The sequence below is a fragment of the Adiantum capillus-veneris genome, chromosome 18, assembly GCF_014529385.1.
Source record: "Adiantum capillus-veneris isolate H3 chromosome 18, ASM1452938v2, whole genome shotgun sequence".
NCBI lineage: Eukaryota > Viridiplantae > Streptophyta > Polypodiopsida > Polypodiales > Pteridaceae > Adiantum > Adiantum capillus-veneris.
In genome coordinates, this window is record NC_140948.1 from 102,339,458 (window position 1) to 102,411,546 (window position 72,089).

The 72,089-nt window shown below is 40.6% G+C and overlaps 1 protein-coding gene and 1 pseudogene across 1 annotated transcript; both read left to right on the forward strand.

Annotated features, from left to right (window-relative positions):
- Positions 1–23,064: 23,064 nt before the first annotated feature.
- Positions 23,065–24,082, forward strand: LOC147436107 (uncharacterized). The gene has a single exon (XM_086488096.1). It carries the CDS (start codon positions 23,487–23,489, stop codon positions 23,907–23,909), a length of 423 nt encoding a protein of 140 aa, XP_086344222.1. The 5' UTR covers positions 23,065–23,486; the 3' UTR covers positions 23,910–24,082.
- A 1,488-nt stretch (positions 24,083–25,570) lies between these two features.
- LOC147436108 (uncharacterized) lies at positions 25,571–26,438 on the forward strand (annotated as a pseudogene).
- Positions 26,439–72,089: the final 45,651 nt, after the last annotated feature.

A 72,089-nucleotide genomic window follows, 5' to 3' on the forward strand; every position in this document is an offset into this window, starting at 1 on the left:
CTTAATATTGAATGAATAGAGTAGACAATGACGCAAAGACCATTAAATACAATGACGTAATGACACATATAAATACAATGATGCAATGAATTGAGTGATAGAAGAGGCAAGTCGAAAACTCAAAATTTTCAATCAAAAGATGTGAGCGCGAGTAGAAAAGAGCGTTATACACCATGGAAGGTACTTAGAGAGCCAGAGCTTTTACAACACGGAGCAAAATTGTTCAAATACAATATTTGTGGCTTTAAGAGATCTCTCTCTCATCCTCGCATAACTCAGCATAACTTCCTATATCTATATAGAGCTCTCCGTTTAAACACATATCCTCTGTTTCATTTTGTAGCTCCTCTGCATGCACCCCATATAGAGTAGTAGCATCTTGATGCTCGTCTGGCACCACCACAGCGGCTTCTGATTGAGCATCTTCTCTGATCTCCTCCATTGATGCCGTTGTGATTGGCACATGGTAGCCTTCATACGTCCTTGCACTACGAGGGGCTACCTCTATGACGTACCACCAGTTTGATGTAGACTTTGTAGGATGAAATATTACCTGCCAGAGCCACATAACTTACATGAGAGATTTCAAGCACATAACTTGTAAAAGGGGGATGTTAACTATTTACATACTTACTTGTTCACAATGCTCGGGTAGTACGAAAGTGTCTCTTAGGTCAGTCCATTTCTTAGTAGAATCCACCTCAAGAAAACCAGACTCTCCTCTACGCACAGTAGCGTTGCGACCCTCCATGATTATCTTGAACCATTGCATGTCGAACAAGTCGACAAAAAATCCTCTGTAATCGATCCTCAAAATCTCTTGCAGCGTGCCGAAGTAAGTGAGTTCCGCCACCACAGGATCTGCATCAGAGGAACGTCGTCGACTAGACTGTTCAAATTTTGCCATGATTCCACAATCTTGAGTAAAACGCTTTTTGTCGATTCGTTCCACCCTAAAATGTCGACCTTTACACCATGCTGCTGTGTATGACTTATACTACAACGAACAAAGATTATGAGTGACCGTTCAAACGTTTATAAATAAAGTCACTTGCTAGTCGTACATTGCAAACTTACCTTGGTCGCGCACCCCCAAGAGTACTCCCACTCTTCCTCAGTCACTTCGTCACCGCATTGTTGTGCGCTTTTCAATTGGTTGTGCAACCATCTTAAGCTCATGAAGGTTGGTAGGCTCTCCAGAACCGCTGGATAGTGCATCGGTGGTCGTCTTCCCCGTCTCCACTCAATTCGTGTCCTTTGTCGCTTTTGCTTTGCATCCTCATATTGTGAAATCCACTTTTGCATCACTGGATTGTGAAGCATGCAAAATCGGTTGATTTTAGCCTCTAGATCTTCCGTCATCTTCTTCTCAACACCGAGATTGCACATGACAATCCCAGATATGCGCTCATCATCTATGGTTCGCCATAGCGTGTCCCGGGATTTATCAAATCCGTCTAGCCACTCTCCAATGTACACTAGGGACTCTGATACCAACCAACCTTCTACCATGCTACCCTCCGGACGTGCCTTTTGACACACATATCCCTTAAGCGTTTTCATGAAACGTTCTAAGAAGAACATCCATCTGGAATGAACTGTGCCAGCTATTTCCACCTCATCAACTATGTGAACAAGAAGATGCACCTGAATGGTTAGCATGGTAGTAGGAAAATGTGTCTCAAACATGCACACAAGCTCCGCAGCATTTAGTTTGGCGAATGGTATGGAGTCTACGTTGATCTCCTTTTGTGAGATCCATTGCACCAGCTTTGCAAGTTTGTAGATTGTGTTACGGATGTTGAGAGACAAACATCCCTCAATGGCAACCGGTAAAATAAACTGTAAAGTATGTGCAGCAATGATATTAAAGTCCACATTTTATGCAATGATATTAAAGTCCACTATGAACATACCTGACACATTTTATGCCAATCGTGTGACTTCAAACCGGTAAGCTTTCCTTCTTTAGTAAAACACGTTCGGAGCGAGTGCATTACGCCAGTGGGGGTCCGCAAAGATCGAATGGTCTCTTTTACTTTGCGTTCTTGGGCTCCTGTGAAAATCCATGGTGCTTTAGGGAGTTTTATCAATCCATCAGACGCTATTTGCGGCCAATATTGCTCCATACGATCCACATTTCTAAGGTCAACTCTGGCTCCCAAAGTATCTTTCTTGCCGGTCAGATGGTCCCATAGTAGATTACCCACATTCTTGAATATGTGCATTGGATCGAGCAAGTGATTGATCATGAGTCGGGGCCAGTATGGTAACTCGTACCATAGAGATAGTCTCTTCATCCCTGGAGGCAATCCGTCATCGCACATCTCCTTCTGCTCTAACCATACTTGTGCAGACATCCTTGGTGGCTCTCTTCCCAAAAAGCCGTCGCGTAACACATGATTCTCTGGAAGATACGCTTGATGACCTTCGTAGATTTGCTTCTTCAGTGAGGGTGCCCTACGTACATTCAGTCTAGGTCCACATGTGACACATGCTCTGTATCCGCTTGTTTGAAGCCCTGCATGTATACACATGATAATAGATCAACTATGGGAAAAAACAAGATTTACAGTGTCTGAGTGAGGAGTGTCAATAGATCACCTCAGCATTCTGTTAGCCCGGGATAGTCATGCATGGTCCACATTAGAATGCCTCTGATCAAAGCATTCCGTCGTCCTGTGTGTCGGCTCATATCCACCACCTCTATGCCAATCCACAATTGTTGTAGCTCTTCCAATAATGGACGAAGATACACATCCATATTCCCCACTTTATATCGCCCTGGCACAATCAAGCTTAGCCATAGGTGCCCCTTCTTCGTAGTCAGCCACGGGGGAATGTTGTAGTTGACGATGACAACGGGCCATACACTATAAGATGTTGATCTTTGACCAAATGGATTTACGCCATCCATAGCCAGGCCTAAGCGCAAATTTTGAGCTTCCCTGGCAAAATCCGACCATGTTCCATCTATATGTTTTGTTAACCCTCGTGGCTCACGGACACCCTATCGCCTACGACGGACACTGTAACCGTATTATTTATTTAAGTAGAGTCAGGCACCGGGCTTGTCGGTCCAATAGGGAAAGGTAGAGTGATCGCCGATGAGAGGCGTACTCTAACACGAACATGCTAGGGTTAGTTGGCTAAGCATGGGCGCCCAAGTGTGAATGGGGTGAGCTCATATAAAAGCCAACTAAACCTAATTTTTACTCATTCTCTCATTGTGCAATAGAAGCTGCTCTTGCTCCATCTCCACCTTCTCCTTCACCATCTCCTTGTGTGTGTGTGTGTGTGTGTGTGTGAGAGAGAGAGAGAGAGAGAGAGAGAGAGAGAGTGTGAGAGTGTGTGTGCAATCAAGCGTTGCGGCGGCGAGGCGGTTGAGCGCGGCGTAGCGGCATCTCCCTCTTCTTCGCGGCGAGGAATCCTCTATGGCAGGAGCATAAGGCGGTGAGTGACACACCATTGCCCTCTTGAGCTTACTAGTTAAACTAGTTGTGTGCTTGGAGCCGTCTGCGGCTCGTACACGGTGTATCGGCAAGTCCCTTGCTTCGACAGTGCGACAAGGAGCGCACATGCTTCCAGGCTGCGCAATCTGCAGGAATTCGTAGCACACCATCCGAAGATTTATTCTCCTTGTGCCATGATGCTAGGGCGGCCATGGACTTACATTCGAAGAAATGCTTGATGCGAGGAAGCAGAGGAAAATGTCGCAAAACCTTTTGTGGAATTTTTGTCCCATGGAGATCTACTCGATATCTTTCGGAATAACATTTCGGACACTTCTCCATGTCTATGTATTCCCCTCTGAAAAGAATGCAGTCATTAGGACAAGCGTGGATAGAATTGTAATCCATCCCCAAGTTTTGCAAAATCTTTCTTGCTTCATCTCGGGAATCTGGCATCACATTGTCAGCTGGTAGTATGTGCTCTTTAAGCAATCTACACAACATAAAAATACAATACAGTCGTGTAAAAATCTATCAGATCATTATACATTTAGAGTTTTATTAAAGTAAACTAATTGTAATAGATCACCTGAAAAGCGCTGTGACGCTAGTGTCACTCCATCCAAACTTTGCCTGCATGTTGAGAAGAACCAGGAGTGCTTTCAATCTAAACATACGTGCTCCATTATACAATGGCGTATCGGCTTCACTTTTCATATCATCATAGATAAGCCTTTTTGAATCCATGATCGTCTCAATCATTTCATCAATATCGGGCTGAAACATTGCCTCGTTGGGAATGTGCTCTGCATGATCATCCCCCGAGCTGTCAGAGGCTACATCTTGTGGCCTCACATATGCTGCTTGACCAAAGCGCCTGCGAACACGTCTATTGGGTTGCAAGATTGCTGCTTGTTGGCCAACCGAAAAATAAAAACGCGAGTGAGTGGGAGGTTAAATTTTTAAAAATAAAAAACGTGAGTTATAAAAACGTACGGGTTGGTCTGTATAAAAGATAGATCGGGATCGGGATCATTTCCCCAAGCCCAAGCCCAAGCCCAAGCCCAAGCCCAAGCCTAGGCCCAGGCCCAGGCCTCAGTCTTATGATATATACTAGACTCACTCTTATATATATACCCTACTCCCTCAAGAGAGAATGAGAGCATGTGGGACAAGTCCTCCACTCTCCTCCCTTCTCTTCCCACTTGCACCCTTAGACTTTCTAGTTTGGGCGTAGTTCCCTATTGGAAATTGACAGTTTTAGGGATTCCGAGGGCATAGAGTGACCAAACGGAGGGCTATAAAGCACGACACGACCCTCTGACCGATACGCTCGTTTCGAGCTATCACACATCCCATTCCACGACACGCTCTAAAAAATCTAGCAAAAAAACAAACAAACAAAAAACACGCTAAAAACTAGTCACAAGGCCTCCTAGAGCAGCTTTTTGACACCTTAGGGTATCAAAAGCACATGCACTTACGCTCTGGGCGGGTGCTAGAACACGAGCATATTGAGGGTGCCTCTGTTCATACGGACACTCATTACCCATCCACGATAAGCTCTAGACCCTCAGCGGGGACACAAGGTAGCACCACACAAGACCCTAAAATAGCTGCTAGTGATTCCTCCTCCGAATAAAAAATCATGGAAGCATACCCTACCCAAAACACTGAGAGAGAAGGCCATGCACCTCCCAAAGCTCCACAGCCTAGTACTAGTATGTTTAGCCGTTTCATGGAAACATTAGGTAGAGCTACTCGCTCGGAACCTGATGCAAATGAAGCACACGAAGGGGGTGGGGAAGTGGACTCTCCTTTGACATCGCACGTGGACCCCACACCCCCAAAGAGTGTCCATGTGGATATCCCACCAACTTCTTACCAAGAAGGCCCTGTTGAGCTGCCTCCTTCAGAAGTTCCCTCTAGAGTACCGTTGGTAACAAGTAAAACCACGGGGAGCAACATTGCTTCTACCTCACAAGAAACCGTTAACACGTCGACTCTAGAAGGATTGTTCATTAATGATCATTGGACATACGACCTCCACACTGAGGTGTTGACGGATCTACACTCTGGCCACGCCTACCATGTAGGATGGATAGAGATTGTACAATCCACCTCTAGTGCCACGAGCATCGAAGATCAACAGAAAATGATCTGTAATGTTATCCATGGCATTATTCAATCAGAAAGGCAAAACCGAGGGGTAAATATACTCTCAACTGGCCCCATGAGATTTCTGGATACGAGCAAGGCTCAACAGCCTACTCTATCACAAATGGAGACTCCTCTAATGAGCCCCATGGACCCATCTTACGTCATTTCACCTGGGGTCTCTATGCAATCTGAGCCTTCGAGCGACAACTTTAGCTTCCCTAACTTGGCTCAACCCTCTATTAAGGAAAACCCAGTGCTCACTCCAGGGATAAGCCTGACAGAGAATGTACCGATGACATCTACGGTTAGCGCAGTGCCACTACCTAGTGTCGTAGTACCTAATATGGGGCCTCGACCGTATGTGCCTCTAGCCCCTTATGCACACATGGCCCCCACACCTCCAATTGTACCACTTGCTTATGCTCCTCGAGTGCCGCTCCCTAGCCCTTATCCGAGTGGACCTATGCCCGGTTATGTTCCATATCCTGCATCATCCACACATATGCCAAGACCGGTACCCGTCCCTCTCCCACATATGATTCCAAGAGTACCTCCACCTGCCCTGCCTCCTCACATAGGTGACTTGGCAGCGTTTTCGCAAACCATAGGTCGATCTATCGCGGAAAATATGCGTCATGCATCTGATAGAGAGCCTAGAAGTAAGGCAGTACAAATTGCCAAACTCACGCAAAAATTCAATGGGGACGAAGATGCTAGAAAACACATTGAAGTGTTTGAACAAGTATGTGATTCCTTAGGGGAACGCAACGAACTACATAAGTGCAATGCCTTAAGCTTGACATTAAGTGGGAAGGCTGGAGATTGGTATAGGACCCTAAGAGTGGACGAGAAAACAATCTACCCTACCCTTCGGAGGTTGTTTCTAAAGGAGTACATACGAGAAGGTGTGCTTTTGGGTGTAGCATCTCAACTACAGAAGGCCGAACGTAAGGAAGGAGAGTCAGTAAGGGACTTCATTAGTCGTCTAAAGCACTTAAACTCTCTCTGCCCTGTAAATGAGCGCTTCAACAATAACCAACTGCTTGATCGATTCATTCGAGGGTTGAGGAATGAAGGAATCTATAATGGACTAGTGATTAGAGGTATCACAACCTGGGAAGATGTCACTGCCAATGCAATCCAATTAGAGGACAACTTGATGATAGCAGGCATGAGGGTGTCTACCGACACGAGATCCACTAGCTCACAAGCCATTGAGTATGAACCCATGACTGCAAAGCCCATTGCCAATGAGCCAAAGGTATTTGAGACATTCTTGACAGACCTCACCAAGGCAACCCAAGAGTCTCTTAAGGATAATCGACCCCCTCAAAATAGTCACATGTATCCAAGAAGGGAGCAATAATGGTGTTCCATTTGCTTAGGTCCACATAGCACTAGTGAGTGCCCTACGTTTAGAGTAAAATTTAATGGAACTTGCAACGCATGTGGTAGGTATGGTCACCAAGCTAAGGATTGTTTAATGATCAAACGCATTATGGCAAATAGACCACCTGTAGCCTAGACGGATGCACCTCGAGCTCCTGTATTGATGCCTGCTCCACCTGTTGAGCAACTACCGCAACACATGGTCCCTAGACCTCAAAATGTTGTACAAGCTACACCGCTACCACCTCCTGTGCTAGGACCGCATCCCCCGCATCCAAGAGTCGCCCCTATGAACCAAGTGGGTTGCGAACCATCAAATACTTATGCAGATGGCTGTGAGGAGGAAATAGACACTAGCATTTCCTACGGACTTGATACATTGGAAGAGTGTCCTATATACTACATGGAAGATTGTTGGGGGCAAGTCAAGCCGGTTTATCAAGCTGCTGCTCTCGCATCCAGAGGTCAAAATATCAACACCCAGGCTAGGAGGCCACCTCTTCAATGCTACGAGTGTGGTGGACCACATCGGGCAGCGGAGTGCCCTATTAGGCTGCAAAAGAATGCTGAACAGATGCAAATGAATCAAGGGAGCACGTCTGCAATGCCAATACTCACATGTAATCGTTGTGGCATAGATCACTTGATTGCCCAATGCCCCTATAACCCAAATGCGCCTAAAATCACACCCCTAAATTTGGTCGAAATTGCTAGTGTGACATCACCAATACCACCCGTCGCACCCGCTTATGCGATTACACGGTCCATGCTTCAAGGGCCAGGCCATATCCTCGAAGAGAGAGATACCGCGTCAGTTATCCAAGCAAAGAAAAAGAAGACACGAAGGAAGAGGTCGCAGAATACGGGAAATTCAAAGCCAAGTTCCAAAACAAACATAGGAACAGGAGATGACCCCGTGTATATGAATGACCTCGAGGATGATTCAGATTCAATCGAGACAATGGAGACTAGAACCAATACCACAAAGGGAAAGACCGACAAAGAAAACCGTAACATGGAACCAAATGAAAACCGAATAAGAGAAAACCATAAAGAGCCTCTGAAAACACCACAAGTGTTTCCAAATCCAATCCAAGACCCCCAAGATAAACCGCAGGGGCAAAAAGGGAAGAATCGTAAAAAGAAGATTGGGACGTATCCAAACCCAGTAGACGAGATTGAGCAGGTGAAACATCTAAGAGGTTTAGTGGAGGAGACTCAAAGGAAACTAGAACCAGAACCCATGCATGTCAAAATTCATGACATAGTGTTTCCCACGCAAGTTCATCCACCCCACATGAACCATAGACCGTTAGCCATATCTAGTATCATCCAAGAAGGGAGTGAGGACGGGGCATCAGAAAGTGAGCATACACCTTTCTTGTTGGAAAGGATGTTTAACGAAGGAATACCTGATCCCATTGAGGAATATGAGATTCCATCCTCACCAGTTCCTAGTCAAGGACCTACACCCTGCAAAATGCCAATGAATGTTGCCAAACTAGTGGACTTCATGTCTTCTGAGGTCCGAACCACGATCATAGCAAAGCTGTATGGAGATCCTGAGTTATTCCTTGCACTTCGAGCATTCCTTAACGGAGAGCTACGAACGGGATTACCGCAGTTTGCGCAACCAAATAGGCCTAACTCGATTATGATTGATGAGGAAAATCATGTGCAATCACTTGACTTAGATGGACACGAGTCTGTGATCGAGGTACCCATTAACGAATTAGGGCAGTATTTTGAAGGCGACGAGTCTAATGCGACCCTACCCATCACTACCAAGGGATTAACTATAAAGGGAATTCTTCATGGTGGTGCGGGAGTTAGCATCGTTACAAAAGATTGTTGGGAATCCATGGGAAAACCCCGCCTCAGTGTTACTAACATTGTGGTAAAGATGGCAAATGGTACCATAGCCAAACTTGTGGGGATGATCAAGGATCTTAAGATCAAAGTTGTAGGACACAAGGTACGACATACGTTCATTGTAATGGATTTATCTAAACACCTTATGTCATATGAAATGATTTTACGATGACCATTCATGAGGGAAGCACAAATGGTTCATGATTGGTCTAAAAATCATGTCTATTTGCAATTCCAAGACTCTGTCCTTAGAGTGGATTTGGTGACTGGTAAGGTACACCCCTGAGGGAGTAAAACCATTATTGATCATCGCTCTGACAACACCGTTCACTCGGCCCCACTACAATATTGTTACACTTGTAAGAAGGATACAGACATTGGCCAAGATTCTCCTTACATGGATGTGTTACTGGGTATGACGGAATCAGACAACATAGACTGGGTACACCTAGCTGCAACCATAGATACCTGGGGAAATAGAGGAACCACTTGGGTCACACCAGAGGGGGAAGAGGTACCACAAATTGCACCTCTGAACATGATAAGTTCCATACATGCATCTTCTAAGGGCAAGGCAATTGTGGACCAATCTGACAGTGACACCGATAGCTTAATAGAAGACTTTGACCAACACGACTTGGACACTGACTCCCAGAGTGAAACGGATTTTGAATCTCATGACTTAGAGAGTGGAGCAAGTTTAGAGTCAAAACATTCGGAAGGACCGAGCACATCAACCGATGATAGCTCCCCCGAGAGTGAAGAGGACACCAACGAGGACTCCTTTGGTGAGCCAGATCTAAATGCAAATCAAAAGCAGGTCTCAAATAAGAAAAATAAAAACCTTAAGAGGCGTCGATATCGAACCAATGTACGTGCTAGGATAAAAAAGAAGAGATCCTCAGCAGAATGGCTCAGTTATATAGGGGCATGTGATGCTCATCCAAAATTGGTAGACAATTGGGGTGAATATCTCCAAAATGTTATGTGGTGTAGACCACGACCCCATGACATAGCCCAATTAGAGATCATACACAAGCCAAAGTTGAGCCGCACTGCAAGGAGGCGTCAAAACCAAGAGTTAGCTCGACAACACAAGAAAGCAGAAATGGAAGCACAAACCAAAGCACAACCGGAATCCACAGACTTGCATCCTGCACCAGAACATTTCAAATCTTACACCACAGGGGAAGCAAAGGTTGTGTACACAAAAGCCCAAAGAATACCTATCGATGGGAATAATGGAATCTATGATGGTCCGGCAATAGTTAAAGAAATAGAATTAGCTGACCCCGGTGAAGAATCAAAACCTGTTTTTATTGCCCAAGACCTCACAGAAGTTGAAGAGGCGGTCCTCAAAGAGCTTCTCAAGGAATTCAAGGACGTATTCGCTTGGACATACCATGATATGAAAGGTGTTCCACCTTCTGTGGTCCAACATACAATCCCTATGATTAGCACTGCGAAGCCCGTACAACAAAGACCCTACCCGATGAATCCTAAGTACGCAAAGATCATTCAAGAAGAACTAGAAAAGCTTATCAAATGTGGGTTCATATATCCTATTGAACACTCTGAATGGGTGTCTCCAATAGTTATCGTGCCAAAAAAGAATGGGAAACTCAGGATGTGCGTGGACCTCAAAAAAGTTAATGCAGCTACTAGAAGAGACCATTACCCCCTACCATATTCCGAACATGTACTCGAAAGAGTTGCAGGCAAGGAAGCTTATAGCTTTCTAGATGGGTACTCAGGCTACAACCAAATCACGATAGCGCTAGAGGACCAAGCTAAAATTGCCTTCATCACAGAATTTGGCGTGTTTGCATTTCGTGTGATGGCTTTTGGCTTAACAAATACCCCTACTACATTCCAACGATTAATAAACACTGCTTTTAAAGAATATTTGAGAGAGTTTTGTGAAGCTTTCTTAGACGACCTTTGTGTTTACTCTTCTTGGAAAGAACATCTATCACGTTTGCGGAAGGTGTTTGAAAAGTGTAGGTTATATCGTATCTCATTGAACCCGTTCAAATGCCAATTTTGGGTCAAGCATGGAGTTATTTTAGGGCATATAGTATCCAAGAATGGTATCTCAACCGATGAGAGCAAAATTAAAGTGATTCTAGAGTTACCACCACCAACCAATTACAAGGGAGTTCAAAGGTTCATGGGACACGTGGGTTATTATCGACGGTTTATTTTATTTTTCGCTGAGATAGCACGTCCTTTGTACAAGCTTCTCATTGAATTTAAATGGACTGAAGAGTGTGACCGGGCCTATGAACAATTGAAGAAAACACTAGCAAGTGCTCCGATTTTAAGGACACCTAACTGGGATGTCATTTTCCATGTGCATATTGATGCATCAAACTTTGCTATTGGGTGTGTTATCACTCAACCAGGAGAACATAAATTGGACTATCCCATTAGCTTTGCAAGCCGTCAATTGAATGATGCTGAAAGGAACTACACCACTACAGAGCGAGAAGGTTTGGCAATGGTTTATGCAGTAAAGAAATTTCGCTACTACCTTCTGGCAAACAAGTTTGTATTTTATGTGGACCATCAAGCGTTGCTGTATCTAGTAAACAAGCCATGCTCCACAGGAAGAATCACACGATGGTTGTTAATTCTTCTGGAGTTTGATTTCACGATTGTAGTGAGACCCGGTAAAAGGCACATCATGGCTGATCATTTGTCTCGCATACCCAATGGTGAAGCCCCTACAGGAGTTGATGATGAATTACCCGATACTTCCCTATTCATAGTTGAGACTATGCCTGAATGGAGTGAGAACATTGTTAACTTTTTAGTTAATGGTTTTCCACCCAAGGAACTTCGTAAGGATATCGCTCGAAGGCTAGTAAAAGAATGTGAACCCTATTGTTTGATTGCCGGAACTCTGTATAGATTAGGCAAGGATGATATTCTTAGGCGTTGTGCCCGAGAGGATGAATATTTGTATATCTTGCAAGAAGCACATATGGGCATAGCAGGAGGACATTTTTCAGGAGACCTGACTGCTAGAAAGGTGCTGCAATCAGGCTATTGGTGGCCAACTTTATTTAAGGATGCATCACTTTTTACAAAAGGGCGTGATGAGTGCCAACATTACAAGACCACACAGCGCAAAGACAGAATGCCCTTACATCCTATTAAAGTAACCCAACCATTTGAAAAATGGGGCTTAGACTTTGTAGGTCCAATTAGTCCCGCAGCTCGCAACACTCAATCTCGATATATTCTAGTTGCTACGGACTATGTAACAAAGTGGGCTGAAGCTAAGGCTTCACAAAAAGCTGACGCGAGGACAACAACTAAGTTTCTTTTTGAGAACATTATCACAAGATTTGGTTGCCCTTTTGAAATTGTTAGTGATAATGGTACCCATTTTATAAATGAGGTAATAAGAGAGCTTACCATGACCTTTATGATATCCCACCATAAGTCTACACCTTATTACCCGCAAGCTAATGGACAAGCCGAGAGCACCAACAAGACTCTAATCTCTATTTTAACCAAGACGGTAGAAGCTAATCGCATTGATTGGGATTTGAAGTTGACATCTGCTCTATGGGCTTATCGTACTGCTTATAAAGTGGCTATTAATTGTACACCATTCAAAATGGTATACGGCCAAGAAGCGGTTATGCCTTGGGAGTTTGTCATTCCTAGTCTTAGGGTAGCTTTGCAAGAAGGATGGAATGGTAACCCCTTAACCGAGCGTTTGTATATCTTAGAAAAACTAGACGAAGAGAGACAGTTGGCTGTGCAAAATGCTCTTGTGGAAAAGGATAGGAGAAAGAAGTGGTTTGATCGCCATGTGAAGGACAAGGACATCAAAGTTGGTGATAAAGTCCTTATGTATGGAGTACGTAAAGAGAAGAAAAAGTTGAAATATGTTGGTAAAGGACCATATAGAGTATGTGAAATTACCCCACAAGGTACCCTCCGTGTGGAAAATCTTGATGGAGTTGAAACCATTGGATTCCTCAATGGGAGTAAATTCAAAAGATATTATGATCCTTTAAGCCAAGAAGAACTACGGGCCATTCATCAAAAGAAGGCCGCCAAAGCACAAACCGAGTTAAACAAGATACAAGCTCAAGCTGAGGCTAAGGAGCGACAACAACGTATAAGACAAAAACGAGAGGCTAACCTTGGAGTCACAAATGCATTCCACGTGGAAATCGAAGAGGAGGGGTTGGACTCTGACACACCTCTACGATACCCTATTGAGTTAAACAGTGCCTATGGAAAAGTGCTATATAACGCCTTATTGGACACGGGTGCTAAATATAATCTGCTATCCTATGGGGTGTGGTGTCAGTTAGGGAAGCCACCTCTATCTGAGAGTATTATCCAAGTCAAGGGTGTCAACAAGAAAAAAACTACGGTTTTTGGAATCTGGCACACTTCTGTCAGTTATGACAATGGAATTGTAGCTCAAGACTTTTTGGTCATGCCTACTGGAACTATGGAGGGTAATATAAACCTAGGCCGCACGTGGATGATAGCCACCAAATGCACTATTGATTGGGGGACTGGGGGTGTTACAACGCAAAAACCAACTCTTAGCCCTACCACTCAAGCCATAGCCCCTGAGATATTGCCTAAGGAAATAAAACCCAAGAAATTGCATGTCCAGGAGGTTGAACCATACGTCCCCATAGCCCAACTCTCTAGAGCTTCAACTGATGTAGTTGAAAGAAAGCTTGAGACACACAAGAACCATCCTAATATAACACAGAAAACATACAAGTGGGTCCCTAAAGCCTCTGTAGTGAGCATGGTTGATGCAAAAAAACGGAAACCTAGTAAGAACCGTCCCACTCACTCCAAGAAATGTAAAGAAACGTTGCGTTGGATTCCTAAACGACTATTGGAAGCCCAAGGATACTATGAAGGAAATGATCAAATCTGGGTGCCCAAACGTAAAGTGTACTCTTACCTGTCACCTGGCCCATGTAAACCCAATCCTGTGGCTCCAAAACAAATTGAAAATTGCGGAAAAGAAAAAATCATGGAATGTTACACACCCGATCTAGAGCTAGTTTGGGTACCAAAGAAAGAACGATTTGTTCCACTTAGCTTAGGAACAGGGAAATCAAATGAAGCTTCTTGCTCTTCATGTAGTTCCTATACGCAAATAGAAGCTTCGACACAACCTCCACCTACCACTGTACATATCCATACAAGCACGAAAGAGTTTGCACCTCCCCGGGTAAGTTCACCACCTACAACAACGTTGCCAATAAAATCATGGGAGAGTACCTTACCACCCTTGCAACTAGATGAAACGCATAGGGCGGTCGAAAACTATTGGTTAAAACCTTCACCCATAACAACTTGGAACAATTGGTTTCAAAAGGTGACGACCTCCTTCCAAAAGGTATGATCTACCCAAGGAAGGGGGGAGTGTTTGCTAACATCAATCGTTCACTCGCTCCCCTCTCAACCTTCCTCCCTGACCTCTCAATTCCAATCTTAGGGAATGTATATATATAGCCTTATACTCACAAAAAACAAAAATAGTAAAGAGCAAGAGCGACTAGCAATGAGAGAGCACCCTATCAGATCTTACATATAAGTCCAAATTCACCGTGTCAATTCAAGCAACACACAAAAACAACTCTTATGTTTTAAAGGCCTAATCAAATCTATCTGTCTTGTCAGAAATGGCTACTTCACCAAAGGCATGCACTTCTATTTTTGATGAAAGGTACCCCTTGTCTTTTCCTCAAGTGCTCTACGTATGCTACCCTATACTTTCTTGCGAATGGGATTTGATAGAGAGCCTTGCATGTGAGAGAAATTTTGAGGAGTTAGAATGGCTGATACGTCTATGGCTAACTAGTGATCCCTACCCAGTAGCGAATGTGTCTCCAATGGCACATGCTTATTCTTTTGCACAAGATGAGTATCCACGCATCGCGAGGTTCTTGATTAGCATGCTTGCACAAGAGGATGATGAAGAGGAACTAATAGAGACCGAGGAAGTCTATGGCCTCACGGACAACGATTTTATTTATTTAGATGATGAGGATAGAGGCCTAGCCTTAGGGTGGCCACCCGGTTTATATAATATCCTCTTTCCTTGATTCTAAAAGGGGTGATAGATAGGCAGGTTAGGGGTCTAGATTGTGTTTTGAGTTTTTTTTTTAGGAGTTTTAATTTTTCACACTGACATGCCTCCTAGAGGTATAGTGCCTGTTTTTGGATGTGTTAGGTAGGACTTATATGGATCTCCATCCACATGGCTGAGGACATTTGCTTCAACGAAATGAGCCACTCCATACCTCCAGGTGTACTACTTTCCATGATTCATGTTGGTGGATATGTGTAATTGCTAATAATGATTTTTCATTCTTTGTTTGAGTGCAATAGTTATGATGTTATCTGCCATTATAGATGTATAAATTTGTCTTTGCTTAAGTTGATTGAACTCCAGTTTAATCTTATGGATGAGCCTGGAGATTAGGAGACCGTGACTTTAGGTTAACTCATTTACTTGACCACTAGGCCTAGCTAATAAAATTATCCGAGTATTTGAGACCTTAGGAATGTTTTAGGCAGAGAAAGGCTTGCTCACTCAAACAACAAAAAACACTAGTGCGAATACCAAGGAAATGGAAGCAAAAAAAAAAAAAAAAAAAAAAAAAACATAAGTGCCACAAATGAAAAATCTTACGTTGGAAGAGAAATCCTGGCTTGAATTGGTACTTCACTCACATGTATTGTCTATGGTACTAGAGCCCTAGAGGTTCCCAACGTGGGCGCTTTTCCTTGAGAAGCAAAAAACCCCGGACATACAAAATAAGCACACACGTCACATGATTGTGACCTAAAGTAAAAAAGTATTAAAAAAAAATAAAAAAATAAAAAATAAAAAAATAAAAGACTTCCATTGAGCTTACAGTTAACATTTCAAGCTTTTGTTTGCAGTTGTGAGAGCGAGTTGGCTAATCAAAGCTGAAAAGCATAATTAGGGAATCTTGCATTTAGATAATCTTCTTAGCTTAACTAGTACTAGAGTAGTTGTTTTAACCTTAGTCATAGCTAACTAATTGATAGACTCACCCATAAGCTCAAAATTCTTGATTAATTAATTTACTCAAAGTGCAATTTATTTGTCCTTAATGGCAGTCCAACATTTCATAAATCTTGCATTTACTCATTTCCACATGTACTTTACATTCCCCTCATGATTTATGGCCATATAATTCCGCTTGCTAAAACAGTGACTTTGCCTTGCAGATTCAAATCTAGATGCTCTACAACATGGACATACCAAGATTCAACTCAATAGCTTCCGAGGACGGAATCTACATCAGGAAGGGGGGCAATGTTAACCCTTGTGGCTCACGGACACCCTATCGCCTACGACGGACAATGTAACCGTATTATTTATTTAAGTAGAGTCAGGCACCGCGCTTGTCGGTCCAATAGGGAAAGGTAGAGTGATCGCCGATGAGAGGCGCACTCTAACACGAACATGCTAGGGTTGGTTGGCTAAGCATGGGCGCCCAAGTGTGAATGGGGTGAGCTCATATAAAAGCCAACTAAACCTAATTTTTACTCATTCTCTCATTGTGCAATAGAAGCTGCTCTTGCTCCATCTCCACCTTCTCCTTCACCATCTCCTTGTGTGTGTGCGTGTGTGTGAGAGAGAGAGAGAGTGTGTGTGCGATCGAGCGTTGCGGCGGCACGACGGCGGCGAGGCGGTTGAGCGCGGCGTAGCGGCGTCTCCCTCTTCTTCGCGGCGAGGAATCCTCTACGGCAGGAGCATAAGGCGGTGAGTGACACACCATTGCCCTCTTGAGCTTACTAGTTAAACTAGTTGTGTGCTTGGAGCCGTCTGCGGCTCATACACGGTGTATCGGCAAGTCCCTTGCTTCGACAGTGCGGCAAGGAGCGCACATGTTTCCAGGCTCCGCAATCTGCAGGAATTCGTAGCACACCATCCGAAGATTTATTCTCCTCATGCCATGATGCTAGGGCGGCCATGGACTTACATTCGAAGAAATGCTTGATGCGAGGAAGCAGAGGAAAATGTCGCAAAACCTTTTGTGGAATTTTTGTCCCATGGAGATCTACTCGATATCTTTCGGAATAACATTTCGGACACTTCTCCATGTCTATGTATTCCCCTCTGAAAAGAATGCAGTCATTAGGACAAGCGTGGATAGAATTGTAATCCATCCCCAAGTTTCGCAAAATCTTTCTTGCTTCATCTCGGGAATCTGGCATCACATTGTCAGCTGGTAGTATGTGCTCTTTAAGCAATCTACACAACATAAAAATACGATACAGTCGTGTAAAAATCTATCAGATCATTATACATTTAGAGTTTTATTAAAGTAAACTAATTGTAATAGATCACCTGAAAAGCGCTGTGACGCTAGTGTCACTCCATCCAAACTTTGCCTGCATGTTGAGAAGAACCAGGAGTGCTTTCAATCTAGACATACGTGCTCCATTATACAATGGCGTATCGGCTTCACTTTTCATATCATCATAGATAAGCCTTTCTGAATCCATGATCGTCTCGATCATTTCATCAATCTCGGGCTCAAACATTGCCTCGTTCGGAATGTGCTCTGCATGATCATCCCCCGAGCTGTCAGAGGCTACATCTTGTGGCCTCACATATGCTGCTTGACTAAAGCGCGTGCGAACACGTCTATTGGGTTGCAAGATTGCTGCTTGTTGGCCAGCGTCAGAGTCCGACGAGTTATAATTGGCAACAACTCGATCTATAATAGATGGATCGAACTCGCCAAATTTGCGAATGTGCTGCAAAGAAACACGTCTTGTCCGTCGCACAACATGCTTGCATTGATTACAAGGACATAAGACCCTCGTTGAGAGATAGGTGTTTCGGTTGGACGGTCCCACATCCTCGTCACTACTCATAATGAGGATAAAAATCTTATAACCTGGACAACAAATTTAATATTCTATTGGCATTCTTCATCTTATCTCTCTCTCTCTCTCTCTCTCTCTCTCTCTCTCTCTCTCTCTCTCTCTCTCTCTTTACCTCACATTCTCTAGTCATGTCCAATCCCCGTACACCTCGGTCTAGAGGTGTACGGAGATCAGAACCACCGGGTTATAATCTCGTCTTTATTGGTCAATACCTATATTTGTGGGTACAAGAAATCTACACACCCACGTCTACATGATACTACATGTAGTGGACAAAACCCCTTTCCCTCTTCTCTAGCTGTAGCACTTCACAGCATCTTAACATCTTTTCACAGTAGATCTTTTCACTGTTCGTCTAACTCTAAACCCTAAACCGTAAGTAATTCTTGCATGGACTCGATCTAACGTAAATAAGCGTAAATCTAAATAAACATAAATCTAACTAAAAATAAACCTAAATCTAATTTAACGTAAGTCTACATCTAACCTAATCTTTAACGTCTTTTGGGATAGTTTCCTACGACGTTAAAACTCTCTTCTTCTTGTGTGTGTGTGTGTGTGTGTGTGTGTGTGGGTAAACCTAAATAAACCTAAGTCTAATCTAATATAACATAAATCTAAATCTAACGTAAATTATGTTATATTAAAAACAAAGAACTAAACTAACAGGGATTATAAGAACCTTAAAACTGATTTAACACATAATTTTTCACATAACTCGGCAAGAGTGGGCATTCTCATCACTAAAGATGTGAGAGTTAACTTCCAGCGGTGACGCTGCCTCATCTCCATCCACATCTGACGACAGCAATTGGCCCTTTAGACCGTTCTTACTCTTGTTACTAACTTTGAAGTTGCTGTTGAATTACTAGAGGTTGTCTAGATGGTCATTGTGTTGGGGATGTAGTGACTCTTGCCGCCCTGAAGATCCACCTTCTTCCCTATCTTCTGAAGACATTTCACCAGTACTTTTGGATCGACGGAGCCCACCATGAGTGAAGGCAGCAATACCCTATATTCCATTGAGGGCTTTCTTCACCCGCTTCATGCAGGCATTGCAGTCTATGGAGACCAAAATCTAATCTAATATAACATAAATCTAAATCTAGCGTAAATAAACGTAAATCTAGTTAAAAATAAACCTAAATTTAATCTAATTTAACTTAAATAAACCTAAATCTAATTTAACGTAAGTCTACATCTAACCTAATCTTTAACGTCTTTGAGGATAGTTTCCTACGACGTTATAACTCTCTTCTTCTTGTGTGTGTGCGCGTGTGTGGATGTGTGTGCCAATAAAAAGAGATAAATGGTATAACATTTCTATCACGCATGCCAAGTATGATAGATTGATTATGCCATTTCCCTCTTGAATAATAGGTCTTGAGTTCAACTCCTCGTTGTCTAGATCTTTAGGTCTTTTAATTTTAATTAGTTTCCTACGACGTTAAATTAGTTTCTCTCTCTTTCTCTCTCAATGTGTGTGCGTTTTTTTGGATCGTATGAATGTTTTCTCTCTCTTTTCCTCTCTAAATGTGTGTGTTTTTTGTTTATGCATGTTCTCTCTCTCTTTTCCTCTCTCAATGCGTGCGTTTTTTGTTTATGCATGCTCTCTCTCTCTTTTCCTCTCTCAATGTGTGTGTGCATTCTTTGTTTATGTATGTGTGTGTGCGTTTTTGTTTATGCTTGTACTCTCTCTCTCTCTCTCTCTCTCTCTCTCTCTCAAAAACACTATGTGTGTGTGTGTGTATGTGTGTGTGTGTGAGAGAGAGAGAGGGAGAGAGAAAGAGGGGAAGGGAACATGAGAATGAGGAGAGGGAAGGAGCATACCTGGCTCTCCTTCCTCTCCTCGTGTGTGTGTGTGTGTGTGTGTGTGTGTGGAGAAGAAAAAGAGAGAGAGAGAGAGAGAGAGAGAGGAAGAGCGTTACCTGCTCCTTGCTTGAGGGCGCCGAAAAACTCAGATCTGAGATCTGAGTTTTTGGGCGCGCTCGGTTATTTTTTTAGCCCAGCCGGCGTCGCTATGAGCGTCGCAAATTTCTTTGTAAATTTGCGACGCCGGGAATTTTTTTTCGAGCGTCGCTGTGTGAGCGTCGCTAATATGAATAGCCTCTTGTAGTGTATGAGTGATGCAACAGGAGCTGTAGCGATCTCGAAGCTTGCATACAAACCTCTGGGTGACTTTGTTTGAAGGCAAGAAAGAATTCTACATGCATTAAATAATGATGTTCAGTACACTTATTGGCAAAATCATAACTATTGTTGACATGCAAAACTGAGATCAATCTGGTATGGTAACTAATACTTTTGTGATCAGTGGAAGGAGAAAAGCTACAAGAGCCTGAGTCTAATAGTAGAAAGCACTCTAAGACCTGGTTGTTATCAGACTACCTAAGGGTAGCTGCCAGGTTAACAGTGGTAGCTACCATGTTGACAGTGACAGCTACCAGGTTGACAAAGATAGCTACCAATCCACCAGGATTTCCATGGCAAACTGGTAGCTTCCACCAAGGTTGCCATGGCAGACTAGTAGCTTCCACCAGGATTGCATGGCAGAGTGGAAGCTATTACTCTCAGAATGGTAGCTGATATTTTGTGATGAGTGGAAGGAGAAAAGTTACAAGAGCCTGAGTCTAATAGTAGGAAGCACTCTAAGACTTATGGCTACCTTTACCATGAGTAGCACTGTAAGGTTGGTTGTTATCAGACTACTTAAGGATAGCTACCAGGTTGACATTGCTAGCTACCATGTTGACAGTGATAGCTACCAATCCACCAGGATTGCCATGGTAAACTGGTAGCTTCCACCAAGATTGCCATGGTAGACTAGTAGCTTCCACCAGGATTGCATGTCAAACTAGAAGCTATTACTCTCAGAGTGATAGCTCCAGCTAGCACTAGGACACTGATAGCTACCAAGTTGACAATAATAGCTACCAGTACACCAATACTACCATGGCAATCTGGTAGAAAGCACTATCAGACTGGTGGCTACCTTATCATGACTATGAGATTGTAAACTAGCAGGTTGAACGTGGTAGCCAACAAATTTACCAAGAACACCATGGCAGATTGGTAGCAACCCCTATCAGACTAGTAGCTATCTTTACCGAGGACAACATGGGCGCTACCAAAGTCTGATAGTGGTAATTATAAGGATCATAGTGGTAGCTACCAGTCATGTATAGTAAGCTACCTATTTGGTAGTGGTAGTTACTAGGTCTAAAGCAATGTGCAACAATAAGCAAAGTGTACAATAGTCAATTGAAGTACAACCAAAACAGTGCCATAACTGTCAATGAAAATAAGCTTGTAGTTACTCAAGAAGTCAAAACAAACCCGGGGTTGCTTAAGAAGATGCACTGCGTGTTTATCGAATACTTTGCGTACAATACGCTTTTGACACACATCCCTTTTGTTGGGCAATACGCGAGTATTGTGAGTCTAGAAGCTCACCACTGTGGCCTTCACTTCCTCTGTAATTACACTATTTGTGTATAGTTGTCGCCCACACAAATGCAATGGCAGTTCTGTATGATAATGTTTCAATCGAGATCTAGCTGCATAGAAGTTCCTTCGATGGCTACCAAGAAGCCTCGATGCAGCTACTATATTTGGTTTTATGCTTGTGGAATTCATAACCATCATGATACTCGCCCGTTTAATAAACAACTCTACCAAGCTTTTTGGTCTCTTGATTACCTTGAGAGTGTTGTGCATTCCATTAATCAATACCCTCTGCTCATCATTGGAAACCTCACCTCCTGTAGATTGAATTTTCAGGTCTCTCAATGCTCAATGCTTGAGAATGCTCCTAATGATTTCCTCCTTTGCCTTGTTGTCAAGACCCTCTGTGCACTGCTTGAAAAACTTGATCAACTGTGCAGTAATTTTGCGGTGCTGAAACTCATTAATATCGACCTGTTTAATTCTAGCTTCCCTTTCTTTGATTCTCTCGCGATATGCGCGCTTTCGGTTTGCTTCACAATCCTTGATTACACTCTGTTTGCATGAGCTGCACTTGACTGAGTCACAACAAAAGCATGTGATACTTGTTAAACTCACAACATCCTCAATTGGAATGATTTCCACCATCTTGTGAGTCTTTGAGAGGCGGAAAGAGGATGCCAAAATGGGTACCCTGTCAAAAGCTAAGCCCTAAACACCAGCTAGGGATTCACATGCAGTGTGTGTGTGTGTGTGTGTGTGTGTGTGTGTGTGTGAGAGAGAGAGAGAGAGAGAGAGAGAGAGAGAGAGAGAGAGAGAGCAGTAATCGAGGAAGGCAAGCTACTTTGAAGAGTGTGTGTGCTCAGCTATGGAGATGGGAACTATAGCAAGAGAGAGAGAGAGAGAGAGAGAGAGAGAGAGAGAGAGAGTAACGAAAAGGCGTAACAACCTTCGATCGTAGTCTCTGTCACGTTTTTTAAAATATCATTATTAAATTCACTCAGAAAGTTTTCCTCCACCTTTAGATTTGGGAGGTAGCTACCAACGTGCTAGTGTGTCCGGGACACAGGTAGTAAGTCCACCTATTCATGCATCCATCCACCCATGCCTCGACAGAAGTTGTCATCCATGTTTGGCTTATCATCTTTGACAGTGCTTGCTTTACATGGAGGCGTATGCATAACTTTCGGATGGAGCAGGCTCTTTGTAGTTTCATGTTTATCCACATAGCTATTGTTTTATGTTTTAATATTTTTTTTTCATTTTTTTGAAATTTTCAATAATGTTATTAATTTTATTAACAAACAATACAGAGGGATACACGAAAATTCAAAATTTGAATCTTTAAGCGCTAAAGCGGGGCTCGATAATAGACCCAACCCCCTAGGTGGAGGCAACTCGACTCTTAAGGTGAGTCTTCGAGACCAAATAAAGTTGGCCAAACCACATGGGAAACGCCCTTCAAAGATAGAACCTGTCTTCAGCAGTCAAGGGGTGTTGAACCCACCATTTTTGAAGTCATAGACAATGACTCTTCCAACAACTAGCACTCGTTGACAGTCCTCAGACGAACTAGCGAAAGAGAGATTCAGAGGTTCGTGACTAGCCCTCCAAACGCTAATTGGAGCAGTAGACAGAACAATCCGGGCCCACGAAACTTTGCTGCCTGTGAAGACTTGCGGAGGATGCTGATGGAAAGTAAATCGATGGTGTGGAGTGAATGAAGAACATGCAAGGAAATTGCCTCGCCTCTGGTGAACAAGGGCCCCTCGTGAACGAGGGCCCGAGGAGGGAGGGGGCATTTCAAAAGCCAGGCTCCCCAAGATAACCATTCTAGGACTTCAAGCTTCAGCCTCAAGCTATTGAGTTCCTCGTGAAATGGTCCACATGGGCAGCTAAGCAGCTTGGTAATAAAGCTGGCGCCGCCGGAACAGAAGGGACGCTGCAGAGAGGGGAGGGATGAGGAGGGAAGGTAGAGTGACGGGCTACACGGAGAGGCAGCAATATGAGCATCACCTGCAGGATCTAGGATTCAGCGGCCCTTTCAATCTTGTCGACACTGGCCATCCTCGCATCCAGATCTCCAACAAGCCCACGAACCAATCCAAGGATTCCTCCCGCTGAAGGCGCAGCGCCTGTCGCGGCTGCCATTTCGCTCCAGCCTCCAAGGCCCTCTCCAAGTCAAAGGGCGTCCGCAACAAGCTCTATACTCGCAAATATCACGGGTCAAGTAGATCTATGAAGCCCCATCTCCTCCTCAATCCTTCTTTCTTTGATCTGCATGACTATGATCGTCTTTCTGATGCTTGTGATGCTTTTCGTGATCATGAGGATGATGCTACAGTGGAAGCCTATGGTATCCATCATGATGCAGTGCATGCAGTCCAACTTGATGGAAATGCTTATGAGCACGACACAAGTGCACAGGAGTATGAGCTTGCAGGTTGGGAAGACGACCATGGTTGTTTCGTGGGTAGTCTGATTGTTGCGGATGGCCTCAATGCAAGTGATGACCATTCTGTACATAGGCTGGATACAAGGGATGATCTACCCAATCACGACCGCATCTATGATTTTGTTGCAGTCAATTATAATGCTCAACTTGCTCATCCCCAAGCGCTTGATCGAGCACCAGATCGCCACGGATTTGCTGCTGTTTGACAAAGCTTTCCACCTATTATTGATGAGGATGGAAGCATTGAGTGGTGCTTACTTAAAAGTTCAGAACTAGAATCAGATGAGGACGATTGGATTATGTGCTGAACTTTGATTACAGAATGTGGGGTTACCATATTTGGGGTACCTTCACCTCAACTACTCTCCAAATAAATACTATGGTGAATATTTTTTTGGGCCTTTGCGCATTTGTGTCTTAAGGATGCCATCGCCCATCATTCAACTACAATTTCCCATGAGATATTTGTGCACAATATTACAACTGCCAACAACCCTCCGTGTGTGTGTTGAGAGAGAGAGAGAGAGGCTAACGACAGGATTTTTGTTACAAGCTTTGTGTGTGTGTGTGTGAGAGAGGGAGGGGGAGGGGGAGAGGGAGAGGGGGGGGGAGGGGGAGAGGGAGAGGGATTTTGTTTCCACAAAGGCCTAAAGCGCCATTTCTGGCCAGTGGCCACCAATGGCCACATGTCGAGACCGCACTCAAAAATTAAACTGGCCACTCATGACCATTGGTGGCCAAAAGTGAAGTACGATAAAATAAATGATATTCCAAATATGAGTGCTTGACTGCTCATGACTGAAGATCACTAGGAGTAAAAGATGATTAACCAACACGATTCTATAGCGACCTTCTCTCCCACTCTTCATTGTGCAATCACCACAAGACCTCTCTCTCTCTCTCTCTCTCTCTCTCCACACTTGGCACTCACATAGACATACATAAATTTCTCACGTACACAAGTGGTATGTGTCTCTCATATGGATCTTCACTTGGATTTGAACGAGGTATGGAATCATGAGGTGGAAGTGGTTCCTTCCACTCAGCAAGAAAAAGGTGCTACGATTAGCTTGGGTGATAGCAATACTCAAGAGCTCAATTACACTTCCTTGCCAACAAGTGACAACATGCAATTCAAGAAAGCAGAGAAAGCCCTTTAAAAAAAGCCCAACCTAGTTGGGCTTGCAGGCCTCCATGTCTCAAAAGATAGCGACGTTGACAGTCTCTGATGCACACCAAAATGGAATCCCTTGAGCACTCTATCAATGTTATCAAATCCATGCCTTCACCGCCTACAAGTTATGAGGGGAGAAATTCCATAGATGTAGCACCTAAGCAAGCCCAGGTAAAAGCTACTAAGCTTTTTAGCTAAATGTATTCTTTGGCTGAATGCAACTGAAGCTCGCTATTAGGGACAGTTAAGTTAGTCTCAAGCTGTTGACTTATAAGTATTGGATATTTTTATTTACATTGAGATTGTGGGTGGTGTAGGGGACTTAATTGGGTGTATGTCAATCTCGAAAATCAATCACCGTTGAAGCCACATAAGGTAAATTTGACTCAATGTGCTAATACCGTCGGATATCTCATGACTAAACAACTTACAAGTACAAACTCATGTTAGATTGTAGGATTCAAAAGCTCCACATTCTATGGTTTTTTGTCTTTTTGTACCACTTTGTGATTGCATTTGGATTGTGATACACGAGCTAAAAACGATGAGTGTGATACACGGGCTAAAAACGACGAGTTTGAAGAAGTCTAATGTGATTATAACATTTCACATGAGAAGCAGCCTTCACCCAAAAGTGAAGCTAACAAGGCTTCAAAGTTTGACCACCAAAAATTGAATGTCCTGGTCGGAGATATGCCAACCTATTGGGATTGGAAAGAAACGGAAGTCCTTATCAATGCAAAGCTGCTTTTGGAAGATGTTAATGAGGCTGGCGAGGTTCCTAAGTTCTTCAGGAAGATGGAGTTGTGGAATATAGTATCCTCAAAGTGTGCTTAAAATGGAGTTTTTCACACATCAAAATAATGTGTTGATCGGTGGAGTCGTGTCTTGAAGCACTTCAAGACAATCTTTGACTATGCTCAAAATACACCTTCTATAGTTGCAAGTCATATTGGGCCATGGACTCCTCTGAATGCAAGTACAAAAAAACTTCCAATAGACTTCTCTCAACAAGTTTTCTCAATTATGAAAGTGAGATATGGTGCCAAACGCTCAGTAGAACCTGGTGGCATCCTAGTGGATATGTCTGATCATGTCATAGGTGGGGGCTACTGAAATTGCATTGGGCTCACAAGTGTATATGAAATTGTTTTGAAGCTTTTATGTGACTTTGTTTTTGTGTGGGTGATGGAGCCACAAAGGACCAAGATCAAACAAAGATAGATGAGAACGAGAAGCCTCCCTTAAAAGAGCAGTCGAGTGGTCATAAGTGTCGTCGACCACAGAAAGTTGCTGAAATGCTAGAAGGGCTTGAGGCAATGCTGCTGGAAAGGAAAGGAGGACCAAGACCTTATTGAAATCACGAGGGAAATAACGCCAAATAGCTTAATGCAAAGCGCCTTGAGTTAGAATGCACATGACCTATAACGAACATGACAACAACTTGGCTTCATTCAAAATTGTGAGTGCAATCGAGTCATTCTCCTTTAAGCTACATGTGTCAAAAAGACGATATGTTAGCTTGATTGGACAAGCTCTTTGGTCAAAAGACCATACTTAGGTGTTTTGATATAATCTACAACATGCTTAGAGGAGTCTCTTTCATATAATATTAGAAACATAACCTAGAACCACTTTTTTGTAAATTTTTGGGAGCAAAAGAGCTTTTGTAAACTTTTTTTGAGGATATGCTGATGCAAGAGTATGCCGGATATGTGTCGAGTTGCAAAATCTTTCCTCTCTCCTTCGCAAAGCTTCTTTTTGGGCATTTGGCTGATTTTTAAACTAATCCGAGGCTCATGATTTAAAGACCCAAAGGGTTGTTGGGAGTGAAAAGTTGAAACCATGATGAGCATTTACATTGTGGAAACACGAGTAGTTTAGGGATCTAAAGTTACAGCGATCACGGTGCTCCATAAGATGGCTACATGGTAGGCCAATACAAGGTTGTTTTAGAGAAAAAAGAGGGTCTTTTTTGGTGAACCAAAAGGAGGTTCTTTTGAGCTCAAAAGAGGGTCGAAACCAAGCCATATTGTAGGCATACTTGCCAGCATGGTAGGCTCTTGATCCACTTGCTATATGCAATGGCAAAAAATTATTAGTAATTGATTGTGGGATGTGTCCTACATGGTTCTCTAATTGACCATAAGTGTAGGCCCTTCTTCATATGCAATCTCCTATTTGTGCACCTTGAAGGTGAAGCCCTTCAGAATCCACTTGGTGCAGACAAAGCCCTAATGATTCCCTTACAAAAGTATGTCCAAATGGCTGGTTTAGCAAGCGTGCATGCCTTCAAGGAGTGTAATAGGAAAACCCGGGCCCAATGGATCTGATTTGTCTGCGATGTTGTGTATCGGACCTAGTGACTACCTCGTCAAGGCAACAAACCCAAAGATTTGTGCTAAATTTTAGTTTTCACAAAGCGAAGGCCTCTCATGAAGGCACATGGTCTGACATAATGTCAACATGGTTGCAAAATTTTGCGTTGTGATTGCTAGTTAAGGGCTCTTTGAGAAACCTGATGTGTGCTTGCCAACGATGTTGTCTATTGATTACCTCATCCAGGACAAAAGCACAAAGCTTTGTGCTAACTATAGTTTTGTCAAAGCGAAGGTCTCTCATGAAACAAATTTTCCTTTGTAGAAGGTAGGAATAGCGTCTCTGCTTGATGATTCTGAACGACATAGAAACTTAGAAGATACATGAAAACTTCGATGCATTCAAACAAATATGAAGGTAGTGTATAAGTACAGCCTTCTACAGAAAATTCATGCTCTTTCTCTAGCTACTGATCTCTCTACACATGAACTTCTTAGCCAATCAGATCATTGTGTCCTCTGAAATTGACGGTTATCTGACGTTGACTAGAATTTTCCAGTTATCTCATATGTATAAGGATTCCTAAGATGTTTGATTCTCCCAATGTTGACACAACCAGGAGTTGATATGACTCCACTCACTGAACACATGCTAAGTTACAAAATTAGTTTGCCAATTGCGGATGCCAGACCAAATGTTTGAGTATTTGCGAACTTGATAGTCTAGTTTTGCCCCAATCAGATGATGTCTGCCAAATGCATCCACCAGATTCCATATGGCTTGCATCCCAGATGTCTGACTACTAGCAGTCCAGATATTACCAATCCTTCCTACAGCCGGTTTGCAAACAATGAGCAGATGTCTGACAAGAACCTGTAAACGGTACAATGCCAACCAGTCCTTTGTGACCATATTGATGAGATGATATGTCCCTTAGTAGAGTATTGGATTGAGTTGTTGCCCATCAAATTGAGTATGATCATGTGCTCATCAGATGTGATCCTTACCCGATCAGATTTTTGATTTGATTCTTTGTCATATAGTGAGAAAGATAGTGTTGATTTGGACAAGGTCAAATCATTATCAATTGATTCGCATGTCACCCTTGCTTTCAAACTAGCTTGTTGACCAGTTGTCTAATATAGCAAATGCATACCCAAACATTGGATTTTCCTAGTATTTATGCAACCAGCTATTGGTATCAAAGCAATGTTTGATGTAGATTAGATTCTTTGTCATACTATGAGAAAGGCAGTGTTGATTTGGACATCATTGTCAATTGATTCGCACATCACCCTTGCTTTCAAACTAGCCTGCTGAATAGTGATATGGAAAATGCTTACCCAAACATTGGATTCTCCTAGTATTGATGCAACCAACTATTGGTATCAAAGCAATGTTTGATGCAGATCAGATTCTAAGTTGAAGTAGTGCAATGGTAGAGAGAGAACTCCACCAATCTTCATGGCATGCTACTTGGAAATGGTGACAAGATGATATCGAATGAAATACACTAGTGATGCTAGATTTCCCCTTGAATCCCAAGTGCACTAATTATGAGTACGACTATAATGTATGTAACCATGGCTAACCGCAAAGAGCTACTATGTTGGGTCATATACTTGAAGATCCTTCCACCAGATGGCCAAGATCGAGGGTAATGACCAGTAGCGAGGTGGTTACCTTCAACAAAGGACAACCATGAAATCTCTCGATCCAACTGGATACATCTAGCATACTGGTAGCCAAGCTGGGGACACATACTATAACCTTTGCATAGACATATACAATTTAAACTTCCTCAACCAACCATATGAGTATATCCACCCTTTAAAAAACTCCAACAGAGCGAACTTGCAAGAAATCATCCCTTTGCATCTTTCAAAATTAGTTTCTTCTGGAAGGAAATCATCCCTTCTCAAAAGTGAGGCTAAGTTTACACGAAGTAGGAGTTGAAATCCAAACCAGCATTGGGGTATCTATGACATCCATATCATTGAAAACACATAAAAATAGTGAAAGATTCACCTTGCAAGACGCTTTTGAAAATTTCATTGATGGTAGCATGTCAATTTTCTACCCTAAAAACGTCTCAAACAATTCAGATTTGGATATAAAACTTTTCATATTCCAACAAAAAGATTGGTTAAAAGATGAATCGTTATCTATTCACTAATTTTAGAGGTTTCAAGTAAAAGGAAGGTAAGAAGTTGCACCATAATAGACATTTGCAAATTACAAGTTTTGAAAAGCAACATAGGTATTTCATCAAATATAGAGGGAAAAAAGCTCTACCAAAACCGCATTTGTCTTTGTAATGTCACTTGCATACATACCTTGCAAGGAAATTACGGAGTGTTCTTGCATTTTGTCATGGCACTCACAATGGTTGTTGTGGTAATCTTGAGCTCTCAACAATCTCCCTTTTGATGCCTTCTTCCATGTCTGCAAGCATGTTATGGAGTATGCAACATGTACCTATAGTTTTGGATAGCTCTCTTGGCCTTGGACATGTAAAATTACCATTTTGAAAGTGCCATTGATTCTTCAACTACCCAAATGTCCTCTCTACTAAAATTCCCATAGAGGATAGTAAAGTTGAACCTTGTCACCCTATTTGTTTGAAGAAGCACAGGCATCAAGATTCATAAGCCAATTAGAAAGAGTATAGCCACCATTTGCAACTACATACTTGTGGATTCTTAGATTTATAATTCAGAAGATTCGAGCATTCAAGTGGAAACCTTGATCAACACATTGAGCAAATGAAGAGTTCCTTCAAATTTTTTGTGAGTAGTTGAACGTAGCCAGCCTGCAAAAACATCCATAAACCTGAGCTCCATGTCAACAATGCATTGCACACACTCATAGAGTAGTTTATGTTCTAATAAAACCAATCAACGTCGCTATCATATTTTTCTCCATATTGACATGAGTCACATCAAGAGATCCACAACAAAGAGGTAGTTAAACCATCGAGAAGCAAAAAGAAAGCAAGTAAAAAAAAACGAGCATCAAAAAATGAGCGACCAAATTCCCATGCAATGCTCCTTCCATGTTGATCTTTAAGGAGAATCTGTGAGTGATCTATATTAGAGAGAGAGAGAGAAAGAGAGAGAGAGAGAGAGAAAGAACCCTAGGATGATCAATGATCTATAAAGTGGATTCCACCTATAAGCACTTCATTTTTATTATATGGGTTGTAATGGGATTGGCCTATGAACTTTGAGAATAACGAATTAAGAGAATTAAGGTGAGTTTTGTTGTGAGATCACTTTGAGAATATAGAGGGTGAACTTAATTAATGGTAGCAACATAAACATAGTACTTAATTAACTTGGCATGAACTTTACTTTTGAAAGAGAGAGAGAGAGAGAGAGAGAGAGAGAGAGAGAGAGAGAGAGAGAGAGTATTAGAGAACATGACAATAGTTGAGGACCGGATTTACTTGGAGCCGGGCCCCCCTCTAAAAGGCGTTTGTATTATAGATTCTCCAATCAAGGGAGCTTTGTTACAATACAATATTTGTGCTCCTTGTGACCTTGGTGATGCTATGAAGATGGAAATCTTCATGCATCACGAGCTTAATATAAGATTTTCAAAAAGCATTAATTATCCCAAGCCTCAGTCTCAAGGCCTCAAACACCTTTGAAGGTGGAGAGAGCTAGTAGGGAATGAGGGTAGGGAAGAGGAAGAAGAAACATTCCATAGGAGAAAGAAATAGTTCCTCACTTATCATCACTTTTCTTACTTAGCATAGCATAATAGAATAGTAATGAAGATAAAGAAGATGGCAAGATTAAGCATTGAAGCATGGCTCTTGGTTGGATTTGCATTCCATAGCCAAGAGTGTTGGTGTAGGCTCTCCAATTCTCCACAAGCTTGGAGAAGGAGATGGAGCTCTTGGACTTTGCACTCCACACAATGAGAAAATGTGTGTGTGTGTGTGTGTGTGTATGGGAGAGTATACCCCCCTCTCATGCTTGGTCCACCTCTCTCTCTCTCTCTCTCTCTCTCTCTCTCTCTCTCTCGTATTATTTTATTAGCTCATTTGAACATGTGTCCTTTTTTTTCTCTTTGAGAGAAAGAAATTATGTATTTATATTTATGTATCTAAATTCTCATTCGATCCCTTTAAAACCTGACCAATAGCATTCAAGCACATCATGAGGGCCCATGTGGAGGATCATTTGAACATATATGTGTCTTTTGTGCTTATTAAGTCATTTGGTTGAATTGAATACTTCAAGGAAATAGTCAATCAAACCAAGCAAGCACGTGTCTTTTATGCTTCTTAAGTCATTTGTTTTGAATTGAATGCATCAAGCCTTAGTCAATTAATCATGGAATGTTTTATGCCTCTTGAGACTTTATCTTTGAATTCAACATTTCAAAAACCTTAGTCATTTTATGCATAAAAATCACCCAAGCTTTGGGCAAGGTTCCCACAACCACTTTAAGCATCTTAGCACCTCATGCTTGGGTAGGATTCCCACCTCAAGGTTAGCCCTAGCTTATGTAAGGTCAAAGGACTTTTTAACACTAACTTTTGGAGGTCTTTAATGAAGCTAACCCTAAGGTCTTTTAAGCTCCATTAGATGCACATTGCTTTTTGATACACTACCTCCTTTTGGACCCCTATTGAGATATAACCATCTCTCCTCTTGGTCCCTTGCTGAGGTAGATCTAGAAGCACTTATTGCACATTGCTCTTTGGGTAGATCGTCTCCTTCTGGACCCCTATGCAACCATTTCTCCTTATGGTCCCCTGTTGAGATAGGTCTAGAAGCACATATTTATATCATAACTCTTGTTATCCTTTTATCTTTCCATATTAAATGATCAGTTTAATATGAGAAAAATCATTTGGTAAAGTTAGATAATTATATTTTATGACATTACCTCTCTCTTGAAATCATAGTCTTCCTTGACTATGAGGTAGAGAAGATAAAGCCTAGTCATTAGTCCACGTTTCTTAGCGGGTAGAGGATCCCTTTTTACCCTACGACATCATTTAAGAATGGATGACTAATCCATTTGCTGCTCAGGAGACTTAGCTGCTGCAAGCATATCTGCTCTTTAGTCCATATCATACTTCCAAAGTAGAGTGACAAGCTCTACTTGGTGTTTGGGAGACTTAGTCACCACAAACATGATCCTCAACATGCATACTTCTTAAATTGTGTGCACAATAATAGAGAGAGAAGGAGTCTTATAAGACCAAAACATTGTTCATTTAAAATGTATTTTCATTTGCTTACTCTAGTTTAGCATTGTAAGCATTGACAAGGTTCATATTATCCTTAACACTAGGTTGGTAACCTAACAGGACATAAAAGTGTCCTTTCAGGGTTTTGAAAAAAACCTCCAAAACCATAGTAGATCCACTCATTTTGTAAAATCCTTTCATGAGGTTATAGTTCAAGGCCTACTACACATGGAAAAAATAAGAAACTTGTAAAATTTCTCATCTTTTGGTCACACCAAGCCTCCAAAGTTGATGGACCAGTACATTTTCATCAAAACAGTCATTTCTTACGTTTTGTTACATAAAAATAAGATTAGGGATTTTTGTAGGACTTGAGATAAATTCCCTAGTTAACTTCAATGGGTTGGCGATCAGAACATATGATTGCTTTTCACTCACTATTTTTTGTTTTGACAAAAGAAATAGGTACAAAAAAGTTGAATTTTTACCATTCTGCAAACCTATCATCAAAGTTTCTATAGCCACTCTCAATGAAAATAATATATGCATGTTTTCTTAGTTCCCTATTGTCCTTTAGGTTCATAAGGAGCCATGGAGCATGTCAAAAGAATAATACATCTCTTACCAAGGGGAATCTTGGGGACAAAGATGAAGTGCTAAATACAGCAAACATGAAAAAACTGGGTTCAACATTATGAGTTGTAGAATCCCATAGAAACTATTCAATATCTAGACAAATTTGATCCTTATGAATAGATATGGTTACTACCTACAAAATGCATGTAGTTGTCACAAGAAACTAACAATATTGAAAAGGCTATACTTGATATACTAAAATGTTTCATTTTCTTCTATAATTGAAAAAATCAACCATCGTTGTCTACTATGCAAAATAGGGTATTAGGTGCCCCAAAACTCAAGGAATATTAGCTTTATGTTACAATATGCAACATAGAAAATCAAAAGTGCATTTGGATATCATGAAAGCCACCTGAAAAATCATAGAAGAGCTAAAATTGGCTAAAACACAGGATTTGACAATTTTTGTGATTTGGTCATAACTTACAACTTTAACATTTATTTCTCCCTAGAAGCATCAGGACATGTTGAGGACTACTAAAGATAGTTCTCTAGCATTATAGACCTCACAAACATGAATTCTAGAGTGGTATAGTTGCAAAAAGTTGGAAAAAGCCAAAAACAGGACCCGTTTTTTCACAGAGTTTAGGTTGTGAAATGTTGTGCAAGGACAAGGTTAAAGATGGAATTGATATTCCAAAAAAATGTCGAGTTTTTTTCAGCTCATGAGACAACTTTCTAGACAGATAGAACCTCAAAATCCATTTTGAAACTCTTTATATAATTCAAGGAAAATGGTCACTTAACAGGACATAAAAGTGTCCAAGGACATAAAAGTGTTCCATTACCAACCTAGTGTTAAGGTAGGTTCCTTGCATCCATCTAGCATCTTTAAAAGGATAATTTTTAAACTTAACAAGATATCATTGGATAATCTTACCATTTCTTAGTACCTTGTCTTTGTGTCGAAGAATCAATCTGGGCTGCAACAGCTCTTCTTGATCTTCGATCTCTGGCGGTCTCAATTATTGTTCTTTTTGTGGCTCTCCTTTGTAAGGCTTGAGTAAGCTCACATGGTTAACATTGTGAATGAGCCAATGGTTGGGAAACTTTTAATTGATAAGACATCTCATTGATTGGATTAAGAATTTAAAAAGGACCATAGTATCTTTTTGCTAGTTTAGCATAATACTCTTGGTGGCCCGTAGGATTCTTGTCCATAGTATGTCTTAGACGAGCCTTGAGAAACTTTAGCAATACCCAATAATTTTCCTTAAAGGCTAAGGCTCTTCTATGCTTATTAGCAGTAACCCTTTTTGCCTTTTCTATGAGATGGATATAACCTTTTTAATCTTTGGAAAAGATTCTTGTAAGTCTCGGCTATATTCATCAGCAAACGAAGATCTTCCCATGTACTTTAAGTAGTAAGGGACTTTTGGATCTTCCCTCTCCAACCTCAAAAGGTCTTTTCCCATAGAAGTATATACAATGTGTAACATTTAGTGGCATAAAAACTTGTGTGTAACGGAAATTAGCATGAACATAGTGGACATTTCATTGAAATAGATTCCTAATGAGAATTACAAGAGTGCTTGGGTGGAGAGAGAAACAAAAAGCATAACACCTAGTTAGATAGCATGAACAATACTTTCAAAAGAGAGAGAAATTAAGCTATTGACAATAGTTGAGTACCGGATTTGCATGGAGCCGGTCCCCCCTCCAAAAGGCTTTGTATTATGGTTTCTCCCATCAAGAGAGACATTGTACAATACAATTCTTTCTGTTCCTTCAAAACTAGCTAGTGCAATGAAGATGAAAGCTTCATGCACTAAACAAAACACTTAGTAAACACAACATTAATTATCCCCGGTCTCAGACCCAAGACCTCACACACCTTCAAAGATGGTGAGAGCTATCAGGGTATGAGAGTAGATTGAGAGGAAGAAGGAGTATCTTACGAGAAAGATGTACATCTCCTCACATAATCACTTATATTAGCATAGCTTAGCTTAGTAATTAGCTTGGTAGAGGAGATGAGCATGCATTGAAGCTTGGCTCTTGGTTGGATTTGCATCCACATACCAAGAGTGTGTCAATGTAGACTTCTATCTCACAAGCTTGGAGTAGGATGAGCTCTCCATTAAAGCTTGGGAAGAGATAGTCTTCTCTTTCTTCACACATGAGATTGTGTGAGTGTGTGTGTGGTAATGCCTTGAAAAAATCAACCCCCTGTCTCTCTTGGGCGAGCCCTCTTGCTATTTGCTCTTGCTATTGATAGCCGTTTTTCGGCTCTCTGTAATTGCCATAGTGAGTTATCTCACCCTATCAAATCACTCAAACATTGTGGTTACCCTCACCCTTTCACTGTATATAGGCGCGTGTGAGTTAGGGGAGTTTTCCCATATCTCCTTACTGAAATAAAAAACCCTCAATTAGCTAGTCATTGGGCTAGTTGAGCCAAAAAAATAAAAAATATAAAAAATATAAGTATATTATGGCCCATGCGTATGTAAATATTTCTTTGTATATAGGGCCTAAATAAAAGATTTTTTCATAATTATTTTGGTATTAATTTAAATATTTCTACCTAGGTGTGTGTTATTTATGCTTTGTACATTGCCTCACCATTACTACAATTTCTCTTACCATTTTTCATACTCTTTATTCCATATAGAAATATTTTCATGTAAGCTTCTCTTATATTTGGTGTAACTCCACCCCAACAAAAATCCAAAAAAACTAGTTTTATTTATGTGTATATTTTTTCACTATTGTGATTTTTCCCTTCGTACATCTATTTTGTTCTTTTTCTAAAAAATTAGAACACCAAAAATATTTATCTTTTTATGGTAGCCTCATAATGAGAGAGATTTCTTTTGACCCCTTTATATTTTTTCCACTTATATTATTTATATTTGACATGTACATATTTTTTAGACCCCTCAATATTTGATTTTCTTAGTTGTACTATTCACTTATATCATGATCTCAACAATATCTTCAATTATAGACCTACCAAATAAGGTCAAGGGTTGGTGGCATGCATACATGCACTATGGAGGGCTCACTCTTGGAGGTATTCAAAAGAATCATCCAAAGAAGGACCCCACAAGGACTTTGTACAGTGGAAAAAACAATCGGTTTTGCTGAATTTTTAAAGTTTACTTGCTCTCCGAATTTGAAAAGGTGATACAAACAAAAGCTGTAGCTCGTGGGCTGAACTTTTGCCTCAAATTTTTTCATATTATTTTGAGCTACGAGCTGAGAGCTATGATTTTATTAGTGGACCCCAGTTTTCCCATGCTATGCAGCCACACTCTCTCTTCCACTTTATCATTTTCCTCTTTCACACACACTTCTCCACTCATCATCCCCACCTCTCTCCCCACTCCTCTCTGCACCCTACTCACCTTCTCCTCAACCTTGAAGAATAAGAGAAACCATGCTGAACTCATACCTCCCACACACAATTCCATTCCAAAATTGACCACCTAGTCTCATTTTTCCTCCTCCAAATTACCCATATCTATCAAAAAACCACAAAATTCAGCCTCTTCTCTTAAAAGACAGCATCATGGTGGTTGATTACTCAGCTTCAATTACCTTGTCTCTCAAGGAAGGTCAAGAGTGGAGAAAAAATGTACCGTCAAAGCTAGTGGACCGTCAACAAGCATCAAAATTGGCCCTACTCAAGACACTTGGAGCATCAACCTTGTAAGAAATCTACCTTTTCTTACCTCTTAAGAGTTTTTCTTCCTTATTTGTATCCTACATGGATACTCCCATTGTAAATAGCCAATTCCATTTGTAAATTAATACTAACTCTACTAACACTAACCCACTATGAAAAGTCCTATCACCTCCATTTCTCTCCTCTCTCTTTTCCCACCAACTTCTTGATAATTCCAAGCAAAAGAAATTAGGTAAATTGCCAAAAATCTAACCCAACCATGGTTAGAGGAGTAACCATAGCCTTCAAAATTGCTATAAAAGGAGGGTGTAGCTAGCACAAAAAAAGGAGAAGAAAGAGCACTATGCTATAGCTTGAGAAGCCAAGCTCAACCTCTTGAGAAGGAGCTCTTGAGTGGAATCTCATTGGCATTAGGCATATGTATGTGTTGTATTAGAGGTGATTAGCAAGGGAGCTCTATGCCATTGTAAGAGAGAGTGATCATTCAATTGAGAGTAGGAAATCTATCATTTCTCCTACTAGTGTAAGCCAACATTTGCTGAATCAAGGAGGGTGAATTTGGACTAAGCATGGATACCTTGTCTCCCTTCCAACGTGAAGTCATGGACAATAATGATGTGTAAGTTTCTTGGTGTTTTATTTAAGTTCTTGATAGTTTGTCTCCGGGTATTGTTATCAATTTAGCCATAAATCCCACATGCTGTAAGAGGGCGACAGGGTGGAGAGGACTCCCCTGGCCTTAAGACAGTGATTGGGGTGGCTTTTTTCTTGTGATGTGTTGTGGTGTAATTTACTCAGGCTATGTTGAACAAATACTAATCTCACTTTGATTGGTCATGACAGATTTGTAAGAAGGCATTAGTGCAACAAGAACCCCCTTCCCCCTTCTCTCTCTTTTTTACATATATATATTTATGTTTGCTTGATCATTAACGATACACTTCAAAGCAGCCCGAGCACCATCTCTCTCTCTCTCTCTCTCTCTCTCTCTCTCTCTCTCGTGTTTTAGTGTGTGAGAGTGTTCCATTGGTATTAGGGTTAGTGTAAATTCCTTGCTTGTTTGTAGGTTGCTCTAACAATTCTCCTCTTTTGTGTCCTAGTTCGCTCTTAAACTAGGTGGTGCCCCTTGAGTAGTTGGGATTTGGCTGTGGGTTTGTTGTTTTGGTTTGTGTTGTGTTGTGCCCATCCCCATTGAGCAGCACGGGAGCCTTGAAGGGTGTCTAGAGGTTGCTCTTCTTCTTCAAATTTAAAGCGGTCCGGGGCGGGCAACAAGAAGAGAAACCTCTAGACACCCTTCAAGCCTCTCGTGCTGCTCAATGGGGTTGGGGCACAACACAACACAAACCAAAACAACAAACCCACAGCCAAATCCCAACTACTCAAGGGGCACCACCTAATTTAAGAGCGAACTAGGACGCAAAAGAAGAGAATCGTTAGAGCAACCCACAAACAAGCAAGGACTTTACCCTAACCCTAACACCAATGGAAAACTCTCACACACTAAAACACGAGAGAGAGAGAGAGAGAGAGAGAGAGAGAGAGAGAGAGAGAGAGAGAGAGAGAGAGATGGTGCTCGGGCTGCTTTGAAGTGTATCGTTAATGATCAAGGAAACATAAATATGTATATGTAAAAAAGAGAGAGAAGGGGGAAGGGGGTGCTTGTTGCACTAATGCCTTCTTACAAATCTATCATGACCAACCAAAGTGAGATTAGTATTTGTTCAACATAGTCTGAGTAAATTACACCACAACACATCACAAGAAAAAAGCCACCCCAATCACTGTCTTAAGGCCAGGGGAGTCCTCTCCACCCTGTCGCCCTCTTACAGCATGTGGGATTTATGGCTAAATTGATAACAATACCCGGAGACAAGCTATCAAGAACTTAAATAAAACACGAAGACACTTACACATCATTATTGTCCATGACTTCACGTTGGAAGGGAGACAAGGTATCCATGCTTAGTCCAAATTCACCCTCCTTGATTCAGCAAATTTTGGGCTTACACTAGTAGGAGAAATGATAGATTTCCTACTCTCAATTGAATGATCACTCTCTCTTACAATGGCATAGAGTTCCCTTGCTAATCACCTCTAATACAACACATACATATGCCTAATGCCAATGAGATTCCACTCAAGAGCTCCTTCTCAAGAGGTTGAGCTTGGCTTCTCAAGCTATAGCATAGTGCTCTTTATTCTCCTTTTTTTGTGATAGCTACACCCTCCTTTTATAGCAATTTTGAAGGCTATGGTTACTCCTCTAACCATGGTTGGGTTAGATTTTTAGCAATTTACCTAATTTCTTTTGCTTGGAATTAACAAGAAGTTGGTGGAGAAAGAGAGAGGAGAGAAATGGAGGTGATAGGACTTTTCATAGTGGGTTAGTGTTAGTAGAGTTAGTATTAATTTACAAATGGAATTGGATATTTACAATGGGAGTATCCATGTAGGATACAAATAAGGAAGAAAAACTCTTAAGAGGTTAGAAAAGGTAGATTTCTTACAAGGTTGATGCTCCAAGTGTCTTGAGTAGGGCCAATTTTGATGCTTGTTGACGGTCCACTAGCTTTGACGGTACATTTTTTCTCCACTCTTGACCTTCCTTGAGAGACAAGGTAATTGAAGCTGAGTAATCAACCACCATGATGCTGTCTTTTAAGAGAAGAGGCTGAATTTTGTGGTTTTTTGATAGATATGGGTAATTTGGAGGAGGAAAAATGAGACTAGGTGGTCAATTTTGGAATGGAATTGTGTGTGGGAGGTATGAGTTCAGCATGGTTTCTCTTATTCTTCAAGGTTGAGGAGAAGGTGAGTAGGGTGCAGAGAGGAGTGGGGAGAGAGGTGGGGATGATGAGTGGAGAAGTGTGTGTGAAAGAGGAAAATGATAAAGTGGAAGAGAGAGTGTGGCTGCATAGCATGGGAAAACTGGGGTCCACTAATAAAATCATAGCTCACAGCTCGTAGCTCAAAACAATATGAAAAAATTTGAGGCAAAAGTTCAGCCCAGGAGCTACAACTTTTGTTTGTATCACCTTTTCAAATTCGGAGAGCAAGTGAACTTTAAAAATTCAGCAAAACCGACTGTTTTTTCCACTGCACAAAGTCCTTGTGGGTTACTTCTTTGGATGATTCTTTTGAATACCTCCAAGAGTGAGCCCTCCATAGTGCATATATGCATGCCACCTACCCTTGACTCTATTTGGTAAGTCTATAATTGAAGATATTGTTGAGATCATGATATAAGTGAATAGTACAACTAAGAAAATCAAATATTGAGGGGTGTTTCAAATATTGCGACCTTTGCTTCTCTCTATGTTTCAATAGAGTTAGCTTGGACAAGTGGTGGACCTTGGAACCAAACCCCCATGTAAAACCTATCATGGTCACTCCAAGTAGTAAGAAAGAATAACCTTTAAGATGTAGCCTTATTAGTTGGACAAGTGGTGGACCTTAACACCCACATATTCTCAATAAAAGTGGTGAATCTTGAGACCAAACCACTTAGGCTACTAGCAATAATAGCTTGGACAAGTGGTGGACCTTGAATGTAAACCCCTCATCTACGAAATATCGTGGGTTTAATGTATTTCGATGGAGCCTAGCATCTTGGAGACATGGTGCAGCTTGCTTCTCGTCATGTTTCAATGGAGCCTACTTGGACAAATGGTAGCATCCTTCTCTCCCATTTTTCAATGGACCTAGCATGGCTCAAGTTGGTGGACCTTTGTTTCTCTCTATGTTTCAATAGAGTTAGCTTGGACAAGTGGTGGACCTTCGAACCAAACCCCCATGTAAAACCTATCATGGTCACTCCAAGTGGTAATAAAGAATAACCTTTAAGATGTACCTTATAGGTTGGACAAGTGGTGGACCTTAACACGCGCATATTCTTAATATAATGACATAGAGTGGAAAAGTGGAGAATCTTGAGACCAAACCACTCAGGCTACTACCAATAATAGCTTGGACAAGTGTTGGACCTTGAATGTAAACCCCTCATCTATGACATATCGTGGGTTTAATGTTTTTCGATGGAGCCTAGCATCTTGGAGACATGATGCACCTTGCTTCTCCTCATGTTTCAATGGAGCCTACCTTGGACAAATGGTGGAGTATCCTTCTCTCCATGTTTCAATGGAACCTAGCTTAGACAAGGGGTGGACCTTTGCTTCTCTCTATGTTTCAATAGAGTTAGCTTGGACAGGTGGTGGACCTTGGAACCAAACCCCCATGTAAAACCTATCATGGTCACTCCAAGTAGTAAGAAAGAATAACCTTTAAGATGTAGCCTTATAGGTTGGACAAGTGGTGGACCTTAACACCCACATATTCTCAATAAAAGTGGTGAATCTTGAGACCAAACTACTCAGGCTACTAGCAATAATAGCTTGGACAAGTGGTGGACCTTGAATGTAAACCCCTCATCTACGAAATATCGTGGGTTTAATGTATTTCGATGGAGCCTAGCATCTTGGAGACATGGTGCAGCTTGCTTCTCGTCATGTTTCAATGGAGCCTATGTTAGACAAATGGTGGAGCATCCTTCTCTCTGTGTTTAAGTGGACCCTAGCTTGGACAAGTGGTGGACCTTTGTTTCTCTCTATGTTTCAATAGAGTTAGCTTGGACAAGTGGTGGACCTTGGAACCAAACCCCCATGTAAAACCTATCATGGTCACTCCAAGTGGTAATAAAGAATAACCTTTAAGATGTAGCCTTATAGGTTGGACAAGTGGTGGACCTTAACACGCGCATATTCTTAATATAATGACATAGAGTGGAAAAGTGGTGAATCTTGAGACCAAACCACTCAGGCTTTCTACAATAATAGCTTGGACAAGTGTTGGACCTTGAATGTAAACCCTCATCTACGACATATCGTGGGTTAATGTTTTTCGATGGAGCCTAGCATCTTGGAGACATGGTGCACCTTGATTCTCCTCACGTTTCAATGGAGCCTACCTTGGACAAATGGTGGAGCATCCTTCTCTCCATGTTTCAATAGACCCTAGCTTAGACAAGGGGTGGACCTTTGCTTCTCTCTATGTTTCAATAGAGTTAGCTTGGACAAGTGGTGGACCTTGGAACCAAACCCCCATGTAAAACCTATCATGGTCACTACAAGTAGTAAGAAATAATAACCTTTAAGATGTAGCCTTATAGGTTGGACAAGTGGTGGACCTTAACACCCACATATTCTTAATAAAAAGTGTGAATCTTGAGACCAAACCACTCAGGCTACTAGCAATAATAGCTTGGACAAGTGGTGGACCTGAATGTAAACCCCTCATCTACGAAATATCGTGGGTTAATGTATTTCGATGGAGCCTAGCATCTTGGAGACATGGTGCAGCTTGCTTTTCGTCATGTTTCAATGGAGCCTATCTTGGAAAAATGGTGGAGTATCCTTCTCTCCATGTTTCAATGGACCCTAGCTTGGACAAGTGGTGGACCTTTGTTTCTCTCTATGTTTCAATAGAGTTAGCTTGGACAAGTGGTGGACCTTGGAACCAAACCCCCATGTAAGACCTATCATGGTCACTCCAAGTGGTAATAAAGAATAACCTTTAAGATGTAGCCTTATAGGTTGGACAAGTGGTGGACCTTAACACGCGCATATTCTTAATATAATGACATAGAGTGGAAAAGTGGTGAATCTTGAGACCAAACCACTCAGGCTACTACCAATAATAGCTTGGACAAGTGTGGACCTTGAATGTAAACCCCTCATCTACGACATATCGTGGGTTTAATGTTTTTCGATGGAGCGTAGCATCTTGGAGACATGGTGCACATTGCTTCTCCTCATGTTTCAATGGAGCCTACCTTGGACAAATGGTGGAGCATCCTTCTCTCCATGTTTCAATGGACCCAAGCTTAGACAAGGGGTGGACCTTTGCTTCTCTCTATGTTTCAATAGAGTTAGCTTGGACAAGTGGTGAACCTTGGAACCAAACCCCCATGTAAAACCTATCATGGTCACTCCAAGTAGTAAGAAAGAATAACCTTTAAGATGTAGCCTTATAGGTTGGACAAGTGGTGGACCTTAACACCCACATATTCTTAATAAAAGTGGTGAATCTTGAGACCAAACCACTCAGGCTACTAGGAATAATAGCTAGGGATAACCATTAAGATCTAGTCTTTCAAGGGGTGAGAAAGAATAACCATTAAGATATAGTCTTATAAGTTGGACAAGTGGTGGACCTTAACACCCAAATATTCTTAATATAATGACAGAGAGTGGAAAAGTGGTGAATCTTGAGAGCAAACCACTCATGCTACTAGCGATAATAGGTTGGACAAATTGTTGATCTTGAATGTAAACTCCCCAATAGGTATTTCGATGGAGGCTATTATCTTGGAGACATGGTGCAGCTTGCTTCTCTTCATGTTTCAATGGAGCCTATCTTGGACAAATGGTGGAGCATCCTTCTCTCCATGTTTCAGTGGACCCTAGCTTAGACAAGTGGTGGACCTTTGCTTCTCTCTATGTTTCAATAGAGTGAGCTTGGACAAGTGGTGGACCTTGGAACCAAACCCCCATGTAAAACCTTTCATGGTCACTCCAAGTGGTCAGAAAGAATAACCATTAAGATATAGTCTTATAGGTTGGACAAGTGGTGGACCTTAATACCCAAATATTCTTAATATAATGACATAGAGTGAAAAAGTGGTGAATCTTGAGACCAAACCCCTCATGCTACTAGCGTTAATAGGTTGGACAACTGGTGGACCTTGAATGTAAACCTTCCATGTTTCAATAGAGTTAGCTTCGACAAATGGTGGAGCATCCTTCTCTCCATGTTTCAATGGAGCCTAGCTTGGACAAGTGGTGGACCTTTGCTTCTCTCTATGAGAAGAATAAAGTTAGCTTGGATAAGTGGTGGACCTTGGAACCAAACCCTTATGTAAAACATATCATGGACATTTCAAGTGGTGAGAAAGAATACTCTTTAAGATATACCCTTATAGGTTGGACAAGTGGTTGACCTTAACACTTAGATCTTCTTTATATAATGACATAGAGTGAAAAAGTGGTGAATCTTGAGACCAAACCACTCATGCTACTAGGGATAATAGCTTGGAAAAGTGGCTGACCTTGACGTTAAACCCCACATGTAAACAATATCGTGGGTTTAAGGTATTTCAATGGATCCTAGAATCTTGGAGACATGGTGCAACTTGCTTCTTTTCATGTTTCAATGAAGCCTATCTTCCACCAATGGGGGATCATCCTTCTCTAAATGTCTCAGTGGAGCCTAGCTTGGACAAGTGGTGGACCTTTGCTTCTCTCTATGTTTCCATATAGTTAGCTTGGACAAGTGGTGGACCTTGAAACCAAACCCCCATGTAAAACATATCATGGTCATTCCAAGTGGTGAGAAATAATACCCTTTAAGATCTAGCTTTATAGGTTGGACAAGTGTCGACCTTAAAACCTAGATCTTCATAATATAACGACATAGAGTGGAAAAGTGATAAATCTTGAGACCAAACCTCTCATGCTACTAAGAATAATAGGTTGGACAAGTCGTGGACCTTGAATGTAAACCCCCCATGTACGAAATATCATGGGTTTAAGGTATTTCAATGGAGCCTAGCATTTTGGAGACATGGTGCAGATTGATTCTCTTCATGTTTCAATGGAGCCTATCTTGGACAAATGGTGGAGCATCCTTCTCTCCATGTTTCAATGGAGCCTAGCTTGGACAAGTAGTGGACCTTTGCTTCTCTCTATGTTTCAATAGAGTTAGCTTGGACAAGTGGTGGGCCTTGGAACCAAACTCCCATGTAAAACCTATCTTGGTAACTCCAAGTGGTGAGAAAGAATAAAGTTTAAGATGTAGCCTTATAGGTTGGAAAAGCGGTGGACCTCAGCACCCACATATTCTTAATAGAATGACATAGAGTGGAAAAATGGTGAATCTTGAGACCAAACCACTCATGCTACTAGAGATAATAGGTTGGACAAGTGGTGGACCTTGAATGTAAACCCCCCATGTACAAAATATCATGGGTTTGAGGTATTTCAATGGAGCCTAGTATCTTCATGTTTTTTGTAATGGATTAAGTTTGTGTGAATACAAGTTCCACCACTTGTTCAAGCTAGATCTAAGCAAGTATACATAGTGATCATTTAAGCTAGTAAACTAAGGGAAGGGAGAAGTAAGGTCCACCACTTGTCCAAGCTCAGCTCTAGACAACATGGAGACATTCGAGGTCTACTAATTGTCTAATATAGGCTAACTATATTGAAACATAGAGAGAAGCAAAGGTCCACCACTTGTCCAATCTAGGGTCCATTGAAACATGGAGAGAAGGATGCTCCACCATTTGTCCAAAATAGGCTCCATTGAAACATGAAGAGAAGCAAGATGCACCATGTCTTTGAGATGCTAGGCTCCATTGAAATACCTTAAACCCATGATATTTGTATATGTGGGGTTTAAATTCAAGGTCCACCACTTGTCCAACCTATTATCCTAGTAGCATGAGTGGTTTGGTCTCAAGATTCACCCCTTTTCACTCTATGTCATTATATTAAGAAGATCTGGGTGTTAAGGTCCACCACTTGTCCAACCTATAAGGCCATATCTTAAATGGTATTATTTACCACCACTTGGAATGCACATGATGGGTTTTTCATAGGGGTATGGTTCCAAGGTCCACCACTTGTCCAAGCTAGGCTCCATTGAAACATGGAGAGAAGGATGCCCCACCATTTGTCCAAGCCAGGTTTGATTGAAACATGAAGAGAAGCAAGATGCACCATGTCTCCAAAAATGCTAGGCTCCATTGAAATATCTTAAACCCATGATATTACGTACATGGGGGGTTTACATTCAAGGTCCACCACTTGTCCAACCTATTATCACTAGTAGCATGAGTGGTTTGATGTCAAGATTCACCACTTTTCCACTCTATGTCATTATATTAAAGAAGATCTGGGTGTTAAGGTCCACCACTTTCCAACCTATAAGGCTATATCTTAAAGGATATTCTTTCTCACCACTTGGAATGACCATGATAGGTTTTACATGGGGGTTTGGTTCCAAGTTCCACCACTTGTCCAAGCTAACTCTATTGAAACATAGAGAGAAGCAAAGGTCCACCACTTGTCTAAGCTAGGGTCCATTGAAACATGGACAGAAGGATGCTCCACCATGGTGCACAATTTCATAAGGTGCATCTATTTATTGCCAAAAAGGAGAATGACAGCTTGTTTGAAGATGTTGGACAAGTTGTGGAAGCATCTGTCTCTGTAACTGATAGTCATCCAGAGGTGGAATGCATTGACATTATAGTTCCAATGAATCTAGAATTTCAACTATCTCCAGGAGTATATGCATTGGAGCGCATGTTTAGAAACAAAGAAGAGACAATGTTTTCTCGAGGATGGAAGTTTGCAGAATCAAATCCAAATATCACAGCAGATCAACTTCAAAGCTCCATCATTGCCACACTACAACGAAAAAAGGTGAAAGCTTCACGACCACCATCCACAAAGAAGCAAGCAAAAAAGCAGAAAGTAGAAGCTAAGAAAACTAGTTCCATTTTGGATGTAGACAAGGCATCTTTGGCATCCTCATCAACAGAGGGTTCAATGTCAAAGATGAGAATTGTGGATCCAGATGTTTTAGAAGCTGAGGCCATGAAAGGACAAGAAAAAGATACAGGTGGAATGAATAAGTACATAAATTATTTTCCTTTCCAATATAGGGAATTTGATATCCCTATTCAAAATTGTTGGCTTGCTCCTGATCACTATAATGCACGTATTATGGATAAAAAACACGCTGAAAGTGTGTTATTTGGATTTTCATGAAGTACGACCAAGCCTGCAGCATGTGCATATTTGATGCTTGTTCGAAATGCAAAATCAAAGAAGGGGACTCCTTTGGCAGTAGAAGAGATAGAGGAGCAAAAAATTAAAGATTATCATTATTGGATTCTTGATGGGCAGCATTCAATCTATGCTGCAAAAGTTTTGCTTCACAATGAACAAAACAACGAAGAGATCTTTGAAAGACTGATTAGCGTGTATAAATTTAGAAAGGCTCGCATTGTTGTGAATGCTCCTCCATTTGTTGCAACTGCTATATCTGCCATTGCAAATGAGGAGGCTCAGGCATTGTATGTCAAGCAACCTTACAGCCAAATATTGAGACATTTACGGAGTCAATGGATCTTCTCAAGACGACCACCAAAGGCAGCAAGTGGAATTGCAGAGGGACATGCATCTCGTGCCGGATGGGATGTAAGTTATTTTCTTTGTCTTTTTGATAGTGTTTAATTAACAAATCTTGCTCAATAGTTTAATTATTTCTCTATTTATTTTTAGGCTTTTCTTCGATTGGCAAGAATGAGTGCAGCAGCAAGTTGGATTGCTAAACAGGCACACATGGTCACGTACTCTGATTTAATTTATGATTGCTGGATAAAAATAATTGAAAAGCTAGAAGAGGAGAATAAGAAACCCCCAACAACTGTATTTAGATACCTTTGTGGCCTTGAGGAATCAGAGGTAAAGACTATTCAAGAAGAGATTAGAGATGAGAAGATTTTACTGTCAAAGAGTGCAAAGGATGGTGATGCAACTGACATGTATGATCAAATCAAGCAGTTGAAGCAAGACAAATTGATTCAAGATGCACTTCTTGAAGGCTTCAACAATTTGAATGAGTCTTCACCATGTAAAGACTTGGAGGAGGTGGTCAAAATGTATAACATCAATGATGTTGTTTATAAAACAATTTTAATGCTATGCGAGGAATGGATCAGATCTAGTTTGACGCGTGGAACAAAGAAAATGGATTTTCCAGATGGAGCAATAAAATACATGCAATGGGTAATTCACCTTCAAAAGGAGAAAACTGAGCCTAGAGATTTGCCATGGTCAATCTATGTGGTGAGCCTACAAATGGAAGGCAATCTCTACTTGATGCGCCACTTCAATAATAAAGTGCCTATTGGCTTACATGTTTTAGATATGACAAAAAAAGTTGGAGGCAATTTGAAGTGGAGTGAGGAGACATTTAACAATGCTTTGGATGGGATCTTGGCTATTGCTGGAGGGTCAACAGATCCTGGATTTGTCTTTCTTGCATTTGTGGATTTCACTAACTTCACAAAATTGCAATGTGCCTTTCACACCATGGGAGATAATCTGAGCTACCATTGTTGTGGTGCATTGCATCACTTTCCATCAGCTCCTTGCAAAGGAGCAATTCAATTCCTAACAGTTATTGCCTTCTTGGGACAAGGCAATGCATTTGAAGACCTGAGAAGAACTTTCAGAGGAACATTCCATGCCAATTGATTGTTCTCTTCTTCAAGTAGCAGATAACGATATGTCAGATTTGCAATATTTGGAGGCTAAAAAAAGAGCTTTGGTCAAGCACTACATTCGTACATATTGTTTTGAAGACCGCAAGCTTGTTGATGTTTTTGGTGATGGCTCCTTGGTTGCACAAGAAGGAATACAACAGAAAAAAGAAGTTATCTGCTTAATTGATAGTGTGGAGGAGGCAAAAAGCGTGGAGACCATGCTGCTAGACTTTGTTAAGTCTCATGAAGATATAGAAAAATGGGCTGGACTTCAACAATCCACTTCGCAATCAGGAGACATTGTGCCTGTTACAGAGGAGTGCTCTCCACAAAGAGAAGAAGAAGAACAACAACAACATCCTCTGTCAATGGAGGACTTTTTGGAAATGGAGACACGTATGTTTTGAGTTTCTTGTGCATGTTAGTGTTTCTTGTTATTGATTTGATACTCTTAATGTTAGATTTTGCTTTATATAGTATTGATTAAGTTTGTATTTTTTATCTCAAGCATTCAAGGTTTGAATGTAAATAGTAAATTACTTGAGTTTTTGAATGGTGGATCTGTAGACTAAAACTATAACATGTAATACTCACAAAGACTTAATTACTTAAGAGCTTGAACTCAATAAGTTTTGGACCTTTTATCAATACCCCCTTGATATGATACATTAGATCGTAGCATGGTTAAATGGTGATGCTTCATAAATTGAACCTAGCTTAGACAGGTGCTGGAGCCTAAATTTAAACTAACCTTGCTAGAAGGGAGCTTATATTTGGACTTTGAGAACTAGCATAAGTAATCAATTAGAGCATAGATTAGACATGTGGTGGTGGCCGGCCTTAGAGACCAAAATCTTAATGAGCTTGGAAAGGTATTTAAGTACTGCAATTTACTTAGTTTTAGTACTCATTAAAGGCATAGCTTGACAAAAGGTGGACCTTACATGGATCCTAATTTCAAGAGGTGTGGTAGACCTTCAAAACAAGCTCATATAGCTTGGACATGTGGTAGACCTTGCATGAAGACTAGTTTAGACAAGTGTGGTACACCTTGTAACCAACACCCATTTGTTATATTAGCTTGGACAAGTGGTGGACCTTGCTTTTATGTTTCAATGGAGCATATTTTGACAGGTGGTAGACCTTGTTTCTCTCCATGCTTCAATGGAGAGAAACTTTAGCTTGGACAAGTGGTGGACCTTGTTTTTATGTTTTAAAGGAGCATATTTCGGACAAGTGGTAGACATTGTTTCTCTCCATGGTTCAATGGAACCCACCTTAGACAAGTGAAGTACCTTGAAACCAAACCCCCATAATACAACCTACTAAATAGGTTGGAAAATTGGTGGGATATGAAACCATCCATGATAGAGCATAGTATAGGTGAAAACGTAGTGGTCCTTATATCAACTACCCATGCATAGCTTGGACAAGTGGTGGACCTTGATTCTCTCTATGTTTCAATGGATCCTATCTTGGACTAGAGATATATCTTACTTAGTTCCATGATTCAATGGATTGTAGCTTGGATAAGGAGTGGAACTTTAAACAAAACTCCACAGCATAGCATATATTAACAATTCATGGGTTTTATAGAGATTGTCTTGCCTATTTTGGAGAGTTGGTACACCTTTATTCTCCATTCTTCAATGGATCTGAGGTTGGACAAGCGGAGCTGGAGAAGTGGTCAACCTTAAAATGAAACCTCCCATGCTACAACCCATCATAGATCGTATATGTAGTGGACCTTGAAACTCTTTTATGTCCCTAGCTTAGAGAAGCATTGCACTCTTGATTATCTCCATACATGAAGGCAAGGTTGGAAAAGTGGTGGACCTTCAAACCAGAATCTCTATGCAATAATAGGCAAGTGGTGGAGCTTGTTTTCTCCATGTTCCAATGGATCCTAGCTTAGACAAACAATGGAGCTTGCTTCTCTCCATGTTTCAATGGATCCTAGCTTAGAAAAGTGGTGGAGCTTTGCTTCTCTCCATGTTCCAATGGACCATAGCTTAGACAAGTGGTAGACCTTGAAAAACACCCCCCGTATACAACATATTATGGGGTTTTCATGTTTCAATGGCTCCTAGCTTGGACAAATGGTAGAGCTTGCTTCTCTTTATGTTTCAATGGATCCAATCTTAGCCAAGGGGTGGACCTTGAAACAAGAATCCCCCCCCCCATGTACAACGTATTATGGGTTTTGAAAGCACTGGGAGAAAATAATAGCTTTGATAAGTGGTGGACCTTGCTTCTCTCCATGCTTCAATGGAGCCGAGGTTGGACACATGTTGGAGAGAAGATGGTTGCCCATGAAATAAGACCATGCATGCTATAATCAATCATATGTTGTACACATGGTGGACCTTGCAATTGTTTTATATGCCTAACTTGGACAAGTGGAGGACCCTTGATTACCTCCAGATATCAACAACAAGCCAAGTTTGGACAAGTGTAGTACCACCAAACCAGAATCTATATGCTACAATAGAGTATAGGTAGGACACGCGATGAACCTTGATATCAAACCATCCATGCTACTAGAGATGATAGGTTTCACATGTGGTGGAACCTTGTATCAATGTTCTATGTGTAGTTTTTGACTAGTGATAGACCTTGAAACTAATCCCACTAGGCTACAAGAAAAAAGAGATGGATGAGGAGGCTAGACTACTTTTGTTGCATCAATGCATCCCATGTTACCACATATACTATAGGGTTCTTGGATAAGTGTTGGATCTTATGTCAATGCTCCATGTCTAGCTTGGACAAGTGGTGGACCTTGGTTCTCTCTATGCTTCAAATGGGCAATAGATTGGAGACACAGTGGCCTTTTTTTTCCAATGATTTTATTTTTTGGAAACCTTGGAGGCACCATGTAAGAGGCACTCTAAGTCTTCCATACAATGGACCTATTGGACTATAAAATAATGATATCTTTCTTTGATATTGTCATTATTTTATGCATAATATTTTTTCTTTTTGCAGACACAAAGGAGTTAAGTGATATAAAAACTAGATGTATTTCACACTATGATTGGCATGAAGATCCTTTTGGGACACCAACTTTTCCTATTCCCAAAGATGTAATTTTCCATATTAACGGTGTGGATTTTGAAGTGCGACTTTCATGTATTGAAGGAGCTGGTTATGGGCTATTTGTGCATACTACCTTGGAAAGTGGTTTGACTATTCTAAACTATGGAGGGTATAAGTATAGATTTCAAGACTGGAAAAAGATATGCAAAATATTTCCAAGAGCTTATAAATATTCTCTTCTAGAGGATCCAAACATAGAAGAAGAGGAAGATCAATCATACATTATTGGTTGTGTAGAAGAAGGAAACGTGTCCGGCTATATAAATAGTTCTCACAGTACAAATGTCTGTCCCAACGTACGCTATACATTTGATCCAAATTTTCCACCTTGGCATAAATGCACCTCTTCACACATCAAGTCAGAAGAATATGGCCATGTATGCATTGAGACTATTTGTCAAGTTGAAGTAGGAGAAGAGTTGTTTGCTGACTATAACTTTACTTGACATTGTAAAGTATTGTACATGGATGGAAATCTCAAGTACATGCATCATTTTCATTTTTCATGGATGAAATCTCAAGTGAATATAACATTTGATTATTGTTTAGTTTATGCTCAACGAGAATCTAGAGTGCTCTTATGCTTTGTGTGTTGTCTAACATATTTGACTACCTTGGCCATAGAATCTTGATTCTACTCTAGATTTGTGATAAATCCTACCAAAATTTAATCAATGTCTAGGTTGGACAAGTGGTGGGGCTTCAAACATTACTGTCTTAAACAAGTGGAGTTATCTTACTTGAATAAGTGGTGGCCTTCGAATCCAAATCTAAGCCAAATCTCTAATTATTTTCTTGTAGTCTAGGTTGGACATTTGGTGGACCTTGTATCCATGTTTCCTCAACAAGGGTGGCTTTTAGTTTTCACTTTAAGTACTCATATTTAATAAAGTGTAGGATGGAAAATGTTGAGTTAGTAGATTGTATTTTAGACAAGTGGTGTTTGGTGTACGAATGCTGAAAATGGTTGCAAGGATTCTAACAACGACTTTACCTTAAATAAATTTCTTACTAGGAGTTCTACATATAAATATGGTGAATAAAATTCTAGTGGTTTTGAGATACCATTTGTGTGTGTGTTTTCTTAGATTCACAAACTGGGATGGATAATGCTCCTATGGTTCAGTCAACAACTATAGAATCCATAGATTCTATGGTTTCTAAAGTGCCCAACATGGATGATATTTCTATACTAGAGTCTAGTGTTGTACAACTTGAGCAAGCTTCCAATAATGAGAACCAAGAAATCGATGCTTCAAAAATGCAACATACATCAAAAGAGACTGAAAAGTCCACTCACGAGCTATTGCCGATTGGTACTACGTCATGTAGCGTAGATGTTGAGAAATCCATGCTTACAATTATATTGGATTTAAATGGTCTATTGTTGAAACGTTCCCCTCAACCATCCTCACACCACAACTCAGTGCAAATGGATTCAAAAAGATATATTATACTCAGGCCAGGTTGCATCCAATTCTTGAAGACTATTTTACAGAGGTTTAATGTTGCAATTTGGTCGACAGCTACTAGGAATAATGTGTATCAAATCCTTGCAGCACTAAACAACTTAGCTGAGGATACATTGCCTTTCTTTGCAATTTGGTCGCAAGATGTTTGCTACACCGCTCAAACTCAAAAATTGTTTAGACCCGACAATCCAAACGTTGAGGCAATGTTCAAGCCTCTAGCCAAATTGCCATGGGGTTTGAATGTGATCCACAAAGAACAGTGCTTATTGATGACTCTCCTTACAAGGGATGTATTTCACCAGCAAACAATTGCATTTTTCCACCACAATTTGATGCTGAGAAGATGGTTGACAATATGCTCTTGGAGGAGCTACTGCCATACTTGATTCATCTTGATGAGAGAAGGGATGTGCGTGATTTAATTGCTTCTAATCGTTATGGACAACCTATAGTGACAAATGATAGTGAATACAAACAAATCATGGAGTATTGGAAGCAGAAAAATGATGTTTGGTCAGCTAAGGTGTTCTTTACAAGAAGAATACCACCTGCAAAAGGTGACAGAGATGAAACTATCATTGAAGATGCAAGTGACACAAGCCACCGCAATGAAATGAGAAGAGCCCAAATACAAGAGATCTTGGCAAAGGAGCGTACACCCATTGAAAGCATGAAGGCATCACACTTGACCACTTTAGCTAGGCAATTGGGTTGTAACACAAAAGGAGTTTTGAAGGCAACCACAGCAAAGGCTTATATAAATAAGGTGAAAGCTGAGAACAATCTTCTAAGGCTGGATAGAAAGCAACCCTAAGGTACTAGTGACATGTCATATATTCTTGATACACATGCTTGAACACTCATGTGCATGGTATCTAAAAAATCTTTCTTTTTATTCCTTCCTGCAGGATCTTACAAAGGATACTACTAGATGGAGCTCAATCAATAGAGATTTTGATATTTTTGCTCAAAATAATGAAGCAGTCACCTACATTTTTTGTTTATCAATTTCTTGAGAGACTTTCTTTTAGTTTGTAATCATCAAATGAAATGAAAAGTATCCTTCTTATTAAGATTGTTGATCTTTTTCTTGTTCAAACCTTTCAATTGTGATCTATAGTTTTGTTAGCATGAGATTGTGCTTTTTTAGTTTGAAAAAAACTGTCAAAGATCCAAGTCTTTTTGTCTTTACTTAAGTTATTAATTGTGAAAGATCCAAGTCTTTTTGCTTTACTTAAGTTATTGATTGCCTATGTAATAGTCCTTAAAACAATATCGGATGGCTTTCTTGCTCCCATGTCTCACATTGGTCTTTAGGTAAGACAAGTGGTGACCTTGAAAGTATGGTCTCATATCTCGATCAAGTGAAGAGACATGAAGCTTAAATATCACTACTATGTATCTAGTGTTAAACTCCATCGAGACAAAGACTAGATAGCCAAATTGCAGTCGAGTTTAAGTGAAAAATCCATTTGAGCTAAGGTAAAACTTATAGTGCCTCATTTTTCTAGGATTCTACCCCATCAAGGAAGTTAGAATCTAGCACAAACCAATTAAGACTCTTTTGGAGCCTAGATAGGACAATTCATGGAGCTTATGAAACTTATTATTGAGTTAGATTCTAGTTTAGATAAGCAAAAGATCTTCAAACTAGCACTTGACTTTCTTACTATTCAATATTCAAAGTCCCTTGAGGCTAACAAATTACATACCCACTTGTAACCTAACTAATGAGTAATTATATAGATCTAAGCAAGTATATATAATGAGTCTTCAAACTAATAATCCAAGGGAAGAGAGTAGCAAGGTCCACTACTTGTCCAAGCTCAGCTCTAGACAACATAGAAAGATTCTAGTTCTACTAATTGTCTAATTATAGGCATGGAGAAATGATAGAAGGTTGACCACTTGTCCAACCTATCATCTCTAGTAAGATGGGAGGTTTGGTCTTAAGATTCACCATGTAACCAACCTATACATCATTGTATTATGAAGAGTAAAAAGGCAAAGCTCCACCACTTGTCCAAGCTAGTTCTAAAATCCACATGGAGATCAGCAAGCTCCACCATTTGTCGAAACTCTCTTCCATTAAAACATGAAAAACTCAACTATGTTGTACAAGGGGACTTTTTTCCAAGGTCCACCACTTGTCCAAGCTAGGATCCCTAGTAGCACGAGTGGTTTGGTCTCAAGATACACCACTTGTACATTCTATGTCATTATATTAAGAAGAACTATGTATTAAGGTCCACCACTTGTCCAACCTATAAGGTTATATCTTAAATGGTATCCTTTCTCACCACTTGAAATGCCCATGATATGTTTTACACGGGGGTTTCATTCCAAGGTCCACCACTTGTCCAAGCTAACTCTATTCAAACATAGAGAGAAGCAAAGGTTCACCACTTGTCAAAGCTAGGCTCCGTTGAAGTATGGAGAGAAGTAACCTCCATCATTTTTCCAAGATAGGTGCCATTCAAACATGGAAAGAATCAAGATCTACCATGTCTCCAAGATTCTAGGCTCCATTGAAACACCCTAAAACCATGATATTTTGTACATGGGGTGTTTACATTCAAGGTCTACCACTTCATTAACGTATTATACCTAGTAGCATGAGTGATTTGGTCTTAAGATTCACCACTTATCCACTCTATGTCATTATATTAAGAATAACTGGGTGTTAAGGTCCACCACTTGTCCAACCTATAAGGGTATATCTTAAATGGTATCCTTCACCACTTGTCAAGGTCCATCACCACTTTTCCAACCTATAAGGTTATATCTTGAATGATATTTTTCCTCATCACTTGTAATGTCCATGCTATGTTTTACAAAGGGGTTTTGTTCCAAGACCCACCACTTGTCCAAGCTAACTCCATTAAAACATAGAGAGAAGCAAAGGTCCACCACTTGTCCAAGATAGGCTCCATTGAAACATGGAGAGAAGGATGGTCCACCATTTCTCCAAGATAGGTTCCATTGAAACATTGAGAGAAGCAATCTCCACCATGTCTCCAAGCTAGGCTCCATTGAAATACCCTAAACCCATAATTTTGTACATGAGGGGTTTACATTCAAGGTCCACCACTTGTCCAACCTATTATCCCTAGTAGCAAGAGTGGTTTGGTCTCAAGATTCACCACTTGTACACTCTATGTCATTATATTAAGAAGAAATATGTGTTAAGGTCCACCACTTGTCCAGCCTATAAGGTTATATTTTAAATAGTATCCTTTCTCACCACTTGAAATGCCCATGATATGTTTTACATGGGGGTTTCATTCCAAGGTCCACCACTTGTCCAAGCTAACTCTATTAAAACATATAGAGAAAGAAAGGTCCACCACTTGTCCAAGCTAGGCTCATTGAAACATGGAGAGAAGGAACCTCCACTGTTTCTCCTAGATAGGCTCCATTGAAACATGGAGAGAAATAAGCTCCACCATGTCTCCAAGTTGCTAGGCTCCATTGAAATACCCAATACCCATAATATTTTGTACATGGGGGGTTTACATTCAAGGTTCACCACTTGTCCAACCTATTATCCCTAGTAGGTTTGGTCTCATGATTCACCACTTGTCCACTCTATGTCATTATATTAAGAGGAATTAGGTGTTAAGGTCCACCACTTGTCCAACCTATAATGTTATAGCTTGAATGGTATTTTTTCTCACCACTTGTAATGCCCATGACATGATTTACATGGGGGTTTTATTCCAAGGTACACCACTTGTCCAAGATAAATCTATTGAAACATAGAGAGAAACAAAGGTCCACCACTTTTCCAAGCTAAGCTGCATTGAAACATGGACCTTAATACCAAATTATTTCTAGTAGCATGAGTGATATTTTGTACATGGGGGTTTACATTCAAGGTCCACCACTTGTCCAACCTATTTCCTAGTAGGTTTGGTCCCAATTTCACCACTTATCCACTCTATGTCATTATATTAAGAATAATTGGGTGTTAAGGTCCACCACTTGTCCAACCTATAAGGTTATATATTGAATGGTATTTTTTCTCACCACTTGTAATGCCCATGATATGTTTTACATGGGGTTTTTGTTCCAAGGTCCACCACTTTTCCAAGATAACTCTATTCAAACATAGAGAGAAACAATGGTCCACCACTTGTCCAAGCTAGGCTCCATTGAAACATGGAGAGAATGATGCTCCACCATTTATCCAAGATAGGCTGCATTGAAACATGGAGAGAAGCAAGCTTTACCATGTTTCCAAGCTAGGCTCCATTGAAACACTCTAGGGGGTTTTATTTCAAGGCCCACCACTTGTTTAACCTATTATCCCTAGTAGCATGAGTGGTTTGGTTTCAAGATTCACCACTTGTACACTCTATGTCATTATATTGTGTTAAGGTCCACCACTTGTCCAACCTATAAGGTTATATCTTAAATGGTATCCTTTCTCGCCACTTGAAATGCCCATGATATGTTTTACATGGGAGTTTCATTCCAAGATCCACCACTTGTCCAAGCTAACCATATTCAAACATAGAGAGAAACAAAGGTCCACGACTTGTCCAAGCTAGGCTCCATTGAAACATGGAGAGAAGGAACCTCCACCATTTCTCCTAGATAGGCTTCATTAAAACATGGAGAGAAGTAAGTTCCACCATGTCTCCAAGATGCTAGGATCCATTGAAATACGCAAAACCCATGATATTTTGTACATGGGTGATTTACATTCAAGGTCAACCATTTCTCCAACCTATTATCCCTAGTAGGTTTGGTCTCACACTTCACCACTTTTCCACTATATGTCATTATAATGAGAGGAATTGGGTGCTAAGGTCCACCACTTGTCCAGCCTATAAGGTTATACCTTGAATGGTATTTTTTCTCACCACTTGTAATGCCCATGACATGCTTTACATGGGGGTTTTGTTCCAAGGTTCACCACTTGTCCAAGCTAATTCTATTGAAACATAGAGAGAAACAAAGGTCCACCACTTTTCCAAGATAGGCTCCATTGAAACATGGACCTTAATGCCAAATTATTCCTAGTAGCATGAGTAATATTTTGTACATGGGTGGTTTGCATTCAAGGTCCACCACTTGTCCAACGTACTTTTCCTAGTAGGTTTGGTCGCAAGATTCACCACTTGTCCACTCTATGTCATTATATTAATAATAATTGGGTGTTAAGGTCCACCACTTTTCCAACGTATAAGGTTATATATTGAATGGTATTTTTTCTCACCACTTGTAATGTCCATGATATGTTTTACATGGGGATTTTGTTCCAAGGTCCACCACTTGTCCAAGCTAAATCTGTTCAAACATAGAAAGAAACAAACGTGCACCACTTGTCCAAGCTAGGCTCCATTGAAACATGGAGAGAATGATGCTCCACCATTTATCCAAGATAGACTCCATTGAAACATGGAGAGAAGTAAGCTCCACCATGTCTCCAAGATGCTAGAGTCCATTGAAATACCCAAAACCCCTGATACTTTGTACATGGGGGGTTTACATTCAAGGTCCACCACTTGTCCAACCTATTATCCCTAGTAGCATGAGTGGCTTGGTCTCAGGATTCACCACTTGTCCACTCTATATCATTATATTAAGAAAAATTGGGTTTCCATATCTAAATGGATCTTTGCTTGGATAAGTGGTAGACCTTGAGACCTAAATACCCATTCTACACTAGAGAATTGGTTAAGCCTTATGCACTTCAAGCATACCTTTAACAACAAGTAGTAGTTATTAGTTGACTTAAGTCTAGTTGAACTCCATGGTATTGAGACTAAGAGAGAGTGTAGCATAAAAAAGAGTCAGGATTTTAATTTGACTTTCTTTCTATTAATGAGTAGATCATAGATGGATTTTGGTATCTAATAAAACCTTAGGGTAGACAATGTAAAACTCATGTCTATTGTTGTGTTTGCATTAAGTGTTCTTGTTCTTTAATTTTAGAACCATTACAGAAAAATGGATTGGCTATATGCTGGCATAAATTGAAGAAAACTATTGAATTACCCATCCAACCTCCTCCAAGACCTTGTCCAAGGAATGAATCACCTCCTTATCACCTACCACTTGCTTTCAAGGACATCAAAAGAGTACTTATCTTGGATCTAGAGGGGTTACTTCTCAAGACAGTTGAAATGAAACATTGAGATTCTATGCCATCTTGGCTCTCAACACATGCGACTTGTGGAGGACAAAGATGAAGTTTATCATGTGGTGCGACCAGACGCACAAAGTTTTTTGGATTTTTGTGCTGAATACTTTGAGCTATGGATATGGAGTTGCTATAACTTAACAAGGGTGCAACGCATCACACAAAAATGTTTTCCTGAGCAGTATACCAAGTTCAAGGTGTTTATGAGTAACAAGAATTGCCAAAATCCAAATATCATGTTAGGATTTACAAGGGTTTATCACAAAAATCTGAGTGATATTTGGAAGATATTTGAGGATTTGGATGCAAACAATACCTTAATTTTTGATGACACTCCATATAGGGTGATGTGGAACATGCCAGGGACATATCTTATATTTCCAAAGATGTGGAGGCAAACTTCCAAGCAACTTCAAAACTTCTTGCAGAGAACCATAATTCCATGGTTGGTAGGATGGTTGTATGCAAGAGATAAGAGAGTCTATACATACAACACAATTGTAAATCAGTATAGTGATTCTGAGACAAATTATGTCCTTGGTGTGTACTTGTCAACACGCAAGCATTGAATAAATATGGCCATAAGATGCTTTTTTTATTCTAGTGTGTATCTTTCAACATTTGTATAATTTGATATAGTCTTCTTTTTTTTTATAAAGGTGTGTCAATTTTATGAACACTTGAATGGAGTGCACCCTACTCTAAGGGGACTTCAATGTACTATTGGAGTGCATCCTATTGTAAGGGGACTCTGATGTATTGCTAGAGTGCACCCAAATTTTTGGGGACTCTTTTTTTTTTTGATTGGGGCCTATGTTGGGTCATATAGTAAAAGAAATTCACTTTTTGTCAATTCATATCGAGGTTGCATTTATTTGGAACTATGAAAGAATTGATGTTTGATGTCAAAATAAAACTTGTAAGTGTGGATCAGAGAATTCATGGACTTTAAATATGTGAGAGGGATCTTTTTCTTGGGCACAAATGTTTGCTTCAAGAATTTTTTCATTACATACTTTATGTGAAAGAGTTTTAGAACCTAAAAGACTTTGAAAACAAAACTATGGAATCGAAGTGCATGTATTCTTGAATGGCTTGAAAGTTGATGTATACATGCATGTCGCCTTGATGAAGATTTAGATCTGACAAGATGGAAAGATATAATTCTTGGACGTTACCTTTGTCAATTTGGTAATAACATAATTAACTTTCTTTTAATATGGGTGGAAAATATATTATTATGTGCATTTGGAACCTAATTGCTTGACCTTCAAACCAAGATTCCTATGTTATTTTTTCATATACTTTTTTGTACTGAATTAAGATTGTGGATACAAGGTCCACCACTTGTTCAAGCTAGATCTAAGAAAGTATATATATTGAGTCTTCAAACTAGTAAACCAAGGGAAGAGAGAAGCAGGGTCCATCACTTGTCCAAGCTCATCTCTAGACAACATAGAGAGATGTTATGTCTACTAATTGTCCAATATAGTCATGGAGAAATGATAGAAGGTTGATCCACTTGTCCAACCTATCATCTCTAGTAAAATGGGAGGTTTGGCCTTAAGTATCACCATGTAACAAACATATACTTCATTGTATTATGAAGAGTAGAAAAGAAAAGCTCCACCACTTGTCTAAGGTAGTTCCAAAATCAACATGGAGAGAAGCAAGCTTCACCATTTGTCCAAGATAGGTTCCATTAAAACATGGAAAACCTCATATATGTTGTACATGGAAGCTTTTTTCCAAGGTCCACCACTTGTCCAAGCTAGGATCCATTAAAACATGGATAGAAACAAGGCTCCACAACTCGTCCAACCTTTATAGCTGCGAAGTGTACCGGTTGTCTAAACTAAGCATGGGAAAATAATAGAAGGTCCACCACTTATCCAATATATTATCTCTAATAGCATGGGAGGTTTGGTCTCAAGATTTAGGAATTGGCTGACCTGTATTTCATTGTATTATGATGAATTTGGTTTTAAAGTCAACTACTTATCCAAGCTATAAGTTTATATCTTGAATGGTATTCCTTCCCATCACTTAGAAAACCAATTATGTTGTACATGGGGGGGTTTGTTACAAGGTCCACCACTTGTCCAAGCTAGTTTCATTGAAACATGGATGAAGACAAGCTCCACCATTTGTTAAAGCTAGACTCCATTGAAATCTAGAAAATCCATTCTATGTTGTACATGGGGTTTTTGTTTTAAGGTCCAACACTTGTCCAAGCTAAGATCCATTGAAACATGGAGTAGAGAAACACTCCACCACTTGTCCAAGCTAGGCAACATTGATAGTAGTTGGTTTAGTTTAAGATCCACCACGTGTCTAAGCTAACTCTATTGAAACATAGAGAGAAGCAAAGGTCCACCAACTGTTCAAGCTAGGCTCCATTGAAACATGGACAGAAGCAAGCTCCACCATTTCTCCAAGATAGACTCCATTGAAACATGGAGAGAATCAAAGGTCCACCATTTCTCCAAGCCAAGATCTACTTGTCCAACCTATAAGGTTATATCTTAAATGGTAATCTTTCTAATCACTTGGAATACCCATGATATGTTTTACATGGGGGTTTTGTTCCAAGATCACCACTTGTCCAAGCTAACTCTATTGAAACATAGAGAGAAGCAAAGGTCCACCACTTGTCCAAGCTAGTCTCCATTGAAACAAGGAGAGAAGCAAGCTCCATCATTTCTCCAAGAGAGGCTAGCATGGATAAGTGCACCTTGAAACCAACCTTCCTATGAGGCAATAGAGCATATGCTACATATTTTATGTATGCCCCATGCCTCAAATTAAGAAGTTATAGATTAGAAGTGGACCTTGCTTAAATGTCACATGCAATAAATCAAGGAAAAATAGCCAAGTGGATTGTATTTCTCAATGGATCCTTGCTTTCACAAGTTGTGAACCTTGAGTCACTTTTACATTAACTTGGACAAGTGGTGGACCTAGAAACCAAGCTCTCCATGTTAAGATAAGTTGTAGGTAGGACAGTAGAACATAGACAACGATAATTGATGCAATATACTCCTCTCCTAATAATCCAATTGATTGAAACCATGGTATTTTAGTTGTTTTCATTGTGTATTGTATGTGCATAAAGTGGAATGAGACCTTAAGAAAACTCAAATTTTTGACAAAATCTCTATATTTTATACATGATATATTGAAAGTTGTCCAACCTGGGAATTGGGATTTTGCCACTTTACCTAATATGGTCTTTTTGGATGATTCTTTTGAATATCTCCAAGAGTGAGCCCTCCATAGTGCATGTATGCATGCCACCTACCCTTGACTTTATTTGGTAGGTCTATAATTGAAGATATTGTTGAGATCATGATATAAGTGAATAGTACAACTAAGAAAATCAAATATTGAGGGGTCTAAAAAATATGTACATGTCAAATATAAATAATATAAGTGGAAAAAATATAAAGAGGTCAAAAGAAATCTATCTCATTATGAGGCTACCATAAAAAGATAAATATTTTTGGTGTTCTAATTTTTTAGAAAAAAAACAAAATAGATGTAGGAAGGGAAAAATCACAATAGTGAAAAAATATACACATAAATAAACTAGTTTTTTTGGATTTTTGTTGGGGTGGAGTTACACCAAATATAAGAGAAGCTTACATGAAAATATTTCTATATGGAATAAAGAGTATGAAAAATGGTAAAAAATTGTGGTAATGGTGAGCAATGTACAGAGCATAAATAACACACACCTAGGTAGAAATATTGAAATAAATACCAAAATAATTATGAAAAAATCTTTTATTTAGGCCCTATATACAAAGAAATATTTACATACGCATGGGCCATAATATACTTATATTTTTTATTTTTTTGGCTCAACTAGCCCAATGACTAGCTAATTGAGGGTTTTTTATTTCAGTAAGGAGATATGGGAAAAGTCCCCTAACTCACACGCGCCTATATACAGTGAAAGGGTGAGGGTAACCACAGTGTTTGAGTGATTTGATAGAGTGAGATAACTCACTATGGCAATTACAGAGAGCCGAAAAATGGCTATCACTATCTCCCCATTGGACCTCCCCAGGGCTAGCCAATGACTATTAAGCAGCATAAGTGATAGCCTTCTGACATGTGTCCCCATTTCCCATTTTGTGAGAGCTTTAGGTAATTTAATAATTCAACTAAACTCTCATTGGACCCCTTTGCCTCCTGACCAATATGAATCAGGCAAGCCATTAGGCTCCTGAATGCTCATTGGACCCCTTGGGAGATTGTCCAATAGTCTTCTAGAGGACTTAATTCTCATTTGTTCTTTTATTAAGTGTTTTTAAATTAATTAAACTAGATTTACTCTAGCCTAATTCTCATTGGTCCACTTCCAAGGCCATCCAATAGGAATTGGGTACACCTTGTGGGCATCTGGGCTAGGGAGCTAACATGTGTCCCTGATTCCCTTTGTGTAAAGGGAGCTTGTGTGTGTGTGTGTGGATTTATCTCTCATCGCCTACAAGAAAGGCTCGCCCCCTCCTATGTAGGGATGTGCAAAGACTTTTTTGGACACACACAAAGCATCCAATTCCCCTATGGTTGACCTTTGGACACAACCTTTGAATTTTGGAACCTTAGCATTTTGGAAGTCTTAATGGGCTGAACCTTAGGGTCTTTTTAGCCCATTGTTGCACATGGCTCTTTTGCAGATGGCCCCCCTTTTGGATCCCTATTTTCCCTCCTTTGGATCCCTATAGTGGCCGGTCTGCTAGCTTAACCAATATTCTAGCTTTTTCTCCCCTAGCACTTCCCCACATTAAATGATCAGTTTAATATAAGAAAATCATTTTGGAGAATTAGATATTGATTATTATGACATTACCTCTGTCTTGAAATCATAGTCGTCCTCGACTATGGTGTAGAGAAGATAAAGCATATTCATGAGTGCTTTTCTTAGCGGGTAGAGGATCCCTATGTTACCCTACGACATCATTCCACAATGGATGACTAGTCCATTTGGCGCTTGAGAGCTTGAGGCTGCCGCAAGCATGTCTGCACATTAGTTCCTATCAGTCTTCCATAGTAGAGTGTCAAGCTCTACTTGGTGTTTGGGAGACGTTGTCTCCGCAAACTTGATCTAAGCATGCATACTACTTCAATTTTTTTTGTGCACAATAAAGAAAAAGAGAGTCTTATAAGACAAAAAACTTTGTTCATTTTTAACATTTTGTACATTTTCTTACTCTTGGGAAGCATTGTAAGCATTGACAAGGTTTAGGTTATCCTTTAATTGTATGCCTTGCATCCATCTAGCATCTTCAAAAGGATAATTCTTAAACTTAATAAGATATCGTCGGATAGTCTTACGGCCACTTAATACCTTGTCTTCATGTCAGAGAATGGACTCGGGCTGCAACACCTCCTCTTGGTCCTCGATCACCGGTGGGTCTTCAATAGCTGGTTCTTGAGGTGGCTCTCCTTTGTAAGGCTTTAATAGGCTCACATGGAAAGCATTGTGTATGAGCCAATGATTGGGCAACTTGAGTTGATAGGCCATCTCATTGATTGGCCTAAGAATTTGGAAGGGACTGTAGTACCTTTTTGCTAGTTTAGCATAGTACTTTTGGTGTCCCGTAGGATTCTTGCCCGTCATGTGCCTTAATCGAGCCTTGGGAAACTTTAATAAGACCCAATCATTTTCTTTAAGGACTTGGGCTCTTCTATGCTTGTCAGCAGCAGCAACCTTTTTCCTTTGCTGTGAGATAGAGATAGCATCCTTAATCTTTTGAAAAGACTATTGTAGGTCTCGGCTATACTCATCTGTAGCGAAGATCTTCCCATGTACCTTAAGTAGCAAGGGACTTTTTGATCTTCCCTCAATTACCTCAAAAGGTGCTTTTCCCGTGGAAGTATGTACAGTGTTATTGTAAGCATGCTCCACTAAGGGTAAGTACTTCTCCCATTGTGATCTTTGATCTACTTCTGTTACAAAGGCTTTTAGTAAATCGAGAATTGTTAGGTTAGCTATTTCACTTTGGCCATCCGTTGTGGATGATAGGATGAAGAGAAGTTTAGCCTTGTCCCTAAATTCTCAAAGAGAACCTTCCTGAAGTTACTGGTCATTCTAGGATCTCTGTCCGACACTATGGACATTGGCAAGCCATGGTACTTGAAAATTTGTGAAATGAAGAGGGTTGCCATTTGATGGGCTTTGATAGTCTTTTTGACAGGTATAAAATGAGCTTGTTTACTGAACCTGTCTACTATCGTCCATATTCCCGTATTCCCATGGATAGACTTAGGCAATCCAAAGATAAAATCCATGGATATGCTCTCCCATGGTGAATTAGGGATTGGCAAGGGTTGAAGCAATCCAGTTGCTTCCCTCTATCAAATTTTGTCTTTTCGCATTCCACACATTTAGAAACATACTCTTGTATGTCACTTTCATGGTAGGCCAATAGAAATATGTTTCAATTCCCTTTAAAGGTAGACTGAATCCCTCTATGCCCCGCATAAGGAGGAGCATGAGATTCATACATTACTTTCTCACGTAGTGAGTTAGTAACGCATGGTCTATTGTCATAGAGAAGATAACCATCTGTAAAATAAATGGTTCTTCTTTCTTCCCTAATGCAAGGGCTGAAATCACATCTCTAAAATGGGATCAATAGCATACTCATCTATCATTGAAGAGAGATCATTGTGAGTTGCTATGAAACCGCATTCACTCTCGGCTTCTTGAGAGTGCATCAGCTACTTGATTATGCTTGCTAGCAATGTGAGCAATATGAAAATGAAATTGTGAAAGGAGATTTTCCCACCTCATTTGTTTGTCGGAGAGCTTGGTCTGTGTCATGAAGTACTTAAGACTTTGGTTATCCGTTTGCAGAATGAAAGGAGTCCCCAATAAATAGTGTTTCCATGAGTCTAAGGCATGTAGAACTGCAAGGAGTTCCTTTCAATATATGCCTAGAGCTTGCTCAACAGAGTCGAGCCTTCGACTCTCATAGCCTATGGCGTGCCCTTCTTGGAGCAAAACAGCTCCAAGGCAATCACCACAAGCATCACATTGGACCTCAAATGGTTTTGAGAGATCCGGTAGTGTAAGCACACGTTGAGATAAGCTTTGCAAAATCATTGTTCTCCTTAGCAGACCATGTATACCTAACGCTTTTCTTTGTTAGGTCATGTAATGGTCCCGCAATTTGTGAGAACTTTTATATGAAGCGTCTATAGTATGCACACATACCTATAAAGCTTCTTAGTTCATGAAGATTCCTTGGTTTAGGCGATCCTTTTATTACCTCTAACTTTGATGGATCCATTTGGATGCCATCTTGAGAGATAATGTGACCTAAATATTGAATCTCTTGCAAGAAAAATTCACTTTTCTTTCGATTAACATAAAGTTTATTCTCTCTCAAAACTTGAAATATTACCTGGAGGTGTTGCTTGTGTTCGTCTAATGAATTAGAGTAGATGATAATATCATCAAAGAACACACTCAGTGAAGTTCGAATGAGGCCTGAACAGCTTCTCCATCAAGCGGTTGAATGTGGCTGGTGCATTGGTCAAGCCAAAAGGCATGACAATATATTCGTAAAGACCAAATGTGGTGCGAAATGTGGTCTTTACAATGTCTTGATCAACTATCCTTATTTGATGATAGCCACTTTTTAGGTCAATCCTACTGAAGTAGGTTGATCCTTGTAGCTTATCAAATAGGTCTTCTCCCGTGGAACGGGAAACCTATTTTTGATAGTGAGCCTATTTAGTGCTCTATAGTAGACACACATACGATATGTACCGTCTTTCTTTTGCACTAATAGCACAAGTGAGAAAAATGGAGATGAGCTAGGCCTAACCATTCCCTTCTCAACTAACTCAATCACTTGCCGCATAATCTCCTCTTGCTGAGCTTGAGAAACTCTATAAGGAGGTTTGTTAGGCAGTGAACTTCCTGGAGAAGTTCAATTGCATGGTCATCACTACCTCGTTTAGGAGGTAGCTCACAAGGGATGTCGTCAATAAAAACATCTTGAAACCCCTTGAGAAAATTGGATAACTCTAATTCCTTTTGGTTGCTTTTATTTTCTTTTGCTAAAGCATTAGGTTCAATTTGAGAATCTTTAACAAAAATCATGTACACGGAAATACAGCTCTTTATTGACTTGTTGAAAGCTGGTGTATGTACAATGGGAATAGTGTTACCCATTTCCTTAACATCTATATACATGTCTTTTTCCCTAAAATTAAAGGAGATTCTCCTTTCAGAGACTTTAACATTGGCAGCCAGGCGGTCAAACGATGGTGCCCCTAGGATTACATCCTCATGCTTGAGAGGAGAGATAAAGAAGTCCTCTTTGTCCACATAGCTTTGAATATGAAGCCTCAATTTCCCAATGAAGGGAGTGACTGAAGCTTCTTGCTCCTTGAAAGCATTGTCTGCGGCGGCGGGTAGGACATCTCCCATCTCGTAAGCTTGTATGCCTAGCTTGGTGGCCAACTCTATAGATATAAAATTGTGAGTAGAACCAGGGTCAAAGAGAATAAAAGCATCATGTTCTCTTACCTTTCCCCAAGCATGGCATAGAGGAGATCCTTTGTGGTGAGTTTGGTGAGTCTCCTCCTTTTGGATTTCAACCAAGGAAGCTCTAGGAGGATCTTGGCGGTTGTTCTTTTGGGGACAAGCACGGTACGCATGCCCTTGTTCGCCGCACTTGAAACACTGGTTATCCTTGCCATAACGCTCAAGCTCTTCAGGAGAGAGTTTGTTTTTACCTTTGTAAACTCCCTTCTCTTTAGCTTTGTAGGAGTTTCCATTAGGAGACTTTTGGACATTCTCCTTCCCCTTAGGCTCGTTGGAACCCTTGTGTTCCGTGGGCTTATTGTTTCTTTTAGCCCCCGTTTGGAAGTTGATTCGAGAGGCCACCATAGTATGGTGTATTACCTCCGATATGGTACGTGGCCTTTGGGAGTTGACATAATCCGCCATTTCTTCGGTTAAGCCCGCACAAAATTGTTGCTTTTGCTCTCCAAAATCAAACTTTTTGAAGACAGTGGCTTTGAGTTGTAGGTCCCAAAACTTGTCTACATATTTATGGATGGATTCATAGGTAGAGAGCTTTAAGCTTCACCATCAGTGAGTACTTTGTCTTTGGCATCCGTGGCCAAAAACTGCTTCATAATGGAAGCTCTTAAAGCTTTCCATGTTCGTGGAGCTTCACCGTTGGCTCATAGGCTAGACCACCATTGTCTGGCAGACTTTTGAAAGTGCATAGCTACATGGCGTATCTTAGAGGACTCCGTGAAGCCCTCATCTCCAAACGCCACATCGAGCTGTTGGATAAAGGCCAAGACTTTGTCCATAGCACCAAAGGTACCGTCATAGGTAAGGAAAGAGATGCTCTTCCCTCCCTCTTTGAATTTCTTCAACTTGGACGACCTCTTCCATGCGGCATAGGATTTCCTATGGCCTCTTCTTTTTGATGGTTCAAAGGTTGCACCATCACTTTCTTCAAAAGGTGAAGAATTTGAAGAAGGTGGAGAAGAGGGTGACCTCTTTCTCACCTTTTTCTTGTCCTAATCTTCGGCGTCTTCACCACCCACCATCACTTTCATAAGAGGAAGAGGATGAAGATGGAGAAGAGGGTGTCCTCTTTCTCTCCTTTTTCTTCTCTTGCTTTTTATCATACCTCTTTGAATTATTATGTGGAGAAGAGTGCGATGGTCTTCTCCGCTTTGGTGGTGATGGAGAGTGTTTAGCCCGCCATCATCGTGGAGACATCTCCGCCAAGGTGGCGGGAGAATCACTTATTTCTCGTTCCTTGGTGGAGGCTCTTGAGTTCTCCTTTGGGAAGGAGATGCATTATCAAGGAGTAAATTCTTGAGCCCTTCGTATGGATTCTCTTCTTCTTTCCGAATCGGAGAGAGACCTCTTTTGGGAGTCTCACAAGGAGGCTTCCTAGGTGTTCTCTCGTCATGGTGAGGAGCTTGGAGAATCCCGTGAGCACGGAGCTGCCACTGCACTTCACTTTGGAGAGATGGATTGCCCATGGATTGTTGAAGCCTAGAAACAAGATAGTTAACAAGCATCGGAGAATCATTAGTAGCTTGCTCATTAGCAAAATCAAAGTTATCAACATTAATTTCACTCTCTTTACTATTGTCAGCCATTCTAACAACTTTTAGGTGTAAACTTTTTAGGTGTACTTTGGCACTTCAAGCCCTAGTTGCTACTCCTCTTTACCCCTTTAGAAAAAGCACTCAATCTACTGTACCCGTGGCTCGAATACCATTAATTGCAAGGAATAGAAGAGAGGGTCTTTCAACACCAAAATAGCACCGGCTCCTATCAAGATTCTAATAGCTCAATAGTGGTTAAGCCGTAGGCAAGCCCCGTAGGACTCCACTATTAAGACCATAGCTCTTGACGGTGATGCCCCGTTAACTGCACGAAGGCAGGCGCACTACAAGGCTGAAAAATCCCTATTCTACTTACTCATAGGCAATTAATAATACCAACCATTTATAGCTAGCTTGAGGACCTCCCTTCTTGAGCAAGAAAAAAGAAACCTTGTGCTCTGATACCAATGTAACATTTAGTGGCATAAAAACTTGTGTGTAGCAGAAATTAGCATGAACATAGTGGGCATTTCATTGGAATAGATTCCTAATGAGAATTACAAGAGTGCTTAGGTGGAGAGAGCAACAAAAAGCATAACACCTAGTTAGATAGCATGAACAATACTTTCAAAAGAGAGAGAAATGAAGCTATTGACAATAGTTGAGGACCGGATTTGCATGGAGCCGGTCCCCCCTCCAAAAGGCTTTGTATTATGGTTTCTCCCATCAAAAGAGACATTGTACAATACAATTCTTTCTGTTCCTTCAAGACTAGCTAGTGCAATGAAGATGAAAGCTTCATGCACTAAGCAAAACACTTAGCAAACACAACATTAATTATCCCTGGTCTCAGACCCAAGACCTCACACACCTTCAAAGATGGTGAGAGCTAGTAGGGTATGAGAGTAGATTGAGAGGAAGAAGGAGTATCTTACGAGAAAGATGTACATCTCCGCACATAATTCATATTAGCATAGCTTAGCTTAGTAATTAGCTTGGTAGAGGAGATGAGCATGCATTAAAGCTTGGATCTTGGTTGGATTTGCATCCACATGCCAAGAGTGTGTCGATGTAGGCTTCTATCTCACAAGCTTGGAGTAGGTGATGAGCTCTCCATTAAAGCTTGGGAAGAGATAGTCTTCTCTTTCTTCACACATGAGATTGTGTGAGGGTGTGTGTGATAATGCCTTGCAAAAATCAGCCCCCTCTCTCTCTTGGGCGAGACCTCTTGCTATTTGCTCTCGCTATCTCCCCATTGGACCTCCCCGGGGATAGCCAATGACTATTATTCAGCATAAGTGACAACCTTCTGACATGTGTCCCCCTTTCCCCTTTTGTGAGAGCTTTAGGTAATTTAATAATTCAACTAAACTCACATTGGACCCCTTTGCCTCCTCGCCAATAGGAATCAGGCAAGCCATTGGGCTCATGAATGCTCATTGGACCCCTTGGGAGACTATCCAATAGTCTTCTAGAGGACTTAATTCTCATTTGTTCTTTTATTAAGTGTTTTTAAATTAATTAAACTAGATTTACTCTAGCCTAATTCTCATTGGTCCACCTCCAAGGCCATCCAATAGGAATTGGGTACACCTTCTGGTGGGCATCTGGGCTAGGGAGCTGACATGTGTCCCTCATTCTCTTTGTGTAAAGGGAGCTCGTGTGTGTGTGTGTGTGTGTGGCTTTCTCTCTCATCCCCTACAAGAAAGGCTCACCCCCTCCTATGTAGGGATGTGCAAAGACTTTTTTGGACACACACAAAGCATCCAATTCCCCTATGGTTGACCTTTGGACACAACCTTTGAATTTTGGAACCTTAGCATTTTGGAAGTCTTAATGGGCTGAACCTTAGGGTCTTTTTAGCCCATTGTTGCACATGGCTCTTTTGCAGATGGCCCCCCTTTTGGATCCCTATTTTCCCTCCTTTGGATCCCTATAGTGGCCGCTCTACTAGCTTAACCAATATTCTAGCTTTTTCTCCCCCGGCACTTCCCCACATTAAATGATCAGTTTAATATGAGAAAATTATTTAGGAGAATTAGATATTGATTATTATGACACAATGTCATTGTACGCATACTCTATAAGAGGTAGGTGCTTATTTCATTGAGAACGTTGATCTTCTTATATGACATAGACTTTTAGTATATTCAAGAATCGTTGGATTAGTTATTTCACATTGGTGCCGTTTGATGTGCCTTAATAGTCTTTTTGACAGGCATAAAGTGTGTTTTCTTGCTAAGTCAACTAAAACAATCCAAGTTACTTCCCTCGATCTAATTTTCAATTTTTGGTATACCACGAATTTTGAAACATACTCTTGTATGTGTACTTTTCATGGTAGACCAACAGAAATACATTTCTACTCTCGAAGGGTAGATTATGGAATCCTTCTTTTCCCCGCATAAGGAGAATCATGGAATTCATACATGACTTTCTTATTGTATTGGTGAGTAACACATAGCCTATTGCCGTTTAGAAGATAACCATCCTTCAAGGTGAATGATTCTTTTTTCTTCCCTAATGCAAAGGCTGTAATTACCTACTTAAAGTCTTGCTCAATAGCATACTCATCTATCATAAAAGATAGATCATTGTGAGTTGTTATAGACACCACATTTACCCTTGGCCATTGTGAAAGTGCATCAACCACTTGATTGTGCTTGCCAACAATGTGAGCAATATGAAATTTAAATTGCAAAAGAAAATTTTCCCACCTCATTTGTTTGTCAAAAATCTTGGTTTGCGTCATGAAGTTCTTGAGTCTTTGTGATCCATTCGTAGGATGAATGGAGCCCCCAAGAGATAGTGCTTCTATGTGTCTAGGGCATGTAGAATAGCTAAAAGCTCTTTTTTGTATATGCCCAAAACCCGTTCATCAGCATTGAGCCTTTGGCTCTCATATGCTATGGCATGCCATTGTTGAAGAAAAACTGCTCCAAGACAATGACCACAAGCATCACATTGGACCTCAAATGGATTTGAGAGATCCGGAAGCATGAGGACTGGTTGAGAGGTAAGCTTCTATTTGAGCTTGTCAAAAGCATTTTGTTCTTTAGTAGTCCATGAGTACTTAACGTACATTTTTGTTAAGTCATACAATGGTCCTGCTATTTGAGAGAATTTTGCTATGAAGCGTCTACAGTATACACACATACCAATAAAGCTTCTTAGCTCATGTAGATTCCTTGGATTAGGCCATGCTTTTATTACCTCCAACTTTGATGGATCCATATGGATACCATCTTGAGAGATA

Excerpts from the sequence above, each read along its gene's own strand:
- LOC147436107 (XM_086488096.1), top strand. The coding sequence starts at position 23,487 with ATGAAGCCCCATCTCCTCCTCAATCCTTCTTTCTTTGATCTGCATGAC.